Source organism: Arachis hypogaea, chromosome 17, assembly GCF_003086295.3.
Source record: "Arachis hypogaea cultivar Tifrunner chromosome 17, arahy.Tifrunner.gnm2.J5K5, whole genome shotgun sequence".
In the NCBI taxonomy this organism is placed as follows: domain Eukaryota; kingdom Viridiplantae; phylum Streptophyta; class Magnoliopsida; order Fabales; family Fabaceae; genus Arachis; species Arachis hypogaea.
This window is the reverse complement of record NC_092052.1, coordinates 40,453,550-40,525,638: the sequence shown is the minus strand read 5'-3', so window position 1 is coordinate 40,525,638 and position 72,089 is coordinate 40,453,550. Positions and strand designations below refer to the sequence as shown.

Sequence of the window (72,089 nt, the reverse complement as noted above, 5' to 3'; positions counted from 1 at the left end):
GAACAGAGAGTTGGGCTACCACTGTGCTGGAATCGCGCGAGCAGTCAAGCGTACGCATGACCGACGCTCACGTGTCAGTGTGCGTTTTTGGCCACCCATGCGTACGCGTGGGCGACGCTTACGCGTTGCATGGCTAATTCAGTTTTCACGCTTATGCGTGATGCATGTGCTCGCGTCGCGCCCTGTTTTTCAATTCTTACTTCTTTCTCCTCTCCTTTCTCCTTCTTTTCTCCTCTTTTCTTACTTTCTTCTTCTTTATTTCTTTATATTCTCATCCATATTCTTTTTCCATTTCTTTTACTTAATGCATTTGCATACTTTTCTTCCTTGCATTTTAATTTTGTTCATGTTTTTATTTTCTTTTCTAATTTCCTATTTTATCATTGGTGTCAAATGTTTTTATTCAATTGTTGCATCTTTTCTTCCATTATTCTGGTGCTTCATGACTTGTTTTATTCTAATTGGGTGATATTATTTAAGTCAATGCTAATCTTTTATGATACTTGTATTCCTTTTGCATTGACATGAATTTATATTGTCTTTCATAACCCACTATCTCTTCCCCTTTGTTGCAATTTTTGTACTATTGATATCCCATTTGCTTCTACTGTTTTCTCACTTGCATGTTGTAGCTACCATGTAATTGAGACCCTCATTATTTGGCATTAACCCACCCATACTTTATTTGTTTTCTTATCTTTATTTCTGAGTTACTTTTCTTCTCTTTTCTCTTCTTTCAGGATGGCTACTGAGAAGGAAAAGGAAGAACTTCTATATGGGGCAACAAACAAGTTCCTATGCATATTCTTTGGAAAAAGCGTAAGTTGGAGCCACCTGTCCACTTGCACATCTTAGCATGCACCGAGGACGGTACAATCTTTAAGTGTGGGGAGGTCGATACCGACTTCCGTGGGTTAGTTATTTCCTATTTCAACACCAATGTTTAATTTTTCTTGTTAAATTAGTTGTTGTATTTGCACATTTGATTTCATGTTTGTTTGATTTTGTGCATGTTCTTCTACCACTACTTGGTTGGAGTGATAAGTTCTTTTTCAAGACCCTTTTTATAGCATTTCACTAATTTAAAGTAAAAATTTTTTGTTAAACTTGTTTGAAGATTGTAATTTGGAACATGGTTTATAGCTAAGAACACACAACTTGTGAGATTTTGAGCTTAATTATATAGTTACATTATTTAACCATGATTTTTATTCTTGTGTGTTTTCTTCTCTATGATTGCAATCTATGATTTATTCCATTCTATATGTCCATTGTTTAGTGTATATTCATGCATACATATGATTGAGGCCATCATTTGTTATTAGCTCACTTATCCCAAATAGCCCACCATTTCGTTTACCTTTGTTTGCCACTTTGAGCCTTTTTAATCCCCATTTGTTCTTTATATTACCGCATCACTAACCTTAAGCGGAAAAACAATTAATTACCCGATTTGAATCTTTGGTTAGTGATGAGCGGATAATTTATACGCTTTTTGGCATTATTTTTACATAGTTTTTAATATGTTTTAGTTACTTTTTAGTATATTTTTATAGTTTTTATGCAAAAATTCACATTTCTGAATTTTACTATGAGTTTGTCTCTTTTTCTACAATTTCATGTATTTTCTGGCTGAAATTGAGGGATCTGAGTAAAAGTCTGATTCAGAGGCTGAGAAAGGACTGCAGATGCTGTTGGACTCTGACCCTCCTACACTCGAAATAGATTTTCTGGAGCTACAGAAGCCCAATTGGTGCGCTTTCAATTGCATTGGAAAGTAGACATCTTGGTCTTTCCAACTATGTATAATAATCCATACTTTGGCCGAGATTTGATGGCCCAAATTGGCGTTCAACGCCAGCCAGAGATCCTTTTCTGGCGTAAAACGCCGAAACTGGCACCAGAACTGGAGTTAAACGCCCAAACTAGCATCCAAGCTGGCGTTTAACTCTAGAAAAGGCCTATGCACGTGTAAAGCTCAATGCTCAGCCCAAGCACACACCAAGTGGACCCCGGAAGTGGATTTCTGCACTATCTGCACTTAGTTACTTATTTTCTGTAATCCTTAGTAACTAGTTTAGTATAAATAAAACTTTTTACTATTGTATTCGAGCTTATGCCACTTTTCACATTTGGAGGATGGCCACACGGCCATGCCAAGATATTTTTCTCTTATGTATTTTCTACGGTGGAATTTCTACACCTCATAGATTAAGGTGCGGAGCTCTGCTGTTCTTCATGAATTAATGAAACTACTATTGTTTCTCTTCCAATTCACGCATGTCTCTTCTCCAAGATATACTCTCGTTCTTAATTCAGTTAAGTCAGAATGAAGGGGTGACCCGTGACAATCACCCACTATCTTCATTACTCGCTTAGCCAAGATCCGCGTGCCTGATAACCACAAGCGGTTTACATGATGTTCAACGTAGTCATTGGACGACAGCTTGAGTATAATCTCTTAGGCCTCTGGTTTATGACTCTAACTTACATCTCCTGACAACAGAGCAGTCAAACTCACAGAGATCAGAACCTTCGTGGTAAAGGCTAGAACAAACGAGCTTCAAACTCACGAATGTTGGGCGCAGTGACAGTGTGCAAAAGGATAGAGAGATCCTATTCCGACACAAGTGAGAACTGACAGATGATTAGCCGTGCGGTAGCTGTGCCTGGTATTTTTCATCCGAGATGAAAGATCCGACAGATGATTAGCCGTACAGAAGCCGTGCCTGGACCATTTTCACTGAGAGGACGGATGGTAGCCATTAACAACAGTGATCCACCAACATACAGCTTGCCATGGAAGGGAGCACGCATGATTGGATGAAGACAATAGGAAAGCAGAGGTTCAGAAGCAACAAAGCATCTCGAAACGCTCATCTGAAATTGCCACCAATGAATTACATAAGTATCTTTATTTTAATTTACGTTTTATTTATCTTTCAATTATCAAAACTCATAACCAATTGAATCCGCCCGACTAAGATTTACAGGATGACCATAGCTTGCTTCAAGCCGGCAATCTCCATGGGATCGCCCCTTACTCGCGTAAGGTTTTATTACTTGGACGATCCAGTGCACTTGCTGGTTAGTTGTGCCGGAGTTGTGAAAAGTGTGATCACAATTTCGTGCACCAGTTAGCTTAAGATAGTGTGTGTCAACTAAGTGTGGGGAAATGTAGAAACTTGGGTTGATGAGAATGTGTTGTGTTTTTACTGACAAATATTGGAAATTTGGGTGCTTACTCATGTGAAATCAGAAAAACCATATGCATTGATACATTATGTTTTTATTTATAATAAATTAATAAAAAAAGAGAAAAAAAGAGAAAAAAAAGAGAAAAAAAAGAAATAAATGAATAGGGGATAAAATCACCCCAATACTGAGTTCAATAAAAAGATCAATGCACAGGTGATGGAATTAAAAATTGATGTATGAGTATGTGAAATATACAAAAGTGAGATTTTGGGGTAGCTAGGCATGATTTTAGAATTATATAGAGTATGTGTGTGTGTTAGGTGAGAATTTAGATTAGTCAAAGATTCAAAGTATAATTCACTTGGCCATACATGTATCCTCACCCTTACCTTAGCCCCATTACAACCTTAAAAAAGCCCTCATGATGTTTGCATTTGTACAGTAAATATTTGTTGATTGGTTAGATGAAGAACAAAGTTTTAGAAAGCATGACTAGAGGAGACTAGAGTGAATTAACCCTAGACACTTGAGCGATTAGAGTGCATATACACTTCCAGTGAGGGTTCAATGCTTGATTTTGTGTTTCCGGCTTTCATGAGCTATCCTCTTACAAGTTTACCTGTCTCTTATTGTGTGATTTGAATTAGTGGAATCTGATTTATGTTTGTCTTGGAGAATTTGTTTACTTTTAACCAAGTAGGTATAAGTATTTTTGCATTTAGTTGCATTCATATAGATAGGTTACATTTCATAAGTTTTACCATTCCTCTTCACTCCTTTATAGCTTCTCTTGAGCTTAGCATGAGGACATGCTAATGTTTAAGTGTGGGGAGATTTGATGCATGATGAACGAATTTTTGCTAGTAAAGAATTCACAATAAATTCCCGTTGCTAGTATAGTTTCTAAACCAACAAAGAATCCTTTCATACAAAAATTCAGTTGTCACAAGTAACAAACCCAATAAAAGTAAGAACCAAAGTATTCAAATCTCGGGTTGTCTCTCAAGGAATTACAAGGAAGTGTACTTATAATTGGTTATAAGATTGTATCTTTTTGGGGTTTTGAATAAGGAAGAAGAAAAGTAAATTGCAAGAATTAAACTAATAGCTAAGAAAGCTCTTAGCAAGGTATGAGAACTAGAAGTCCTATCCTAGTTATCCTTATCAATTGTGATGAGAATTGTCCATTGCTTCCACTTAGTTAACCTCTAACTATGGAGGAAAGTCAAGTGGATGAATCAATTTGATTCCTCAAGTCCTAGTCAACTCCTAAGGAAAGACTAGCTTTAGAGGGATCCAAATCAACTAGCAACTTCTCAATTATCAATCAACAAAGGAGTTTGACAACTCAAGAGTCTGCAATTACTCTACCAAAGCCAAGAGGAGAAAAATCTACTCTAAAACCCAACCAAACATTTTATCAAACACTTGGAAGGCATAACATAAGAACATAGAAATTAATAAGAGATAATAAAACCTACATAACCAATTGCAAGGAATCAATAACAACAAATGAGAAAAGAAGTAATAAACATGAAATACCTTAAATTGCATTAAATAGAAAATCAAATCTAACATGTAATTCATAAACTAAATTGGCAACATAGAGTAATCAATAAGGGAAATAAATAAACTAGAATCTTAGAGCAATTAAAAGTAGAATAGAAGCTAAATTAAACTAAAGTAGAAATCTAAAATTGGGAATAGCTAAACCTAAGAATCCTAAAACCTAGAGAGAGGAGAGAGCCTCCCTCTCTAGAAATTATATATAAAACCTAAAATTATGTGAATGAAAAATTGTATGAATGAATAAATGTGATCCCCCACTCTGCAGCCTCTAATCTGTGTTTTTTGGGCTTGAAATTGGGCCAAAAACAGCTCAAAAATCACCCCCAGTGATTTCTGATACGTCCAGCACGTGGCTTTGTCACGCGTATGCGTCGCCCACGCGTACGCCCTGATTGAACTTTTGCAAGGTCACGCGTACGCGTGATCCACGCGTCAGCATGGCAACTATGGCAAATTATATATCATTTCGAAGCCCTGGATGTTAGCTTTCCAACTCAACTGGAACCGCCTCATTTGGACCTTTATAGCTCAAGTTATGGTCAATTTAGTACGAAGAGGTCAGGCTTGACAGCTCAGCAATTCCTTTAATTTCTTGTATTCCTTCCACTTTTGCATGCTTCCTTTCCATCCTCTAAGCTATTCCTGTCCTGTAAACCCTGAAATCACTTAACACACATATTATGGCATCGAATGGTATAAAGGGGAATTAAAACACACAATTTAAAGGCTTAGGAAGCAAGTTTTCAACCATAGAATAAAATTGGGAAGGAATTGTAAAATCATGCAAATTGTATGAATAAGTGTGCAAAGGCTTGATAAAAACCATTGAAATCAGCACAAGATAAACCATAAAATAGTGGTTTATCAATCTCCCCACACTTAAACATTAGCATGTCCTCATGCTAAGCTCAAGGAGACAAAAGAATGAATGGGAGAAAGTAAGACTCATGAGATGCAACCTATGCATATGAATGCAACTATATGCTAATATGTTTCTATCTACTTGGTTAGAAATAAACAAGTTCTCCAAGACAAAAACAAATCAGATTTCACTAATTCAAATCACACAATAAAAGACAAGTAATCTTGTAAGAAGACAGCTCATGAAAGCAGGGAACATAGAATCAAGCATTGAACCCTCACTGGTGGTGTATATGCACTCTAATCACTCAAGTGTCTAGGGTTAATCACTCTACTCTTCTCTAGTCATGCTTTCTAAAACTTTGTTCTTCATCTAACCAATCAACAAATATTTAGTATACCAATGCAAACATCATGAGGTCTTTTCAAGGTTGTAATGGGGCTAAAGTAAGGGTGAGGATATATGTATGGCCAAGTGAGCTATAATATGAATCTTTGACTAACCTAAGCTCTCACCTAACACACACACACACACTCTATGTAATTCTAAATTCATGCCTAGCTACCCAAAATTCCCACTTTTGTATATTTCACATACTCATATACCAAATTTTCTTTAATTTCACCACATATGCATTGATCTTTTATTAAACTTAGCATTAGGATAATTTTGTTCCCTTAATTATTTAGAACTTGAAAGCAAATATAACATATCAATGCATATAATTTTTCTGCTCTCATATGAGTAGGCACCCAAATTTCCAATATTCAAATAAAGTAGAAACATAACACCTTTCCATTAATCCAAGTTCCCACAATTCCCCGCACTTAATTGATACACAATCTCTATCTTAAGCTAACCAAAGATTCAATTGGGGTAATTAATTGTTTTTCTGCTTAAGACTAGTGATGTGATAAAATACAGAACAAATGGGGATTAAAAGGCTCAAGGTGGCAAATAAAGGTAATTGAAATGGTAGGCTATTTGGGATAAGTGAGCTAATAACAAATGATGGCCTCAATTATGTGTATGCATGCAAATACACTAAACAATGGACATATAGAATGGAACAAACTATAGATTACAATCATAGAGAAGAAAACACACAAGAATAAAAATTATGGTTAAATAATGTAACTATATAATTAAGCTCAAAATCTCACAGATTGTGTGTTCTTAACTATAAACCATGTTCCAAATTACAATCTTCAAATAAGTTTAACAAAAAAGTTTTAATTTAAATTAGTGAAATGCTATAAAAATGATCTTGAAAAAGAACTTATCACTCCAACCAAGTAGTGGTAAAATATGCACAAAATCAAGCAAACATGCAATCAAACATGCAAATGCAACAATGAACTAGCAAAGAAAATAAAACATTGGTGTTGAGAGGAAAATAACTAACCCACGGAAGTCTGTATTGACCTCCCCACACTTAAAGATTGCACCGTCCTCGGTGCATGCAAAGAAGTGTAAGTGGACGGACAGTCACAACTAATGCTTTTCTCCAAAGATTGTGCAGATGGACTTGTCTGTCGCCTCATTGAGAAGCTTTTCCCTTCCCTTCTCGGTGGCCATCTTGAAAGAAGATGAAAAAGAAGAAGAGTAACCCAGAAATAAAGATAAGAAAACAAATAAAGTATGGGTGGGTTAATGCCAAATAATAAGGGTCTCAACTACATGGTAGCTACAACATGCAAGTGAGAAAATAGTAGAAGCAAATGACATATCAATAGTGCAAAAATTACAACAATGGGGAAGAGATAGTAGGTAATGAAAGATAGTGTAAGTGCATATCAATGCAAATAGAATACAAGTATCATAAAAGATTAGCATTGACTTAAATAATATTACCCAATCAGAATAAAACAAGTCATGAAGCACCAGAATAATACAAGGGATATTCAACATTTGAGCAGAAAATTCAACACCAAAGAAAAAGTATCAAATTTAGAAAAGAAAATTAAAACATGCACAAAATTAAAATGCAATGAGTGGAGGTATGCAAATAAATTAAGTAAAATAGAATGAAAGAGAATAAGGATGAGAAGGTAAAGAAATGAAGAAGAAGAAAGTAAGCAAGGAGGAAGAAAGAAGGAGAAAGGAGAGAAGAAAGGAGGAGGAAATGAGGAACGGGACGTGACGCGCGCATGCAAGTCACGCGTGCGCGGGAAAACTGCATTACCCAGGCGACGCGTAAGCATCGTGCACGCGTACGCATGGGTGGCCAGAAAAAGAAACGTGGTGCGCGAGCGTTGGTCACGCGTACGCGTGACAACTCACGCGATTCCAGCACAGTGGCAGCCCAACTTTCTGTTCAATTCGCTCTTTACACCGATTTTCATGCTCACGCGTACGCGTCGCTGACGCTTACGCGTGGGTTGAAAAATTTTCAGGGGACACGTACGCATGCAGCACGCGTACGCGTAGGGTGGCTTGTGCTCCACTCACCCCTCCCGCGCGTCTCCATCGCAACTCTCTGTCCCATTTATTTATACTGCGAACTTGCATGGGACGCATGCGCGTCATGTGCACTCACGCGTCGTTCGCAGTTTTTTTTTAATGCAGAATGCAGGTGGTGATGCAGAAATTATGAATGAACACTGATAAAAAAAATAAAATAAAACTAAGAGTAGAAAGTAACGACCATACCATGGTGGGTTGTCTCCCACCTAGCACTTTTAGTTATTGTCCTTAAGTTGGACATTTGGTGAGCTCCTTGTCATGGTGGCTTGTGCTTGAACTCATCTTGAAACTGCCACCAACGCTTGGACTTCCAATAAGCTTTAACATCTCCAAATAAATTCAGCAAGCCTTGATGAAGTTCTCCACAAGCTTTGAGCTCCCAAAGTTGATCCTCTTGTATGCCCGGATACCAAACTCTTCTCTTAGATCCAACCAAATGTTCACTAACTCCACCCTTGCATCTAGTTCTTGAAGTATCAACCTTGATGAGCCTTGATTTGCAACTCTAACCACTAAACATCCTTCTCTTATGCTTAATGCCACAAAGCCTCCTAAGTTGGCCATCCGTTTTAAGAATACCATATTCAAGTGGGACAGCAAAGCAAATAGAGATAAGTCTTACCCACTCAAATGAAGGAGTAGATGGCCACCTAGGTAGATAAGTCTCCAACGTTCTTGACAAAGCGTACTCAACTCCCGTCCACCCTTTCTGAAGGACTTCTGCTTCCACATCATTCTCAGACACAATCAGGGAAGGGTCTTCATATTCAAGGAGTTCATTTGCGGATGTAGATTTATCACTAGGAGGACTTGATTCATGATCCTCATCACAAGAGAACTTGCCTCTTGATCTATCCCATCCAATTCTTCATAAGGAATATGCCATGGAGGTTGTGCACTAGCCTCCTTGACATCAATTTCAATCTTCTTGGAGGAATACTCTACAACTCTAGATTCCCAGGGAGGTTGGTGCACGAAATTGTGATCACAATTTTTCACAACTTCGGTACAACTAACCAGCAAGTACACTGGGTCGTCCAAGTAATAAAACCTTACGCGCGTAAGGGTCGATCCCACAGAGATTGCAGGCTTGAAGCAAGCTATGGTCATCCTATAAATCTTAGTCAGGCGGATTCAATTGGTTATGAGTTTTGATAATTGAAAGATAAATAAAACGTAAATTAAAATAAAGATACTTATGTAATTCATTGGTGGGAATTTCAGATAAATGTTTGGAGATGCTTTGTTGCTTCTGAACCTCTGCTTTCCTATTGTCTTCATCCAATCATGCGTGCTCCCTTCCATGGCAAGCTGTATGTTGGTGGATCACTGTTGTTAATGGCTACCATCCGTCCTCTCAGTGAAAATGGTCCAGGCACGGCTTCTGTACGGCTAATCATCTGTCGGATCTCTCGTCTCGGATGAAGAATACCAGGCACAGCTACCGCACAGCTAATCATCTGTCGGTTCTCACTTGTGTCGAAATAGGATCTCTCTATACTTTTGCACACTGTCACTATGCCCAACATTTGTGAGTTTGAAGCTCGTTTGATCTAGCCTTTACCACGATGGTTCTGATCTCTGTGAGTTTGACTGCTCTGTTGTCAGGGGATACAAGTCAAAGTCACAAACCAGAGGTCTCTTATATTATACTCTAGTTGTCGTCCAATGACTACGTTGAGCATTATGTAGACCGCTTGTGGTTGTCAGGCACGCGGATTTTGGCTAAGCGAGTAATGAAGATAGTGGGTGATTGTCACGGGTCACCCCTTCATTATGACTTAACTGAATTAAGAACGAGAGTATATCTTGGAGAAGAGACATGCGTGAATTGAAAGAGAAACAATAGTACTTTCATTAATTCATGAAGAACAACAGAGCTCCGCACCTTAATCTATGAGGTGTAGAAACTCCACCGTAGAAAATACATAAGAGAAAAATGTCTTGGCATGGCCGTGTGGCCAGCCTCCAAATGTGAAAAATGGCATAAGATACGAATACAATAGTAAAAAGTGCTATTTATACTAAACTAGTTACTAAGGATTACAGAAAATAAGTAACTAAGTGCAGATAATGCAGAAATCTACTTCCGGGGCCCACTTGGTGTGTGCTTGGTCTGAGCATTGAGCTTTACACATGCATAGGCATTTTCTAGAGTTAAACGCCAGCTTGGATGCCAGTGTGGGCATTTAACTCCATTTCTAGTGCCAGTTCCGGCGTTTTATGCCAAAAAAGGGGTCTCTGGCTGGCGTTGAACGCCAGTTTGGGCCATCAAATCTTGGACAAAGTATGAACTATTATACATTTATGGAAAGCCCAATATATTAGCTTTCCAGCCCAATTGAGAATGCGCCAATTGGACTTCTGTAGCTCCAAAAAAACACGTTTGAGTCCGGGGAAGTCAGAATCCAGCAGCATCTGCAGTCCTTTCTCAGCCTCTGAATTAGATTTTTGCTCAGGTCCCTCAATTTCAGCCAGAAAATACCTGAAATTACAAAAAAACACAAACTCATAGTAAAGTCCAGAAATGTGATTTTTGCATAAAAACTAATAAAAAATAATAAAAAGTAACTAAAACATACTAAAAACTACCTAAAAACAATGCCAAAAAGCGTATAAATTATCTGCTCATCACAACACCAAACTTAAATTGTTGCTTGTCCCCAAGCAACCAAAAACAAAATAAGATAAAAAGAAGAGAAAATACAATAAATTTCAAAAATATCAATGAAGATTAGTTTTAATTAGATGAGCGGGACTAGTAGCTTTTTGCCTCTGAATAGTTTTGGCATCTCTCTATACATTGGAGTTCAGAATTGTTGGCCTCTTTAGGAACTCAGAAATACAGATAATGTTATTGATTTTCCTAGTTAAGTTCTTTTTTATTCTTAAACACAGCTACTTTATGAGTCTTGACCGTGACCCTTAGCATTTTGTTTTCCAGTATTACCATCGGATACATAAATGCCACGGACACATAACTGGGTGAACCTTTTCAGATTGTGACTCAGCTTTGCCAGAGTCCCCAGTTAGAGGTGCCCAGAGTTCTTAAGCACACTCTTTTGCTTTGGATCATGACTTTTACCACTCAGTCCCAAGCTTTTCACTTGGACCTTCATGACACAAGCACATGGTTAGGGACATCTTGATTTAGCCACTTAGGCCAGGATTTTATTCCTTTGGGCCCTCCTATCCATTGATGCTCAAAGCCTTGGATCCATTTTACCCCTGTCTTTTAGTTTAAAGGGTTATTGGCTTTTTGCTCTTGCCTTTTGGTTTAAAGAGCTATTGGCTTTTTCTGCTTGCTTTTTTTTTTTTGCAAGCTTTTGTTTTTCACTACTTTTTCTTGCTTCAAGAGTCAATTTTATGATTTTTCAGATTACCGATAACATGTCTCTTTTTTCATTATTCTTTCAAGAGCCAACTTTTCTTAATTCCAACTTCAAACATGCACTGTTTATGCATACATTCAGAAAACAGAAAGTATTGCCATCAAAATAATTAAACTAATTTCAAGATAAAATTCAAAATTCATATACTTTTTGTTCTTTTGCAAATAAAAGTATTTTTTCATTTAAGAGAGGTGAGCGATTCATGGAATCATTCATAGCTTTAAGACATAGACACTAGACACTAATGATCATGTAATAAAGACACAAACATAGACAAAACATAAAGCATAGAAACGAAAAACAGAAAAATAAGAACAAGGAAATTAAAGAACGGGTCCACCTTAGTGACGGCGGCTAGTTCTTCCTCTTGAAGATCCTATGGAGTGCTTGAGCTCCTCAATATCTCTTCCTTGCCTTTATTGCTCTTCTCTCATGGCTCTTTGGTCCTCTCTGATTTCATGGAGGATAATGAAGTGCTCTTGGCGCTCCATCCTTAGTTGCTCGTTGGAACTCAAATCTCCTAAAGTGGTGTTGAGTTGCTCCCAATAGCTTTGTGGAGGAAAGTGTATGCCTTGAGGCATCTCAGGGATTTCTTGATGAGGAATTTTCTCATGCTCTTGTTGAGGTCTATGAGCGAGCTCTCTTGTTTGCTCTATCCTCTTTTTAGTGATGGGCTTGTCCTCTTCAATGAGGATGTCTTCCTCTATGACAATTCCGGCTGAATTGCATAGGTGTCAAATGAGATGAGAAAAGGCTAACCTTACCAAAATGGAGGGCTTGTCAGCCACCTTGTATAGTTCTAGAGGTATGATCTCATGAACTTCCACTTCCTCTCCAATCATGATACTATGGATCATGATAGCTCGATCCACAGTTACTTCGGACCAGTTGCTAGTAGGAATAATAGAGCGTTGGATGAACTCCAACCATACTCTAGCCACGGATTTGAGGTCAGGCCTTCTCAATTGAACCGGCTTGCCTTTTGAGTCTCTCTTCCATTGTGCTCCTTCCACACAAATGTCTGTGAGGACTTGGTCTAACCTTTGATCAAAGTTGACCATTCTAGTGAAAGGATGAGGATCTCCTTGCATCATTGGCAAGTTGAATGCCAACCTCACAGTTTCTGGACTGAAATCCAAGTATTTCCCTCGAACCATTGTGAGCCAATTCTTTGGGTTCGGGTTCATACTTTGATTATGGTTCTTAGTGATCCATGCATTAGCATAGAACTCTTAAACCATTAAGATTCCGACTTGTTGGATGGGGTTGGTGAGAGCTTCCCAACCTCTTCTCCGAACCTCACGTCGGATCTCCGAATATTCACTCTTTTTGAGCATGAAGGGGACCTCGGGAATCACCCTTTTCTTGGCCACAACTTCATAGAAGTGGTCTTGATAGACCTTTGAGATGAATCTCTCCATCTCCCATGACTCAGAAGTGGAAGCAACTGCCTTCGCTTTCCTCTTTCTAGAGGTTTTTCCGGCCTTAGGTGTCATTAATGGTTATGGAAAAACAAAAAGCAGAGCTTTTTCCCACACCAAACTTAAAAGGTTTGCTCGTCCTCGAGCAAAAGAAGAAAGAAAGGAGGAGAAGAAGAAGAAATAGAGGAGATAGAGGAGTGTTTTGAATTTGGCCAAGGGGGTTTAAGTGTTTATGATGTGTGAAATTGAAGGTGGTAAGGAGGGGTATTTATAGGGTAAGAGGGAGAGGGAATTCGTGTAAGAAGGGGTTGGGTTTGGGAGGGAAATGTTTTGAATTTGAATGGTGAGGTAGGTGGAGTTTTATGATGGGTTTTTGGGGAATAGTGGATGGATGTGAGTGGTGAAGAGATTATGGGGAAGAGGGTAGGATTTGATAGGTGAATGGTGTTTGGGGAATAGGTATTGATGTGATTGGTCAAGGGTATTTAGGGAAGAGTGTTATAGAAAGGTGTGAAAAGGAGAGAGAGTGAGTTGGGGGTAGGTGGGGATCATGTGGGGTCCACAGATCCTGAGGTGTCAAGGAATTCTAGTCCCTGCACCTTTCTGACGTTTAAACGCCCATGGACAGCCCTTTCTAGCGTTTAAACGCTAGGCTAATGCCCCTTTCTGGCGTTTAACGCTAGCCAGACACTCTTTTCTGGCGTTAAATGCCAGTCTGTCTGCCAATTCTAGCGTTTAACGCCCAGAATGTTGCCAGACTGGGTGTTAAACGCCCATTCTGCTATTCTTACTGTCGTTTAAATGCCAGTAAGCCTGTCCTCCATGGTGTGCTGTTTCTGATGCTGTTTTTAATTCCACTTTAATTTTGCAGCTATTTTTGTGACTCCACATGATCATCAACCTAAAGAAAACATAAACTAACAATGAAAAATGAAATGAAAAAGTAATTAACATAGATAAATAAGATTGGGTTGCCTCCCAATAAGCGCTTATTTAATGTTAATAGCTTGACAGTAAGCTCTTACAGAGCTTCACAGATACTCAGAGCATGATTGTGACCTCCCAACACCAAACTTAAAGTTTGAATATGGGGGCTCTGCTTGACTCTGTATGGAGAGAATTGGATGAAGCTTTTCATGCTTCTTTTCCATGTTTACAGAAGAATATCCTTGAGCCTTAAACACAAGGTAGTCCTCATTCAATTGAAGGACTAACTCTCCTCTGTCCACATCAATCGCAGCCCTTGCTGTGGCTAGGAAGGGTCTTCCAAGGATGATGGAGTCATCCTCATCCTTTCCAGTGTCTAGGATTATAAAGTCAGCAGAGATATAAAGGCCTTCAACCTTCACTAAGACATCCTCTACAAGTCCATAAGCCTGTTTCATTGATTTGTCTGCCATTTCTAGTGAGATTCTTGCAGCTTGTACCTCAAGGATCCCTAGTTTCTCCATTACAGAGAGTGGCATGAGGTTTATACCTGACCCCAGGTCACACAGAGCCTTCTCAAAGGTCATGGTGCCTATGGTACAAGGTATTAAGAACCTTCTGGGATCTGGTTTCTGCTGAGGTAATTTTTGCTAAAACAAGGCATTGAGTTCATTGATGAGCAATGGAGGTTCATCCTCCCAAGTCTCATTACCAAATAACTTGGCATTCAGCTTTATGATTGCTCCTAGATACCAAGCAACTTGCTCTTCAACAATATCTTCATCCTCTTCAGAGGAAGAATACTCATCAGAGCTCATGAATGGCAATAGTAAGTTCAGTGAAATCTCTATGGTCTCTGTATGAGCCTCAGATTCCTTTGGTTCCTCATTAGGGAACTCCTTAGTGGTCAGTGGACGTCCATTGAGGTCTTCCACACTGGAAATCACTGCCTCTTCCTCCTCTATAGGTTCGGCCACTTTGGATATATTGATGGCCTTGCACTCCCTCTTTGGATTCTCTTCTATATTGCTTGGGAGAGTACTATGAGGGATTTCAGTAACTCTTTTACTCAGCTGACCCACTTATGCCTCCAAATTTCTGATGGAGGACCTTGTTTCAGTCATGAAACTGAGAGTGGTCTTAGATAGATCAGAGACTATGGTTGCTAAGTTAGATAGGCTCTACTTAGAATTCTCTATCTGTTGCTGAGAAGATGATGGAAAAGGCTTGCTATTGCCAAACCTATTTCTCCCACCATTATTATTATTATTGAAGCCTTGTTGAGGCTTCTATTGATCTTTCTATGAGAAATTTGGATGATTTCTCCATGAAGGATTATAGGTGTTTCCATGGGATTCTCCCATGTAATTCACCTCTTCCATTGCAGGATTCTCAGGGTCATAAGCTTCTCCTTCAGAGGAGGCTTCTTTAGTACTACCGGATGCAGCTTGCATTCCAGTCAGATTTTGAGAAATTATATTGACATGCTAAGTCAATATTTTATTCTGAGCCAATATGGCATTCAGAGTATCAATCTCAAGAACTCCTTTCTTCTGAGTCATCCCATTATTCACAGGATTTCTTTCAGAAGTATACATGAACTGGTTATTTGCAACTATTTCAATGAGTTCCTGGGCTTCTGCAGGTGTTTTCTTCAGATGAAGAGATCCACCAGCAGAGTGGTCCAATGACATCTTGGATAATTCAGACAGACCATCATAGAATATACCTAAGATGCTCCATTCTAAAAGCATGTCAGAAGGACACCTTCTGATCAATTGCTTATATCTTTCCCAAGCTTCATAGAGGGATTCACCTTCCTTCTGTCTGAAGGTTTTGACTTCCACTCTAAGCTTGCTCATCTTTTGAGGTGGAAAGAATTTGGCCAAGAAAGTATTGACCAACTTTTCCCAAGAGTTCAGGCTTTCTCTAGGTTGTGAGTCCAACCATATCCTAGCTCTGTCTCTTACAGCAAAGGGAAAAAGCATAAGTCTGTAGACCTCGGGATCAACCCCATTGGTCTTAACAGTGTCACATATTTGCAAGAATTCAGCTAAGAACTGATGAGGATCTTCTAATGGAAGTCCATGAAACTTGTAATTCTGCTGCATTAGAGAAACTAATTGAGGCTTAAGCTCAAAGTTGTTTGCTCCAATTGCAGGAATTGAGATGCTTCTTCCATAGAAGTTGGAAGTTGGTGCAGTAAAGTCACCAAGCATCTTCCTTGCATCTCCACCATTGTTCTCAGGTTCGGCTGCCATGTCTGCCTCTTCTTTTAAATTTGCTGTAAGGTCCTCTCCGGAGTGTTGTGCTTTAGCTTCTCTTAGCTTCCTCTTCAGAGTCTTTTCAGGTTCAGGATCAGCTTCAACAAGAATGTCTTTATCCCTGTTCCTGCTCATATGAAAAAGAAGAGAACAAAGAGAGAATGGAAATCCTCTATGTCACAGTATAGAGATTCCTTTATGTGTTAGAGGAAAAGAAGAATAGAAGAATGAGGTAGAGAGAGAATAAGAAGAATTCGAACACAGAGAGGGGGAGAGGGTTCGAATTATTATATGAGAAGTGTTAGTAAATAAATAAAATAAATAGAAAGAGATAAGAGAGAGTATTCGAATTTTTTTTAAGTAAAATAAAAGAAAAATATTTTTGTTTTTATTTTAATTATTTAGTTAGTGTTTGAAAATATTAAAAGAAATAAAATAAAATTAGAATTTAAAACAATTAGTTAATTAAAAAGAATTTTGAAAAAGTGGTTAGTTATTTTCGAAAATGAGACGTGAAAAAGTAGTTAGGTGGTTTTGAAAAAGATAGGAAATATTAAATTTTTTAAATTAAAATAAACAAGTCAAGTAGTTAGTTGAAAGAGATTTGAAAATAAATTTTGAAAAGATAAAAAGTTAGAAAAAGATTTTGAAATTAAAATTTTAAAAAGATATGATTGAAATTTATTTTGAAAAAGAATTGAAAAAGAAATTAAAAAGATTTGATTTTTAAAATTAAAGTTGATGACTTGACTAACAAGAAACTAAAAGATATGATTCTAGAATTTAAAGATTGAACCTTTCTTAACAAGAAAGTAACAAACTTGAATTTTTTTTTTAATCAAAACATTAATTGTTTAGCAAGGATTTTCGAAAATATGAAATAAAATTAAGAAAAAGATTTTGAAAAGTTAGTTTTAAAATTTTCGAAAACATTAAAAGAGAAATGAAAAAGATTTTGAAAAATTTTAAGAATGAAATTCGAAAATCATAAAAAAAATAAAAAAAAAATTGATTTTGAAAAAGATTTGAAAAGATAAAGTTTTTAAATTGAAATTTTGACTTGACTAACAAGAAACAACTAAATTTTAAAAATTTTTGACCAAGTCTACTCAAAATTTCGAAAATTATGAGAAGAATAAGGAAAAGATATTTTTTTTTTACTTTTGAATTTTTAATGAGGAGAGATAAAAACAACAAAATGAAACAAAACATAAAAATTTAAGATAAAAAAAATAATGCATGCAAGAACACTTTGAATGTCAAGATGAACACCAAGAACACTTTGAAGATCATGATGAACATCAAGAACATATTTTTGAAAATTTTTAAGAAAAGAAAGACATGCAAGACACCAAACTTAAAAATTTTTAAACTTTAGACACTAATAATTCGAAAATGCATATGAAAAACAAGAAAAGACACAAAACAAGAAAATGTAAAGATCAAACAAAGAAAATCATCAAGAACAACTTGAAGATCATGAAGAACATAATGCATGAATTTTTGAAAATTTTAAGAAAATTAAAAAATGCAATTGACACCAAACTTAAAATTTGACACAAGACTCAAACAAGAAACATAAAATTTCTTGTTTTTTATGATTTTATTAAATTTTTCGTATTTTTTGAAATTATTTTGGAAAAATAAAATAAAGAAATTCAAAAATTTTAATAAGAATTCCAGGATTCATGCAATGTTAGTCTACAGCTTCGGTCCAAAAGAATTAGACATGACCAAATGGCCAGCCAAGCTTTAGCAAAGAATTATAAATGAGAATCCAAAGGCTCCTCCAATAGCTGCAATGATAAGTGGAAGCTTCGGTCCAAAAGAATTAGACATGGCTTAATAGCCAGCCAAGCTTCAACATATCATCATGGAGCTCTAAGGTGGAATTCATTCTTAAAATTTCTTAAGAACATTTTTTTCGAAAACTTTTTTTTTGAAATATTTTTAAAAACTTTTTGAAAAGAAAATAAATGTTGAAACAAGAAAGAAGGTTACCTAATCTAAGCAACAAGATGAGCCGTCAGTTATCCAAACTCGAACAATCCCCGGCAACGGCGCCAAAAACTTGGTGCACGGAATTGTGATCACACTTTTCACAACTCTGGTACAACTAACCAGCAAGTGCACTGGGTCGTCCAAGTAATAAAACCTTATGCGAGTAAGGGTCGATCCCACGGAGATTGCCGGCTTGAAGCAAGCTATGGTCTTCCTGTAAATCTTAGTCAGGCGGATTCAATTGGTTATGAGTTTTGGTAATTGAAAGATAAATAAAACGTAAATTAAAATAAAGATACTTATGTAATTCATTGGTGGAAATTTCAGATAAGCGTTTGGAGATGCTTTGTTGCTTCTGAACCTCTGCTTTCCTATTGTCTTCATCCAATCATGCGTGCTCCCTTCCATGGCAAGCTGTATGTTGGTGGATCATCGTTGCCAATGGCTACCATCCGTCCTCTCAGTGAAAATGGTCCAGGCACGGCTTCTGTACGACTAATCATCTGTCGGATCTCTCGTCTCGGATGAAGAATACCAGGCACAGCTACCGCACGGCTAATCATCTGTCAGTTCTCACTTGTGTCGGAATAGGATCTCTCTATCCTTTTGCACACTGTCACTACGCCCAACATTCGTGAGTTTGAAGCTCGTTTGTAGAGCCTTTACCACGAAGGTTCTTATCTCTGTGAGTTCGACTGCTCTGTTGTCAGGAGATGCAAGTCAAAGTCACGAACCAGAGGCCTAAGAGATTATACTCCAGCTGTCGTCCAATGACTACGTTGAACATCATGTAGGCCGCTTGTGGTTGTCAGGCACGCAGATTTCGGCTAAGCGAGTAATGAAGATAGTGGGTGATTGCCACGGGTCACCCCTTCATTTTGACTTAACTGAATTAAGAATGAGAGTATATCTTGGAGAAGAGACATGCGTGAATTGAAAGAGAAACAATAGTACTTTCATTAATTCATGAAGAACAGCAGAGCTCCGCACCTTAATCTATGACGTGTAGAAACTCCACCTTAGAAAATACATAAGAGAAAAATGTCTTGGCATGGCCATGTGGCCAGCCTTCAAATGTGAAAAATGGCATAAGATACGAATACAATAGTAAAAAGTGCTATTTCTACTAAACTAGTTACTAAGGATTACAGAAAATAAGTCACTAAGTGCAGATAGTGCAGAAATCCATTTCTGAGGCCCACTTGGTGTATGCTTGGGCTGAGCATTGAGCTTTACACGTGCATAGGCATTTTCTAGAGTTAAACGCCAGCTTGGATGCCAGTTTGGGCATTTAACTCCAGTTCTGGTGCCAGTTCCAGCGTTTTACGCCAAAAAACAGTCTCTGGCTGGCATTGAATGCCAGTTTGGGCCATCAAATCTCAGGCAAATTATAAACTATTATACATTGCTGAAAAGCCCAAGATGTTAGCATTCCAGCCCAATTGAGAACACACCAATTGGACTTCTGTAGCGCCAAAAAAAAGCGTTTGAGTGTAGGGAGGTCAGAATCCAGCAGCATCTACAGTCCTTTCTCAGCCTCTAAATCAGATTTTTGCTCAGGTCCCTCAATTTCAGCCAGAAAATACCTGAAATTACAGAAAAACACACAAACTCATAGTAAAGTCCAGAAATGTGATTTTTGCATAAAAACTAATAAAAAATAATAAAAAGTAACTAAAACATACTAAAAACTACATAAAAACAATGCCAAAAAGCGTATAAATTATCCGCTCATCAGAGGTTCATCGTCTCCTAAGTCTTCAACCACTTCTTCCTCTTCAACTATTACGGCTTCCTCCACTTGCTCCAATACAAAATCACGCTCCTCATTATCCACCAGAGTTTCTAGTGTCTCCTTCATGCTACGCTCTTCTATTGATTCTCCACATGTAGCCATGGGAGTGCTTTGAGTATCGAAGCGCAGAGAGGCTAAATTACCTACTACCTCGGTCAAGGTAACTACGAACTCTTGTGTTGTCCTTTGCATCTCTCTTTTCCCTTGAAGAAGAACACTTAGAGTGTCATTCATTGAAGATTGGGGTGGATATGAGTGTTCATTACTTGGGAGGAAAGGTTCATGATATGAGGGTGGTTCATCATAACAAGGATGTGGTGGTTCAACACTTTCCATCTTTTCTACTTGTTGTACGACACACTTTAATTCCTTGTTCTCAGGTTGAGATGCTTTAGCCATGAGAGTTTTGTGTACTTTCCGGCTTCCCACTCGCTCCAATTGATGAAAGGTTGCTTGAAATTGATCCAGTGTCTCCTTGAGACGATCTCTTGACTCTTGTTCCGCTTGAATAACATGATTAGGGTCATATAGCTCTTGGGTTGATGGGTATGGGCAAGGTGTATATGGAGGTGGTGGTTCTTGGGGGTAATTGTGTTGAAATCGGAGTGGTTCTATATATGGTTCATACGGCTCATAGGGTGGTTGATATGGTGGATATGGGTTAAGATCATATGAGGGTGTTTGGTAGTAGGGGGCTTGTGAGTATGGTGGTTCAAAGCTATGTTGAGGAGGGAGTTCATAGGTATTTTATGGTGGGTGTTGATTGTCACGAAGAGGTCCACCATAACCATTGTCTTGGTATACATCATAGAATGGTTGTTGATAATAACTTGGAGGTAGTTGTTGCCAAGAGGGTTGATCAAATCCTTGTGGCTCCTCCCATCTTTGATTGTCCCAACCTTGATGCATGTTCCCATTATAGCTTCCATTCCCTACAGCATAATTTGAACCAAACTCGTAGCCAAAGGGGTGAGAATTCATAGTAACAAAAGAAAGTAAAAACAAAAACTAATAAGAAACTAATGAGAATAAACTCCTAAAACTACAAACAACTAACAAAGAAACGAAAAAGTAAAATTATTCACAAGAATTCACACGTTTGCAATAACCAATAATAAGGCACACGTTTGTAATTCCCCGGCAATGGTGCCATTTTGATGAACGGATTTTTGCTAGTAAAGAATTCACAATAAATTCCCGTTGCTAGTATAGTTTCTAAACCAACAAAGAATCCTTTCATACAAAAATTCAGTTGTCACAAGTAACAAACCCAATAAAATTAATAACCGAAGTATTCAAACCTCGGGTCGTCTCTCAAGAAATTGCAGGGAAGTGTACTTATAATTGGTTATGAAATTGTATCTTTTTGGGGTTTTGAATAAGGAACAAGAAAAGTAAATTGCAAGAATTAAACTAATAGCTAAGAAAGCTCTTGGCAAGATATGAGAACTAGAAGTCCTTTCCTAGTTATCCTTATCAATTGTGATGAGAATTGTCCATTACTCCCACCTAGTTAACCTCTAACTATGGAGGAAAGTCAAGTGGATGAATCAATTTGATTCCTCAAGTCCTAGTCAACTCCTAAGGAAAGACTAGCTTTAGAGGGATCCAAATCAACTAGCAACTTCTCAATTATCAATCAACAAAGGAGTTTGACAACTCAAGAGTCTCCAATTACTCTACCAAAGCCAAGAGGAGAAAAATCTACTCTAAAACCCAACCAAGCATTTTATCAAACACTTGGAAGGTATAACATAAGAACATAGAAATTAATAAGAGATAATAAAACCTACGTAACCAATTGCAAGGAATCAATAACAACAAATGAGAAAAGAAGTAATAAACATGAAATACCTCAAATTGCATTAAATAGAAAATCAAATCTAACATGGAATTCATAAACTAAATTGGCAACATAGAGTAATCAATAAGGGAAATAAATAAACTAGAATCTTAGAGCAATTAAAAGTAGAAGAGAAGCTAAATTAAACTAAAGTAGAAATCTAAAATTGGGAATAGCTAAACCTAAGAATCCTAAAACCTAGAGAGAGGAGAGAGCCTCCCTCTCTAGAAACTACATCTAAAAGCTAAAATTATGTGAATGAAAAATTGTATGAATGAATGAATGTGATCCCCCTACTCTACAGCCTCTAATCTGTATTTTTCGGGCTTGAAACTGGGCCAAAAACAGCCCAGAAATCGCTCCCAGCGATTTTTGATACGTCCAGGACGTGGCATTGTCATGCGTACGCGTCGTCCACGCCTATGCGTTGATTGAACTTTTGCAAGGTCATGCGTACGCGTGATCCACGCGTGCGTGTTGCTTAACAGCATGGCAACTATGGCAAAATATATATCATTTCGAAGCTCCGGATGTTAGCTTTCTAATGCAACTGGAACCACCTCATTTGGATCTCTGTAGCTCAAGTTATGGTCGATTTAGTACAAAGAGGTCAGGCTTGACAGCTCAGCAATTCCTTCAATTTCTTATATTCCTTCCACTTTTGCATGCTTCCTTTCCATCCTCTAAGCCATTCTTGCCCTGTAAATCCAGAAATCACTTAACAAACATATCACGGCATCGAATGGTATAAAGGAGAATTAAAATACACAATTTAAAGGCTTAGGAAGCAAGTTTTCAACCATAGAACAAAATTGGGAAGGAATTCTAAAATCTTGCTAATTGTATGAATAAGTGTGCAAAGGCTTCATAAAAACCACTCAAATCAGCACAAGATAAACCATAAAATAGTAGTTTATCAATGCACCACTATTTCGTGGTACATTTTATGCTTAATTGAGTGGATTTTATCCACTAAACTCACACTTATTCATAGAATTCGCATGTTTTACATTTTCCTTCCTAATTTTGTGCTATGATTGAAAACATGATTCTTTGGCCTTAAATTTGCTAATTTTAATCCCCTCTTATTACCATTCGATGCCGTGATATGTGTGTTAAGTATTTTCAGGGTTTATAGGGCAAGAATGACTTAGAGGATGGAAAGGAAGCATGCAAAAGTGGAAGGAATACAAGAAATTGAAGGAATTGCTAAGTTGTCAAGCCTGACCTCTTCGTACTAAATCGATCATAACTTGAGCTACAGAGGTCCAAATGAGACGGTTTTAGTTGTGTTGGAAAGCTAACATCCGGAGCTTCAAAATGATATGCAATTTACCATAGTTACCATGCATTTAGGCGACACGCACGCGTGGATCACGCGTAGGCATGACCTTGCGAAAGTTCATCGACGCGTACGCGTGACAGAGCCATGTGCTGGGCGTAGCAGAGTGGGGGAATCATTCATTTAACTTTCATTCACATAATTTTAGGTTTTAGATGTAGTTTTCTAGAGAGAGGCTCTCTCCTCTCTCTAGGTTTTAGGTTTCTTAGTTTTAAGTCTTCTCAATTTCAGATTTCTATCTTAGTTTAATTTAGTTTCTCTTCTACTTTTATTTGTTCTAGTACTTTAGTTTATCTATTTCTCTTGTTGATCTCTTTATGTTCCTAATTTAATTTATGAATTCTCATGTTAGATTTGATTTTCTATTTAATACAAGTTGAGGTATTTTATGTTTATTGCTTCTTCCTTTATTTGTTATCCTTGATTTTGCAATTATTGGTTTTAGTATTTACATTCTCTTGTTGCTTTTCTATGCTTTTCTTTTATGCCTTCCAGGTGTTTGATAAAATGCTTGGTTGGATTTTAAATTAGCTTTTTATGTTCTTAGCTTAGATTGAGTAATTGGAGACTCTTGAGTTATCAAATTCTTTTGTTGGTTAGCAATTGAAAGTTGCTAGTTGATTTGAATTCTACTAAAGCTAGTCTTTCCTTAGGAGTTGACTAGGACTTGAGGAATCAAATTGATTATTTCCACTTGACTTTCCTTCATAATTAGAGGTTGACTAAGTGGAGCAATGGACGATTCTTGTCACAATTGATGATGATAATGAGGATAGGACTTCTAATTATCAATCCTTGCTAGGACTTTTCATAATTATTAGTTTATTTTCTTATCATTTACATTCCTTGTTCAACCCTTCAAAAAACCCAAAAATATACTATCTCATAACCAATAGTAACATACTTCCCTGCAATTCTTTGATAGACGACCCGAGGTTTAATACTTCGGTTTATTTTATTTGGTTTGCTTAAGTGACAAACAAATTAAATTTGATTGAGGTTTAATTGTCGGTTTAGATCTACACTTGCAACGTGATTATCTTTGTGAAATTCTTTACCGACGATTCTTCCCCCATCAGAGATGTTGCATGGTCTTCTTGTCAGTGGTATGAATATAAAATGCATCTTCGAATTGGATCTTATCTAACATGGATCTCTCATGACCACTGGTTGATGCACCAAGATCCACCAGCTAGGTGAGGCTGTAAAAGGATCGTCCCAAACATATTGTGTCTGTGAGACTGGTAGTAGGGGTGGCAGTGGCAGTGGAGGTGGCGATGGTGCTGGTGAGTCCTCCCGATCGGCTGGTATGTCACCGTGCTCCTTCTGCCAGGCATACTTGGCCTCCTCCTCAGACTCGACATCTAACTGCTCCTTGTGAGGTCTGACCTGCTCCCTCCAGGGCGTCGTAGCTCCTCCACGGTCCCTTGCACCCCTCTCCCTCCTAGTCGGCCTTCGCGTGTCTGGTCGAACTAACTTGGCACACCTACAACAATCAGGGACATCCTGGGGAAGGTAAAGCATGTCTCAAGGCTGACTGGCGGTGCACTACACGTCATCCGAAAGAGTCAACAACCTAGGATCATCAAGCACGTCCTGGCCAGACAGATGTCTAAGTGACAAGTTTGCTAGTACCAAGCTCAATACTCATGTGTAGGTCGGTAATATGTGAATGGCTGGATGGAGATCTTGTGACCTCCTTCAAATCAAGCCCTCCATCTGTACCACTCCTGATGACGAGTGGGCTACCATACGTCCTCTCCCTGTCCTATGGTGGTGAGGAACCGGTCGACATTGACCGAGTCTCCAGGCACTGGCTTTTGGCCACCGAATTGGCATTTCAACTGATCAATATGGTGAAACTCAATAATATTGAAATAGACAAGGGAAACTATAGTCATCCATGTCCAGGTTGATGGGCTGCAAGACTAGGTTGTCGTACGGCGTCCACAGGAACTGTAAAATAAAGTGTAATATACCTCATTACATAGAACAACAAATCATTTAGAAACAACTAAATAAAACAACATCGTGTACCTCATGCAATTGTAACCAATCCAATGTATGATGCCATTGGAGGACTCTCTGGTCAAACTGATCCCTAATCTGCGTGCCCATACCTAACCTGTGGACATATGCAATAATAACAATGTCTCAATTTATGCAAGAAAAAGTTAAATTACATAAATAGAGAGGACAAAAACTGTATATAAAAATAGTTACCTCACGACTAGGGGGTGCGTCAGAATCTATCTATCAGGTGGACACCACTAACAAAATCTATGGTATATCCACGGGACTAGTAGCGGAGTGCATCCAGCAATGCCAGTGGTAGTTCAATGTGCTGCAGAGCATAACGAGTAGTATATCCATGCAAGCACAATAGATCTCCAAGATAGGCGGCGACACCTCTCGAAGTCCTCTAATAATGGCAGCCACATGATATGGACCTGATTGTTTGACTTGTCTGTCATCAGGTAACCCCCGATCAGCAACATGATGTAACACCTTGTGTACTGTCGGAGGGTGGCTGCATCTGCAGTAGCTAGCATATGTCGTACTTGTTCCCTCAGCCATGTCAACATGATGGAAAATGACTCCTTTCTCTGCACCCCCTGCTGCTAAGTATGAGGATGCCTAGCACCGAGGAGCTCCTCTACCTACTCTCAGGTTGGGTGCTAGTACCATGTTTGGAAGTCACACAAGCACCCACCCACTGGCTCTCCGTGCGTGAGTAACCCAAGGTGGTATACAACATCCTGTAGGGTGATGGTGCACTCACTCCAAGATAGGGGAAAGTGTGGGTTTCTGCACGCTAACGTCCCACGAATGTAGTAAACGGGGGTTGTCAAAGACAAAGTCCTAGAGTTGCACCGTGTCGCCAAACTCAGCCTCCCTCAAGTAAGGGAGAATGGCGTCTGGTGGTACAAGAGTGTGGCTCACTCGCCTAGGGAATAGTAGGTGAGGCCTCTGTTAAAAAATAAAACCTTTCAATAGCAAATCTATTCCAAAAGTAAAAATTTATATTTCAAAATAAAAAGATAAAAATTATAATAAACTATTATTTCACATTTCAGAATAATTAACTTTAAAAATGAAACATTTTAAAAATTTATCCAACATCATTACAATAAATATTCAGTAAAATAAGTTATCTAACATATTCAAAATTAAAATTAAAAATATAAAATTTAAATTAAAAAAAAGTAATAAATATTTAATAAATAAATTAAATTTACTGATAAGTTAAATTAAATTAATTAATTAACATCTACTAAGAACACATTCCACCACCTAACAAATGCTAATAACTGCGAACTAAACTATTTTATGTTACGAAAACATAATCTATTCTAGTAATGTATAACAACACTAAATCTATAAAAGTATCCTAACTATAATTATATGCTTATTTATTTAAAAGAGGAAAACAACAACATTAACCTGGAAGTCGATCGGTCCCACGATGTGCCAAGTCACATTCAGGTGGTTGATGTCATCATCTCATGCATCTGCGCATGCTATAATGTCTGAGTATCTCAAGAATATCAAGGAAAACATTTGACAAAGGGAGAAATGAAGGTTAAGTGGCATTGAGAGTGACACCTGAAGCGCTGTGAACGAGTTCCTTATATAGGGGCGTCTAAGCTTTATCTTGTTTACAGTATAAATGAAATAAGATTGCTTATATCATTTACATTGTCATAACATGTGCAAACACGATAAACGAGATAAGCTAAGTGTCATAACATGTGTGCAAACACAATACATGGACTCTGTGACATGTCTTATCTCATTTACAGCGTAATTTGTTAATTGTGAATTTGTGATTGAATATTTGAATTTGTTTTGATGTAACTGCAAGTTTAATTTGATTAATTTGTTTGTTAATTGTTTTGTGCATTGATTTAATTATTTTTGAAGACTTAATTTGTTGTGATGTAATTGCAAGTTTAGTTTGATTACAAAATTTTCAAAAATTTTCTTTACAAAATAATACTGATTCCTATACCAAAACAAAAATATATTGAATTAATTATACACACTTCTTATCCATAATAACAAAATTTTAGCCGTGCCTACCCTGTTGTATTTTTTAAATTTATTCTCACATATAACAAACCATACTGTGATACTGAAAGTATAAATACGAGAAAACAATATAAATCAGTCAATAATCAACTAATATTGATTTTGAATTTTTGGATGTAGAAATCTTCTGACGATTCCTTTTAATGATCTGATACATATTTGTTGATTAACATGAAGCATTCTATTTGTTGCATCAGATCTGGTATTTTTAATTCTTTCATAGCAGCTTGATTATCTTTCTCTTGATTGGAATTCACAAGCATCCTCTTTAAGCAACGATAAGGCAAAGAAATGAGTGGCTGAGAAGAGAGACTGGAAATTATTTTGTTGTTGTTGGAAATTTATTTAAATGACATATGTTTATTAATTTTGTATTTATAATTTTATATTATAATTTTTAATTTGTGTAGAATTGTGAATTTTTTTTATTAATTAATTAACCTAGATTTATAATTTTATCTTATTAGTAATGGAGAAATATTTCAAAAGAACCTCATCATTGGAGATTGGATCCCAAAACAATCCATCGACCTCTTCTAATAAAAAGAGATTGTTTAGTAACATACATAGAAAGAGAGACATTTGATTGTATTGACAATGAAAAGATTATTCAATCTTTTCAAAATATGCAACCTAGAAGAATGAAATTCTAAATTATTTGTTATTATTTTGAATTATTATTTTATTTTAATTTATTGGTTAAATAATTTAAAGAATATTCCTATTTTATAACATTATAGTATAATTATAAAAATTATTATTATATTATATATATTTTGCCCCCACTGAAAAAATTTTCTGGATCCGTTACTAATAACACGTGTGCAAACACGATACATGAACTCCGTGACATGTCTTATCTCATTTACAGCGTAAACAAGATATAAGCAATCTTAATTCGTTTACACTGTAAATGAGATATGTATAGGAATGAAAATCGATAAATATGCTACAAATTACCTATATCTGTAAATAAAATATTTAAAATATTTTTTGAAAAAAATCCTTACTTTAATTATCGTTATTTTTAAAATATTTATTTTAGTTGAGAGTTATTGAAATTAATTTTTAAATATTTTATTTTAGTTATTTTGATGGAGCAAAATTTATTAGGCTACGAGGCACCTTTTTTAGATTAGACTAAGGAGAGCATATTGTTGGAAGACTTGGACAACTGGTATAACGTTTAAGTTATGTCTTTAATAAAAATAAAATTTGTATTATTTTGAGCATCAGTTTTACATAAGTTTTTTTTTAGCCTGATAGGGTCTTATGGAGGCGACAGAATTTACTGGCGAGGCCCAGCGAGCATATCAGGACATATCTCAGACGTATTAGTTTTGACACGTGGCCTACATGATTAAATAGGACATGATTGGACATTAATCTCCGCATTAGTCGAGCGATGGTGGCCAAAGTCTCACATTTTTCGCCTACCCTATAGGGAGGTGACCATTACCCTACATGACGTGATTTATCAACTGAGTCTTAATGTTGATGGAGATCCAATTAGTGGCTACATGAGTGGATGGGAGTAGTTCTACGATAGACATTTCATAGAAGACTACCAGGCCCCAATCATGGACGAAAAATAAGTGGACCATCATGAGCATATACCATAGTGAGCAGCCCACCTATATGTCCCATCTATCGAAACATGTTGCACTTGGTCATGTCTCTCTATTTTCCGAATTCTCAAATTGGGTTTGTTCCAGAGGAGCCAAATTCCTCCTAAGAAACCATTAGCATCAATCACTAAGGAGAAATCAAACCCAAAATTTTTGATAGAATTACTTGCCACATACTGCTACACCGCATCTCTTGAATGACGGCAACATCAATCATCAGGTTTATACTGCCTACAGTATTATTTATGGTTGCGTTTATTTACATGCACGAGACACTAAGATAGAGACACAGAGACATAATTCATGTCTGACAGATGAGACATGGATAGAGACATTGTGTCCAGATATATTAAATTAGTGTATTTTGTCTCCATCTTGACAGAAAGGACACAGAAATACTAACAAGAGATACAACTTATTTTTCATTCTTTCTTTCATTATTCTTATTAATTTTTCATAATTATATTTTTTATTATTATATTTTCATAATTATATTTTTAATTATGAAAAAAATGAGGATAAATTAGACTTTCGTAATTTGTTCTAATTTATTACCAAACAAATACAAGAACAATAATTTTTGTATCTCCCTATCTTTTGTGTCTTGTTTTCAGTGTCTTGTTATGGTCTCACTTCTTAAAACCACACGCATCCTAATAGACTTAGCAAACTTTGGGCTCGCTGCCGCTCTAGCATTCCACGACAGGATAATCACAAAGGCCAAAACAAAGATGACTGAAGCTAGAGCTTCTAGGCACCCAAAGAAACACAACCACAAGAACCCGTTCATTACATACGAACATCTTCCCATCCAGGGTTTCTCTATCTCCCTAAACTGCCATAATAGGGTCATTAATTTTCGAATGTTGATAATTTCCGAGCCCGAGAAACCCGGGTCGCTAGGGTCTGGTGGTTCCGAATCTATGGCTAACATCTATCCTAGGTTCGGGGGTTTCCATGACCATAGTCTCCCCTATTGAATAGAAAAAAGGGTGCCAAGAGAGTTAGGGATGATTGAGTTGGGGTCTACAGGTGGCCACGGGTCGGGTTGGTTCGGGTTTAGGGTGAAAATAGAACCATTGAAACCCTAAACCCTAAACCCTAAACCCTAAACCAAACCAAACCGATTAAGAACAGATTGATTTGGTTCGGATAATTGGGTACGCGATAAAACAAAAATTCATAAAAAAGAATTAAAAAAATAAAATATTTCTCTTAAAAATTCTGTAAGTACAATAAACATATAAAATCAATAGAAATAATCCAAACATGTTAAACACCAAATATATTAAAAACTAAACACATTAAAATCCAAACATGTTAAACACCAAACACATTAACAGCTAAATACAAAAGTGCAATAGAAATAATCCTTCAAAGGAATAATCTTTCAAAGTCTTCACTCTATAATCCTTCATTAAAATGCATATATATATTTAAATTTTTTTTATTTAATTAATACATGATCGGGTCCACGGGTTTGTTCGGATTCCGCACCCTCAAAATCGTTACTCGAACCAATTACTAGAGAGAACCATTGGTTTGGTTCGAGTTAAACCTGATTATCCGTTGTTTCCAGAACCAATTTAATTGGTTTGGTTCGGATTTGAACAAGTAATCAGATACCCGCTACCCGTGCTCACCCTTACAGGTGGGATTTCAATCTGGGTCTAGGTATTCTGGTTTGCGGGGTTGGCTTGAGAATTTTTTTTTGCTAGGGATGTTTTTTTTTTTTTTTTGACATTGGCCAGGATGAACTACTTGGTAGGTACTACGGTTTTTGTGAGACCTTTCTGTTAAGAAAGAGTTTCAAGTGTACCGGAAATACCGGTGTTCTAGTTGTTTTAACCGTTGATCTGAATTATAAAAAATATATATAATATATATTAATTAAAATCAACAGCTAAAACAACTGGAATACCGGTGTTCTTCGATACACTTGAAATCTTCCAATCAATATATCAGCTTGCATATTTGTTCCCTTTTATTTTCTCATGCCCACTAAAGACGAGCCTGTTCACTGACTCAAAAAATCAAAAAGAAAGAAAGAGGCCCGTTTGTAATCGTAGACCACCTAAGGTTCTTGTTGAAAGTGTAGTGGCCAAAAAGAAAATAACAAAAGGTTTATTTGAAACAGTGTGAATGTAAAAGGAGAGAAAGAAAGAAAAGAAAAAAAAAGAAGGGGGGGGAGGGTGGTTAATGCTATACATGTTACGTCAAAATAATTAAGAATTGTTTGCATATGAACATATTTGCCAATAATCTCAATAACTATGAAGTCATTTCGGGGTTAAGAAGATAACAGTCCTGATACGTTTGGGTTATATATGGATATCTTCCTTCAAGAAACAACTATAAATGTGGAGAAACAACACTGGAGGTACTCCAATTCTCTCTTCCACACAACTTTTTCTTAGGTTATTAATCACTAGTCACCGTCCCTCTTTACCATATGCAAAGTGCCAAAATACAACACAAAGATCAGCAACTAAAACCGACCAACGAATAAATGAAATTGAGTGAGTTTCTCATTCTCAGACATATAGATCACATTTGAACCGGGAAAAAAAAAATTCATTGACAATCTGCAACCACATTGCAACTGTAATTCAGCCGCAGCAGCACCTGCTATTTTCTAAAAATTTGATGAATGCAATCCCATTTACATTTTAAAACTACAGATGAAAATCAGATTGCAAAAAATAAATAATCTAACAATTCCTTTGCCCCTTCTGTAATAAAAACTTTTAACTATCACTGTCCCAACCTAGTTCCTGGCAGGCTGGGACAAGCAGGTAGTAACCTTTAAATTCCAAGTAACTTTTCAAGACTGAAAAGTAACCTCAAGTTGAAGGCGGCACCCTCTACATAGAATTTTGAGGAAAAGAAATTACATAGAAACAGATTCAGACATCAGACAAAACCAATTAAGATATATAAAAGACACAATCAACGCATAGAAACTTGGAATTGGACTGCAGAAATGGGTAACACAACACTGACAAAACACGTTTATTGTCAATTAAGCCAGATGCTCACAATTTGAATTTTCAAATGGGTTCATACTAACTAGCATACTGTGCATGGGGTTGTCTGATTTTACAATCGGAGAAGAAACTTCAGCAGAGGAAAAAAACAATCATAGAAGACCTCATACCAACTATTCTGACTTCCTAGTCAGTGACAAGTCAAGATTACTCAACCTGTAGATGCCTCTAAGTATATGAATATAAGCTCGTTTTGTCACTCTCTCACACAAACATACATGAACATGCACACTCCTTTTCTGAGACTTCTTATTCTAGGTACTCACTTAAACATCAGAGCTAGATCAAGGAGTCAATCTCTTGATTGCATTTACCCATGATCTCCTAGACATAACCAAATTCTGCCAATCACTTGATTACATTCACCCCATGATCACCTAGGCATAACCAAATTCTGTCAATCTCTTCATTACTACTATCCAAGCCAAGAATATAGTGCCTTGCCATAACTGATTAAGGGATTAACTATCAAAGCCCTATCTTCCCTGAACCCAGATAGAACGACTAGCAGCTAGCAACTAAATTTAATAATTTTAACAGAAACCAATTCCAAACATATGATTGCCTACAGAGATTTCAAGAAAAATACAATGACAGCACTTCTATAAGAATGTTTCCACATTTAGGAAAATTGGCTGCCAAGGCCATGTCAATGGAATTTCAACTACACCAAACTGCGAAATCGTTCTCCTCCCCAACAGCCAAGTAAATCCAACTCCATAATAGATATATCACAGAGCCAAATTACAACAATCACGAGGCAATTGAGACAATAAGTTAAAACAATATCTACAAACAAGAACAAAAAAAAAAAAAAAGAGCGCTACTTATCACCTCGGCACTCAGCACCAGCTTCACATCTTCTCTGATCTTCAATGGAACACTTCATATTCAACAAAATTACACTTTCAACTCCAACAAGCTCCTCAGCCCCTACCAAAACCCTAAATCGCCACGGATCATGACTGCAACGGATACTTCCGAGGCCTTCCTCGCTTCCTCGGCCCAGATCCAGCAACTCCATTCGAAATACTTCCTCTGGCAGCCACCCTAGCAGGCGTCGGCGCTGCAACCGGCACAGAAACATTTCCCCCATTCTCCTGAACAGCCGCGGCAGGCATCCAATTCGGAAGTGACGACGCAGACTGTGGAGCTGCAACCGTGACTGGAACCGGCGCCGGCGCAGGCTCTTTCTCCGCAGATCCCACATTCCCAACCACAAACCCCATCGGAAAGAACCCCCAGCAGCAGTAATAGGCATCCTGCCCCGGCACCAGTGGGGGCAGCGAAGGAATCGAGATCCCATGGAAGGACCTGTCACAATTCTGGCACCTCAAGCAGCATCCCTCGTAAACCCTAGGGTACTCATACAACCTATAGCAGTACGGACACGCGGTCCAGAAATTTCCCGATCTGTTTTGCCCCTGCCGCTGCCTCGGGTTCGAATTCTCGTCCACCGCAATCTCGTTCCTCGCGGCGGACGCAGGCGTGTTATTAGTCATGCTGATATTCATCCCGTCGAAGCTTATGGTGTTACTGTTATTATTTGTCCTGGCGCTTGGGCCTGGCCCTGGACCAGGCCCAGGTCCCGTTCTACGGACCGGGAGCTTGTCTTGCTGGACCCAGCCGGGAACGGAGAGGTCGACTCGGGAGAAGAAAGAGAGCTCCTTGTCGTAGTTGGACTTCTTGATTGGGTCCGAGAGCACCGCCCAGGCGTCGGCGACGAGCTTAAAGGCGTGGTCGGCGTACGCAAAGCGGCTCTTGTCAGGGTGGAGGAGGAGAGCGAGGCGGCGGTAGTTGCGCTTGATGAGGTCGAGGTCGTTGGTGCGGCGGTCCACCTGGAGGATGCCGTACCAATCGAGTTGGTGGTGGTGGGGGTGGCTGGTGGCGGCGTTTGGACGGTTATCAGCGGCTAAGAGGACGTCGACGATGGCGAGGATCTGGTCGGAACCTTCTAGAAGAGGTTCGGTTTCTTGGGCGAGGATGGCGAATTCGCGGGAGCCGTTGAGATCGCGGGTGTGCAGGAGCTTTTCTGCGATCCCGAGTAGACGTTCGGCTTCTGCTCTCGTTGCCGTTTGCATTTCTTAAACTTTTAGGATGTTTTGGATTTGTTGTAAGAGAGGGTTTTGTTGGGTTTGGTTTGGTTTGGTTGATGCGTTTCTTGGTTGGTAGAGTGATAGAGTTACTGGAACTATTGGTAAAAGCTTCAGTTCTCAGCCATTCTCTCTCTAGTATGTACACACGCTTGACTGGCTTGAGGCCCGAGGGAGTACATGTTTTAGGTTTGTTTTATATAATTTTTTAATGAGATATTTGTAATTTTTAAAAGTATAATATAAGAAAATCTAACACTTAACATTTTTATTAAAATTTGGTCAACATAAAAATAATTTTATATTATTTAATATAATTTCACATCATTAAAAATACTAATGATGATTAATTAAAGGTTTACAACTCTTCTATTTTTATTTTGTATTTAATAAACAAAAAAGTTCTGCATTTGTATTTGTAATTTTTAAAAATAGAAATATTTTTAAGACTAGTAAGATATGATTTGATAAAGTGTATTTTTTAAAAGCATCATTTTTTATTTTGTATTTAGTAAATAAAAAATATTATAATTTGATTAGTAAATTTTTTATTTTATAAAAAAATTTTTTTTTTAAAAGTTAAGAATGAGACTTAAATCCAATATCTCTAAGTGAGAATTGAAAGAATATGCCATTTGAACTATTGCTCATTAGTACTTTATAAAAATAGTTTATAAAAATTGATTTTTTAAAAGTTATAGTATCTATATTTAGTAAATTAAATTAAAAATAATTTTAATAAGCAAAAGCAACAACAAGTGCATTTAGTAAAATAACTTTTAAAATTTAAAAATATTATAATAGATATTAACGTAAGAACTAAATTTAAATATTAATTAATATATGAGATTATATTAGACTTTTTAATTTTGATAAACATAAATTATTTTTGAAGAATTTTATTTCAGGTGCTTTTAAAAGCATCCTTTATTTTTTGAGAGCTACAAGTACAAGCACATTGTCATTTTTATTTACCAACCCAAAATGAAGAGCTTTTGAAAAGTGCAAATAAGCAAATCAAGCCTATGTACTTGTACTTGCAACTATTAGAAAAATAAAGATTTTTGAAAATAGTTAAAATGAATCTTTTCAAAGATAAATTTACTTATCAAAATTAAAAAGTTTAATATAATCTCATACATTAATCAATATCTAAGTTTAATTATTTCATTAACATCAACTATAGTATTTTTAAATTTTAGAAGTTATTTTACGAATGTATTTGTTGTTGCTTGTTCTTATTAAAAGCTATTTTTAATTTAATTATCAAAGGTAGATGCTACAACTTTTAAAAATTATAAAAAATAATAGTTTTACCAAACTAAGTCTTAAAGTAGAACTTTTTAAAGTTGACTTGTATTTATCAAAATTAAAAAAAATTAATATTATTTTATCTATTAATTAATTTTTAAATTTAACTCTAATATTTATGTCTATTATAATATTTTAAAATTTTAAAAATTATTTTATCAATACAATTATTGCTATTTATGTTTATTAAAAATTATTTTTAATTTAATTTATCAAATATAGATATTATAACTTTTAAAAATTACTTTTTAAAAATTATTTTTAGAAAATAAAAATTTTACCAAATCGAGCGTGAGTGTTGTTCGGTAAGTCGGTTACCGGACGGTTCAGATTGGGATCCGGGATGATGGTAGGGGCTCGTCAAGTCATGGACTGCCGGTCAGCGATACGCGAGTTCCCGAATACTTCGTGTAAAGGGGGGTGCCACCTGCAAAGACACTCCGACGCTCTTGTCAGTCAATGTGCAGGCGAAAAAGTGTGATATGATATGTGACGTATCTCTGGGGAAGGGTAGGTCCTTCCCCATATATACTGTGCCAGAGGTGGGCCCCGCAAGGACAGGCCCACCTTTCTCAAGGCCACTCCTGCACAGCTGTGGAGAAGCTGTCTGGGACGCGTGTCAAGGACGCATGTCCGGGTTGGCAGCGGATCTCCTTGCCTTCGACCGTTCGGGTCGGATAGTGCTCGGATCGGGCCGGCCCGCGAGTGGTTTGGGCCAGGCCGTAACAGTGCCTCCGACGCGCCAGTAATAATCGTGGGAGATATTGATGGCGCGTGGCTTCTTCGTTCGTGTGTTGTCGCCGGGCCGGCTTGCCGTGGGAGGGACGTGCCCCCTGCGCGCGTGTCTCTTGGTTGCTGAGGCGACCGTTTTGTCGCTTTGTTTTTCGTGCTGAGCATTAAATGCTCATAATGGGTTACAAAAAACTCCACGCACAAAGACCATTTTACCCCTGGCCTTTTCGCGCTTTGTGCAGCGGTTTTTAAACGGTTTCTTCTTTCCTTTGCTCCCACTCTTGCTATTCCCATTTTCTTCTCTCCCTGATATCCAAAGCTTCTTGTTCGAGCGTCTCTGTGCCTTTTCCTTTACTTTCAAGTTCCTGCAATCAATTCAGGTGACTCTCCATCCCTATTCTCTTGCGCTTTGCTTGTGTTTTATTGTTGTATGCTTGTTGCTTGTGTTTGTTACTCTGCTTGGTTTTCGTTGCTGGATGTCCTTCCAGTGCTTAGGTAGATGAGTTAGGGGAGGGGTACCATTCCAGGGTAGGTTTTTGGGTGGTTTGCTTGATAGGTGTAGATTCGTCCATGCTCCATTTTAACTGTTTAGCAAGATTATCGTAGTTTCTGGGTGTTTTCCGGGCTTCCGATTTCATAGTCTAACGGAGTGGTACCCCGCTTGTAGGTATGCCTCGCATTGTCGCCCGATGTTCTACTTCTGCTGCAAATTACGACCCGTACGCCTGGGTAACCTCCGATGTGAAAGATTCTCCAAATCAAATGGATCTAGAGGAACTGACGGAGTTCCGGCAAGCCGGGTACCTCTGTGGTGGCACAGACGAGGAGCTCAATTATGAGACCATCGTCCCTGCCCCCGATGAGCGGTTGTATGAGATCAACTTTCATGCTCCCCGGTTGCTGATTGGATTTGGTTTTATAAAGCCATGTTCACTCAGGTTGGTGTTTGGATACCGTTTTTCGTTTTCCAAATGGCGCTTCTTAGTCGGATATCCGTGTCGCCATCACAGCTCCATCCGAACAGCTGGGCTTCTATCCGCTGTTTTGAGATGGTTTGCGAGTATCTCGAGCTGCCAGTGTCGGTGGATGTCTTCCTCTTCTTCTTCAACCTTACCAATCCCTCCAAACAAGGAAAAGCGAGGAAAGGGTTCCTCTCCTTCCGGTCTGCCCAAGGTAGGAGAATATTTGGTCTGTTCGAGGACTCCTACCATGGTTTCAAAGATAAGTTCTTCAAAGTCCGCCCCGTTAAAGGGCGTCACCCCTTTTGGTTGTCGTTAGAGGGGGAGCGTCTCATCCCCACTTATTGGAGTTTTAGGGCGGGGTCGAACTCTTTTATTAGGGTGACGTATAAAAGGATGTCCCCTGTAGATAAGAAAATAGTCGATGTGTTATTTGATATTTTTGAGAAGAACCCCGTGAATCCCCATCTCCTCATGGGTGAACGGGAGGCCGCCAGGAGCTATATCCGTGAGTCATCTTGTTTTGTGTTTGTGTTGTTTGTCACCTTTTGCTTTACCTTGTCTAACGACTGATGTGTTTGTCTGTTTACTGCAGTGGAAATGTCTGCTACAGTAACGGGACTTGAGAATCTGATGAAGACCTTCTTCGAGGAAAGCGACGAGGAGAAGGCCGAAGAGAAAGACGCTGGGAAGTTGGAGGGGCCTTCCGGGGAGAAGGAGGGTCAATCTGTGCCCTCTCCCCAGGATACCGACATGTCGGGCAAGAACCCAGAAGGGGCGCATGCTTCTCCCCTTCCCGAGGTCGTCGTTGGCGGGCACTCGTCCTCTGCCCATCAGGAAGATGATGATGTGGAACTCATCCACACCCCTAAGAGGTGGAGGGCGTCTGCGAGCCCGGAGGGGACTCTCACCATCATGGAGAAAAATTTCGATGCTACAACCTTTATCGACTCGCAGCTGATCCCTGGGACGGAGGAGCATTTTCATGGAACCGACCTGGCCGGACAGGCGAGATGGATGTACCGGACTTTGCTCCGGAGGGCCGTGATAGCTCGAAAGGCTGAGTTCGAGTAGTCGGGAATGTAGGCCCTCCGGAGGAAGCTCGAGTCCTCTGCCAAGGCAAACAATGACTTCAAGGTGCAGGTTGAGCTGCTCCAGAACCAGTTGTCCGAGATGGGGGAGAAGTTCAAGGCATCCGAGGAAAAGGCGACATTTGTCGAGGAGAAATTGAAGGCTTCCGACGAGACGGTGGCCCGTTTAGCTGAGCGGGAGATGACCTTGGAGAGCCAGCTGAACGCCGCTCAGGGTCGGGTGGCGGTCTTGGACAAGGAGCGTGACCAAGCCGTGTCGTCAGCTAAAGCCGCTAAAGTCGAGGTCGAGGAGCTCCGGAAGAAGCTGAAAGCGACCAAAGAGCAAGGGAAGAATGCGATCTCTATGACTGAGGACGCCCTGAAGGCTCAGGTGAAGATCGTGGCTCCCGACTTTGACACGTCGGCCATTGGGGTCTTCAAGATGATTCAAGATGGCAAGATTGTTGACATGCCTAGGAAGTGATATGTTGTAACTTGGATATTTTAGTGTGAATTTGCTGATCATTTTGCTGAACGTTTTGTTATTTGAAACTTTATAACTTGTGCCTATCTTAGTCGTCTGGCCGGTTTGTCATTATTATCTTTTGTCTTTGCTTGTTGTACTGTTTTCATTACCGTCTTTTTGGGGCGGGCTTATTGCTTGTGCCCGTTTTGCCATTTTACGTTGATAATGGTTTTGGACCGCTTTGGTCGTGTTGTCGCCGCCGTTAGTTATGGCTGTAGTCCAAATGGTTCCCGGGGTGATCAGTCCCGGGCTGCCGTTTTAGGACGCAATCGTGTGAGACACGTATTGGGAAGCAACAGATAAGTAAGAAAATATTTTGACAAGTGAGAATTAATCGTCAGCTAGGCGAGTTTGTTAACATGGCAAGTATTCGATAGGAGTAAATAACTGCATTCCATGTTCTAGGGATTTCTTTGCCGTCAAGTCTCTCGAGCTTGTAGGCACCCTTGCCAAGCACTTTTTTAATTCTGTAGGGACCTTCCCAATTTGCCGCCAGATTCTCTTCTCCAGGGGTCGGTAGACCGACGTTGTTGCGTCGCAGAACGAAGTCTCTTTCCTCAAAATCCCTCCTGAGGACTTTAGCGTTGTAGCCCAGGGCTATTCTTTGTTTCAACGCCGTTTCTGACAAGTGGGCCATCTCTCTCGTCTCCTCCACCAGGTCCTTTTCCACCGCTTCGTTCACACCTGCGAGTAGTAGCCGCGGGCTCGGTTCGCCGATTTCAACGGGTATAACCGCGTCAGCCCCGTACGTCAGGCGAAAAGGGGTTTCCCCTGTAGCGCTTTGCTCGGTTGTTCGGTAGGACCACAGGACCGAAGCGACTCGTCGGCCCATGTGCCTTTCTTGTTGTCTAGGCATTTCTTGAGGCCAAGTAAGATGACTTTGTTTGCGGACTCCACTTGTCCATTTGTCTGGAGATGTTCCACTGAGGAAAACTTCTGTTTTACTCCTAGGCCGGTGAGGAACTCCGTGAACTTCTTGTCAGTGAATTGCGTCCCATTATCCGAAATGACGACCTCCGGGATACCGAAACGGGTTATCACCTGCCTCCACATGAACTTCCGGCAGTTGGAGGAAGATATGCTGGCCAGTGGCTCAGCCTCTATCCATTTGGTGTAGTAGTCGATGGCAACTATGAGGTATTTGACTTACCCTGGGCCAACCGGGAAAGGTCCCAGAAGGTCAACTCCCCATTGAGCGAAAGGTCGTGTGGTCGTCAGCAGGCTCAGCTCGGAAGCCGGCGCCTTGTGGAAGTTGGCGTTTTGTTGACACTTTACGCACTTTCTGACAAATTTCCTCGAGTCTTTCATCATTGATGGCCAGTAATATCCAGCTCGGATGAGCTTCCTCGCTAGGGCTTTGCCCCCGATGTGGTGGCCGCAACAACCCTCGTGGACTTCTCTAAGTACATAGTCCGTCTGGTCGGGGTGCAAGCACTTCAATAGGGGCTGGCTGAGCCCCTTCTTGAACAGTTGCCCTTGTATGATTGCATATCTGGCCGCCTCCCTTCTCAATATTTTGGCCGCTTTCTCATCGTCAGGCAGCTTGCCGAGTTCCAGGAAGTTTGTGATGGGGTCCAACCATGAGGGGCTTGACTTCGTCAAACGGAGGGCGACCGTCGGCTCCTTCATCATGCCTTGGATGAGAGACCGATTGCCCGCTCCTGGCTTCGTGCTCGCTAGTTTGGACAGGAGGTCCGCCCGTGTGTTCCTTTCTCTTGGGACGTGTTGGATTCTGACCTCTTGGAACTGACTTGTCATTTCTTTAACCTTTTCCAAGTATTTTTGCAGGAGGGGGTCCCGGGCTTGGTAGCTTCCGCTTACTTGCGAGGTGACGACCTGTGAGTCACTGCATACTTCGACCTTCGCCGCCCCGACTTCCCGAGCTAGTATTAGCCCGCTTAAGAGGGCTTCATATTCCGCTTGATTGTTCGACACAGGGAACTCGAACTTGGTCGATTGTTTGTAGATGACTCCTGCCGGGCTTTCTAAGATGACCCCGGCTCCCCCGGACGTTTGGTTGGAGGCCCCATCTACGTGGAGCCTCTACCGTGTGCCCGTTTCTTCGGGAGGATCGCCCGTTACCTCTACTAAGAAATCTGCCATTGCCTGTGCTTTGATTGCGTGACGGGGCTCATAGTGCAAGTCGTATTGGGACAGCTCAATGGCCCAGGTCATCATCCTTCCAGCCAAATCGGGTTTTTGGAGTACTTGATGGATCGCTTGATCCGTTCTGACGACCACACGGTGACCCTGGAAGTATTGTCTCAACCTTCGAGAGGAGGTTAGGAGTGTGAGAGCCAGTTTTTCCAGTTTGCTGTACCTCAGCTCTGCTCCTTGTAGAGCCCTGCTCACGAAGTAGACCGGCTGTTGAGCTTTCCTTTCTTCTCTTACAAGCACTACTGTAAGCGCTTCCTCTGTTACTTCCAGGTAGAGGTAGAGTGATTCTCCGGCCTTGGGCTTCCCGAGCACCGGAGGTGCTACTAGGATCTCCTTGAAGTGGTTGAATGCATCCTCGCACGCTGGGGTCCATTCGAATGCTATTCCCTTTTTCATCAGATTGAAGAAGGGTATGGCTTTTGCTGCCGATGCACCGAGGAAACGGGATAGAGCCGTCAATCTTCCCGCCAATTGTTGGACGTCTTTGATACAACCCGGACTCTTCATCCGGAGAATCGCTTGGCACTTCTCGGGGTTGGCTTCTACTCCCCTTTGGGTGATCATGAATCCCAGGAACTTTCCAGCCTCCATGGCAAAGGCGCACTTGAGCGGGTTAAGCCTCATGACGTATTGCCGGAGGGACTCGAATACGCCCCCCAGGTCGTTCAGGAGATCGTCGGGTCGTGTGGTTTTTGCGAGGATGTCGTCCACGTAAACTTCCACTGTCTTGCCTATGAGTTTACTGAATATCTTGTTCATCAATCTCTGGTACGTGGCGCCAGCATTTTTCAGACCAAATGGCATCACTTTGTAGCAATAGGTCCCTCCTGGCGTTATGAACGCCGTTTTTTCCTCGTCGGGTCGGTGCATCGGTATCTGGTTGTACCCAGAGTAGGCGTCCATGAAGCTCAGATACTGGTACCCCGCCGCTGCGTCGACGAGTGCGTCGATGTTGGGCAGGGGATAGGAGTCCTTAGGACATGCCTTATTGAGGTCAGAGTAGTCTACACACATTCTCCACCTCCCATTGTGCTTTTTCACCAAAACTATGTTCGACAGCCAGGTCGAGTAGTCCAGTTCCCGGATGAACCCTGCTTCAAGGAGGCTGGCCGCCTGCCTGGCCACCTCCTCTGCCCTTTCCTGTGACATCTTTCTCTTCCTCTGGGCCACTGGCTTGGCTTCCGGTTTGATGGCCAGATGGTGTGACATGAGCTGGGGATCTATCCCTGGCATGTCGGCTGGCGTCCAAGCGAAGAGGTCGGCATTGGCTCTGATCATCTTCATCAAAGGCTCCTTTAATTCGTGGGGAAGGTTTCTGTTTATGAACGTGAACTTCTCGTCCCCATCACCGACCCTAAATTTTTCCAAATCCCCTTCCGGCTCAGGTCTGGGCTTGTCATCTATCCTGGCGTCCTGGTCGGCGAAGAAGACCCCCGATGCTTCTTTGGACTTTTTCCTGAGAGAGAGGCTGGCGTGGTCGCAGGCGACCGCCGTTTCCAAATGTCCTCTGATGGATCCTACGGATCCGTCATCAGCAACAAACTTCATCACGAGCAGCTTCGTACTAATAGCTGCCCCCAGGTCGTTGATGGTTTTTCTCCCCAAGATGATGTTGTAAGCTGTGGAATCTCGTAAAATTACAAAATCGGCCATCACCGTCCTTCGCCTCTGCCCTTGTCCCACGGAGGTCGGGAGTGAGATGATTCCATCCGGCTTGATGAAGTGGTCTCCCAACCCTACCACACCGTGCTGGTGGGTCGCCAGATCGGCATCTCGTAGTCCCAGGGCATCAAAAACATTTCGAAACATGATGTTCGAGTCTGCCCCCGTATCCACCAGGATCTGCTTGACAAGGCTGGTTCCGACTCTGGCCGTGATGACCATGGGGGGACTTTCCGGCACCTCGTCGAACCATTGGTCTTCGGGGTCGAAGGAGATGGGTGGGAGTCCCCGGGAACTTCTAGCAGACGAGGAGGAGACCGCGAGGACCTTGGCATCTTTTTTCTGTGCCAATTTCGACCTTGGGGCGGAGTTCCTCGCTGTTACTATGTTCACCACTGTGAGACCGTGGTCGTCCCCCTCTGGTTCTTGGCGTCGTCTTGTCGCTCGGGACCTGTTTTCGCTTTCGTGATCCCGATTGCGTCTCCTCGGCTCCCTTATAAGGTGGCAGAAGTGGGCAAGTTTTTCATCCCTGATTGCCTGCTCCAAGGCGTCTTTCAGGTCGAAGCAGTCTTGGGTTTTGTGCCCATATCCCTTGTGATATTCACAGTAGAGGCTCTTGTTTCCCCCCGTCCTGTCCTTCAGAGGTTAGGGTTTCGACAGTATCCCCTTCTCTGCTATCTGTTGGTAGACTTCCGTGATCGGTGCCGCGAGGGGGGTATAATTGGTGAATTTCCCGACTCGAGGGAATGGCTTTGGCGCTTTACTTGGGCCGCCGTCCCTGGCGTGTTCCTTTGGTCTTTCTATGCCTTCGTAGTGCCGGGTTTGGTTGTAGGCGGGCTGCCGTTTATTGGCAGCCACGACCCGGCTTACTTCCTCGTCGTTGATATACTCCTTAGCCACGCACTGGATCTCCTGCATTGTCCAGACGGGCTTTGTGGTAAGGTGCTTCCTGAAGTCCTCATTCAGGAGCCCGTTCGTCAAACACAAACTCGCCACTGAGTCCGTCAGACCATCAATTTCCAAGCATTCGTCGTTGAAACGATCCAAGTATTTCCTGGTCGGTTCCCCGGCTCTCTAGGTCACCCCTAGCAAATTGATCGGGTGCTTGGCTTTGGCGATCCTGGTCATGAATTGAGCCAGGAAGGCATGGCTGATGTCGGAGAATTGGGTCACCGAGCCCTGCGGAAGGTTATTGAACCACCGTATTGCAGGTCCCGCCAGGGTGACCGGGAAGGCGAGACATCTTACCTCGTCTTCCACTCCTTCTAAGTTCATCCTGGCCTCGAAGGCCGTTAGATGCTCCAGAGGGTCTTGTGTTCCAACGTATCTCATGTCCGTTGGTTTGTCAAAGTGTTTTGGCAGCCGGACCTCGAGTATGGAGCGGTGGAATGGGGTGGCCCCTATTATTATGGGTCTGCGGGTACCCGTTCTCCCCTCTTCGTCGCCCTGATCCGTGGTACGCCGCCTCTCGCATCTGGCGTAAATGACAGGGTCATGACGTCTTCTCGCACGCCCTCTCTCCCGGGTGCTTTCGGACTCAGCCTGGGGGCTAGGCGTGCGCCTGGAGCGGCTCCTGGAGCGGGAGCGGGAGTGACTATGCTCTGGGGTGCGTTGGTCGCATTCTCTTTCCGCTAACCTGCGTTCCAAGTCTTGCATTCTATGGCGTAGCTCTTGCATTATTCTGGCGTGGTTGTCGCCAGTCCCCCCGAAGGGGCATCTCTTGTGCGCCTGGGTTGCGTCCCTCGGGGGGGATCTCGGATGTTGTCGGGTTCCCGTCCCGGCGGCATCGCCTCCGGGTACGGCCTCGCGGCTTGCCTCTATTTCGACTAGCACAAAGTCCATGGATGAGATCCCCCACAGACGGCGCCAATGTTCGGTAAGTCGGTTACCGGACGGTTCGGATTGGGATCCGGGATGATGGTAGGGGCTCGTCAAGTCGTGGACTGCCGGTCAGCGATACGCGAGGTCCCGAATACTTCATGTAAAGGGGGGTGCCACCTGCAAAGACACTCTGACGCTCTTGTCAGTCAATGTGCAGGCGGAAAAGGGTGATATGATATGTGACGTACCTCTGGGGAAGGGTAGGTCCTTCCCCATATATATTGTGCCAGAGGTGGGCCCCGCAAGGACAGGCCCACCTTTCTCAAGGCCACTTTTGCACAGCTGTGGAGAAGCTGTCTGGGACGCGTGTCAAGGACGCGTGTCCGGGTTGGCAGCGGATCTCCTTGCCTTCGACCGTTCGGGTCGGATAGTGCTCGGGTCAGGCCAGCCCGCGAGTGGTTTGGGCCAGGCCGTAACAAGTGTGAATAGGAGAAAAATGTTATTTAGCCATTTAAATGTTCAGGATGATATCAAAATTAATTTTCCTTTTAAAGAATTTAAGATTAAATATTTTTTAACAAGTTTCCTTTTGAGTCCTCGAAAATTTTTCTGAGATATATGGGTCTTCTAGTTATTTAAAAAAAAAAGACTAATTTTATCTTATCGTGATTGTGATAAGAATAGGATGTGGATGTCTATTTCCTATGTGGGGCTCATATTCTCAAGGATAAAGTACATTAAAGGAGCATTAAAAAAAGTTGAAAATGTAAACATGTTATACGTATATAAATAGAAGGCTATAACTTGAGGAGAGACACATCAACAATAATAAAAATCATTCTCTTTCATATATTATTCTCTTCTTTCTCTCTTACAAATAAGTTATTTATATATATATTATCTTTATTATATTGAGTTAATTATATTGGCTAATATTAATACTAAGGTTATCTATTTATATTTCTTTATTTTATATTTATTACCTCTTCCTAATATTTTACAATATATTATCAGCACGAGACTCTGATCAAATTTTTAGGAAGACTCAGATAACAAATTTTTATTATGTCGAAGCTCTCTCATCTTGAATTCAATGCTCTTAATATATCTGAAAACAACTATTTATCATGGATACTAGATGCTAAAATCCATCTTGATTCAATGGATCTTGGAGATACTATTAAGGCTGAAAATAATGTATCCCAGAAGGATAAAGCCAAGGCTATGATTTTCCTACGTCGTCATCTTGACGAAGGATTGAAAAATGAATATCTTACATTAAAAGATCCTGCAGATCTGTGGAAAGACCTTGAAGAAAGGTACAATCATCAAAAGACGGTGATACTTCCTCAAGCCTGATATGAATGGACGCACTTGCGTCTATAGGATTTTAAATCCAGAAATTAATATGATTCTGTAATGTTTCGAATCACCTCACGAATAAAATTATGTGGAGAAAAGATATCTGATAATGATATGTTAGAAAAAACTTTCTCGACCTTCCATGCCTCGAATGTGCTCCTACAGCAACAGTATCGAGAAAAAGGATTTAAAAAATATTCTGAGTTAATTTCTTGTCTTCTTGTTGCTGAACGCAATAATGAATTGCTTTTAAGAAATCATGAAGCGCGCCCAGCTGGCGCCGCCCCATTTCCTGAAGCAAATGCGGCAAATCATTACCCAAGAAGAGGTAAATCGCAAGGTTTTAGTAGCAAGAAAAATTATGGAAGGAAAAGGAATTATGTTCACAAAGAATCTCACCAGAAGTGGCATAAAGAAAGGAATAATGGGCAAAATAAATCAATAGAGGATAAATGTTTCTGTTGTGGTGGAAAGGGTCATTGGTCACGTACTTGTCGTACCCTAAGGCACCTAGTCGATCTTTATCAAGCATCTTTGAAAAAAGACGACAAAGAAAAGGAGTCGAATTTTGTTTCAAATGATGCTGAAAATTCCACCACTCATTATAATATATTTGATTTCTTTGAGGATCCTGAAGGAAATATTGGTTATTTGATCAATGATGGAATAGTTTAATATGTGAAATTGTTAAGTATTCATGTAAATAAATAATGTAAGAAACTTATTGTTAAGTTTTATTTTATATGTATTTAAGTTTCAAATATGATGTATATAAATAATAAATGTGTCAAGTTTTAAAAATAATAATAATGATAGTGATAATAATAAAATTTTAGTATATGACATTATGTACAGTATTTCTTAGAAGAATAATTCTAATCAAGAATTCAATTTGACTGTACATATATTACTACTCATTTTATTATTATTTATCTTTGAAGTAAATGGCAAGGATATATAGTGAAGATGTTTGCCTTGAGAATAGTGCAAGTTCGCACACCATTCTCAAAAGTAATATATATTTTACCCATCTTGTACCAAAAGAAGAATATGTTAATACTATTATTGGCTCGGGCAATGTGATTGAAGGCTCCGGAAGAGCTATAATTTTGTTTTTCGGAGGAACAAATTTCATAATAAATAATGCACTATTGTCTACCAAGTCTCTGAAAAACTTGTTGAGTTTCAAAGATATTCGCCGAAATGGATATCTTATTGAGACAATGAATGAGGGAAATTATGAGTACTTATGTATCACAACTCATGATTTAAATAAAAAGGTTATATTAGAAAAGTTATCCGCACTTTCATCTGGGTTATATTATACGAAGATTAGTGCAATTGAATCACATGCCATTGTAAACCAGAAGTTTACTAGCCCAAATGAATTCATAACTTGGCATGATCGATTGGGTCATCCGGAAACAACCATAATACAGAGAATTATTAAAAACTCCCATGGACATTCACTATAAAACCAGAAGATTCTTAAATCTAGTGAATTTTGTTGTGCTGCATGTTCTCAGGGAAAGTTAATTTTAAGGCCATCACCAGTAAAGATTGGATTTGAGTCCCCTGAATTGCTAGAAAGGATTCAAGGTGATATATGTGGACCTATTCATCCACTACGTGGATCTTTTAGATATTTTATGGTCCTAATAGACGCATCTTCGAGATGGTCACATGTGTGCTTATTGTCTTCTCGCAACCTGGCGTTTGCGAGATTACTGGCTCAGATTATTCGATTAAAAGCACAGTTTCTAGAAATCCAATCAAAGAAATTCGTCTTGATAATGTTGGTGAATTTACTTCCCAAGCATTTAATGCTTATTGTATGGCTAATGAAATAAGTGTTGAACATCCAGTAGCTCATATTCACACACAAAATGGGTTAGCAAAATCACTTATTAAACGCCTCCAATTAATTACTAGACCCTTGCTTATGAGAGCAAATATTCTATCCTCGGTTTGGGGACATGTTATTTTACATGCCGCAGCACTTATTCGTCTGAGGCCAACGAGTTACCATCAGTTCTCTCCTATGCAATTAGCTTTTGGCCAGCAGCCAAATGTTTTCCATTTAAGAATATTCGGGTGTGCGATATATGTTCCCATTGCACCACCTAATCGCACCAAAATGGGACCCCAAAGAAAATTAGGGATATATGTTGGATATGATTCTCCCTCTATAGTGAGGTATCTTGAGATACAAACTGGAGATGTATTAAAGCCAGATTTGCATATTGTCATTTTGATGAATCAAAATTTTCAACATTAGGGGGAGAGAATAAGCTTCCTGAAAAGGAACTTAAATGAAATGCATTATCGTTAATGCATTTAGATCCTCGATCAGGGCAATGTGAACTAGAAGTTCAAAGATTATACATTTGCAAAGAATAGCAAATGAATTGCCTGATACATTTTCCGATACAAAGAGGATGACCAAATCTTATATACCAGCGAAAAATGTCCCAATTTGAATTGATGTCCCAGTCGGACAAATAGCCACTGAGGCAAATTCACGCCAGAAGCGTGGCAGGCCTGTCGGTTCCAAAGACAAAAATCTTCAAAAAAGAAAAGAGGTAAATAATATTCCTGTTGAAAAAGACATAGTAAAGACACCTGCAGTTGTCCAAAATTCTGATAAATTGTGAAAATGACGAGATCTCGATAAATTATGTCTTTACAGGAGAGAAATGGGACCGAAATAAGACAATTGTCAATGAAATATTTGCATATAATGTGGAATTAAATATCATGCATGAAAGTAAGGATCTTGAGCCAAGATCAGTCGAAGAATGTCGACAAAGGAATGATTGGCCAAAATGGGAAGAAGCCATAAAAGCTAAGTTAGACTCACTTGCAAAATGTGAAGTCTTTAGACCTGTAGTTCGTACACTAGAAGATGTAAAACCTGTTGGATACCGATGGGAATTTGTAAGAAAACGAAATGAGAAAAATGAAGTTGTATGCTACAAAGCTCGACTTGTAGCACAAGACTTTTCACAGAGGCCCAGTATAGATTATGAAGAAACGTATTCTCTTGTAGTGGATGCGATAACGTTGCGTTATTTGGTTAGTTTATCTGCATATCATAAATTACATATGCATTTAATGGATGTGGTAACAGCCTACTTATACGGCTCATTAGATCATGATATCTATATGAAAGTCTCTAAAGGATTAAAGATATTTAAACCATCCAATGAATATTCACAAGGATTATACTCAGTCAAATTGCAAAGATTATTATATGGTCTAAAGCAATCTGGACGAATGTGGTATAATCGTCTTACTGAGTATCTGGCCAAAAATGGATTCAAGAATGATGATATGTGCTCGTGTGTTTTCATAAAGAAATATGCATCTGGATTCTTTATAATTGCTGTGTACGTTAATGATTTAAATATCATTGGAACTCCTGAAGAGATTCCAACAATGATAAAAACTCTAAAAGAAGAGTTTGAGATGAAAGATCTTGGAAAGACTAAATTTTGTCTCGGCCTACAGATCGAGCATACTGTAACATCCTACCACACAGAGCCTTATGCTTAAGTCATAAGATAGAGGTAGCGAGGTATTACGACCTCTAAAAATAAAATTTAGTACAAGTAGTATTGTGAAAAAATGTTTATAACTAGGAGCCTTTGAAGAAAAATGGATAAAGCTAAACCGTCAAATTGAAAAGCGCAACACTCCGATCAATAACGTGACGAAACAGATAAAGAATAGACTAACTCGAATTCATAACAAGAGAGTGCCAATGATACGAATATCAAAACTCAAGACCCAGTTCGCGAAGATAAGCGGTCTGAGCATAAAAGTATAGGGTATATATAAACATAAAGTAAGAAACCCAAGGGAAACCCCAAGGACAAACTACCAAAACCTGTTCTCCAAAACAACCTCAAAGAGGAGTCAACAGTATATATATACATTTATTTAGTGGAGATAGTAACTATCTACATGAAACCAAAATAAAGTCTCAAGAAACAAGGATCTTCACTAATCCAGAAGTCTCCAGCATGCCTCAGCGAGGAGCCTCACGTCCTGCATCTGAAAACCACAAAATCCGCATGGGTGAGAACCAGAGGTTCTCAGTATGGTAACAGTACCCACATATCTAACATGTAATGTCCTGGGAAAGCCGAAGGCAATCCTAGAACTTCCAACAGATAAATCAAAGCTTATAAACAGACTAAACCATAATTGGCAACTGACTAAAGATCTTCAATCTAACTAACAGTCCCATTTCCAAATCTTGCAGACCTCCCAACCGCCATCAGTAATATAATATGGCAAACACAATTATATCAGACAAGGAGATATACATATAGGAAACATATACGGCACTTAGACAATTAGCAAGTAATATGCAGTCAATTAGGCAATTCCAAACAATTCACATAATATGCATATGATGTATGCCTGTCCTAATGGCTGATGAGTCTCATCTGTCGGTTATAAAGCCAACCCGACAAGTCCTGGTAGCTAACCGTTGGACTGTCCCTTTGTCGTGCATCCCCAACTCGAGTTATTCACAACATAAATCATAATTCATATCCAACACCCTCACTGGTGTATATTCATGGCACCCTCACTGGTGTATATTCATGGCATATAAAGCACTTCCACAATCATCCTCCGTATCTCATACCATTCTCTTTGATCATCATTGATCATTAATTCTCTCCTTTCTTCATTCACAAATTACCACATTCACTAGCCCTTCCCATTTCTAGGCATATCATAAAGTTTTAACACGTAAGGGGTGATATCAAAGGCTTAGAAGTCTGAAATTTGGCTTTGAAAACTAAAAAAATCAACCTTGGGATGAAAACAGGGTCATGCGTGCGGGTCGCCCACGCGCATGCGTGGAAGGCCGCAAGATACAGAGACGCGTACGCGTCCCCCACGCACATGCGTGGATGGGAGAAAAGCCAAGTGACACCTGTGCGTCAGCCACGCGTACACGTGGGTGCGTTTTGTGCCCCACGCACAAAACCAGCACAACTCTTAGGGATTTTGGCTGGGCAGTTGATTTAGCTCATCGACGCGTACGCGTCGGCCAGGCGCACGCGTGGGTAGTGAAGATTTGAAAACGACGCATGTGCGTCGGCCACGCATACGCGTGGGAGTGCGTTCTGCCAAAAATTTTACTAAGTTAAAAAGCTGCAGAATTCACAGTTTCAACCCCAATCTTTCGACGGGCATAACTTCTCCGTTTCAAATCATTTTCACCTGTTCTTCAAACGGCATAAACATCCCGAATCTAGTTTCATTTCTAAACAAGTTTGGTACAAATCGGGGATCTAGAGTCCAAGTTATGCTCCGTCAAAGTATGCCCAAAAACTACATTTTCATACAAAACCACAAAGTGCCATTTTCAAAACAAACCAATTCCAACCCTTTTTAAAATCAACCAAAACATACCAAAAATCAACCTCAAGCCTCCTCAACTCATACATTAGCATTTTTATCAATTCATAACCCACCAATCCATCATTTTAACCAATCTCAACCAAGTAACTCAACTTCAAACACAATATCATATTATACATATTTTCTCATCCCAATTCCCAACAATATCATTTCCAATCAACCATCAATACACACAATTAATATCACCCTCACCATCAATATGGCTTTACCCACAATTCAACCTCAATCAATCATTAAGCATATATCAAAATATGCATATCTCTCATGCATCACCCCATCAAAACATCAATATGCATTAATCACATACATAACCACATAATTTATCTCAACCATTCAACAACATCAACCTTTCAAATCCTATCTTAGGGCCTCTAATCTAAGTTTTCACACCACATTACGTTTTAGACACAGGAAACCGAGACTATACTTTAGCCTTTTTTCCCCGCTCAACCCGGAGCACTTCCAAATCACTTTTCCATAAGCTCTCAAGGTCTCAAACACCTCCAAGAACAGATTTTTGGCATACCAAAGCCCTTTTTCCAAGCTTTCCAAAATCTCAATCAAGCTTCAATATTCACATACACACTACCTAAGCCACAATCATCATATTCAAACACAACAACTCAATACCCAACATCATAAACCAACAAATTCCACTAGGGTTGAGAGTCTTACCACACCCAAAGATCAAGGAGACAAGGTTACTCTTCTTCTTCAAGCTAGTTGGATCCTATAACATCAAAGAGCCCAAAATCTCAATACTTTTCCCATTAAACTCGAATTTAAGGGCTGAGTAACTGAAATAAAATCATGGCTTACCTCAAGAACAAAGTAGTGGTTTTTTAGAGCTCGTCGCGGTGAACGCGTGGCCGCAAACGGTGCGGCAATCGAAGCTCCGGATCAAAAGTTATGGTGGTTTAAAGATCAAATGAGAATTTATGTTTTTGGAAGAGTTTTCTTCCCTTCCATGGTTACCCAACGTGTTTGGGGGTTTAAGGGAAGAGAGAGAGTGCTGAAATAAGGGTTTTGGGTTTAGTTTGATTGGGCCAAGGGCCCAATATGGGTCCGGTTGATCTGGTTTGGCCCGTTCGGTCCAATCTTGGGCCGATTTCTATAAAATTGGTATCGAAATTCTCGTTTTAATCTCCTCTATCATATTAAGCCATAAAAATAAAATTTTTGTCTTTCTAGAATAAATTATCATTTATGTGCTAATTAGTCATTAATTAACCGGGTTTTACATTCTACCCTCCTAATTGGGAATTTTGCCCACAAAATTCGAATTCAATTAGCTGAGAATAAGTGCGGATAGTCAGTTCGCATCTTCGACTCAAGCTCCCAAGTGTGCTCCTCAACACCGGCTCGACTCCATGCCACTTTGACTAACGAAACCTCTTTTCCACGCAACCGTCTGATACTCGTATCGTCAATTCTGACCAGAGCCACTGGAAGTGTCAAATCTTCTTTTAACTGAACCGATTCCGGTTCTAACACATGGCTAGCATCAGGAGTATACTTCCGATGCTGCGACACGTGAGTACGTCGTGCAGGTTCGAAAAGTGGGGGTGGTAGAGCCATCCGATATGCCACCGGTCCAACCTTCTCCAGGATCTGAAATGGACCGATGTATCGAGGATTCAACTTCTTCGCTTTAATTGCCTTACCTACACCTATGGTTGGAGTAACTTTAAGGAAAATATGGTCTCCTTCCTCAAATTCCAAGGGCTTCCACCTCTGATCGGCGTAACTCTTCTGACGACTCTGCGTAGTGAGTATCATGTCTCAGATTTTCTTGATTTGTTCGGTAGTCTCAGCTATCATCTCCGGCCCCAACAAGCTTTTCTCCCCAGCTTCATACCAACATAGCGGAGATTGACATTTTCTCCCATATGAAGCCTCATACGGAGCCATTCCGATGCTCGCATGGTAGCTGTTATTGTATGAAAACTCTACTAACGGTATATACCTATCCCAGCTCGCCGGTTGGTCCAAAACAAAAGCCCTCAGCATATCCTCTAGTGTTTGGATCATCCTCTCGGATTGACCATCTGTTTGAGGATAGTAATCCGTACTCAAGCTTAATCGGGTTCTGAAAGCTTTCTGAAATGCACTCCAAAACCTTGAGGTAAAACGAGGATCTCTATAAGAAATTATAGTAGTAGGCACACCATGAAGTCTCACAATCTTATTTATGTACAAGCGTGCTAACTCCTCAAGAGTGTAGTTCATCCGAATGGGTAGGAAGTGAGCCGACTTCGTCAATCGGTCCACAATCACCCAGACAGCATCAAAACTGGCCCTAGTCCTTGGCAATCCAGACACAAAGTCTATCGCAATGCTCTCCGATTTCCATTGCAGAATTTCTAAGGGTTGCAACATCCCAGAAGGTCTCTGATATTCAATCTTCACTTTCTGACAAGTTAGGCACTTTGAGAGTTATTCCGCCACATCATTCTTCATACCCGGCCACTAAAACATCGCTTTCAAATCATGGTACATCTTAGTACTCCCCGGGTGAATAGAGAATCCGCTTTTGTGTGCTTCCTTTAAGATATCTTGCCGCAAAGTGCCAATGTCAGGCACTATGATCCTATCCTTGAATCTCCATAGTCCATCCTGATCTTCTAACACTCTCCACCGCTTTCCTTACTCAATAGCTGGCAACACCTTCGGTAACACGTCATTGTCTTGATGAGCCTTTAGGAGCTCGGATTTAAAGTCACTTGAGATCTGTAATCGACTCAAACACAAAGTTCCAGACACTTCTTGAACACCAATCTTCAGACTTTCGAATGCCTTGAGTAGCTCCTCTTCTCGAAGAATCATCCAAGTGGCATACAACGACTTCCGACTTAACGCATCTGCCACAACATTAGCTTTCCCCGGATGGTAATTCAACTCAAAGTAGTAGTCCTTCAGTAACTTCATCCACCTTCTCTGCCGCATATTAAGCTCTTTCTGATCAAAGAGGTATTTCAAGCTCTTGTGATCAGAGAAAACTTGGAACTTAACCCCATAGAGGTAATGCCTCCACACCTTTAATGCAAACACGACCGCATCAAGTTCCAAATCGTGCATAGGATAGTTAACTTCATGAGGTCTCAACTATTGTGAGGCATACGCCACCACATTACGATGCTACATCAGCACACACCCTAGACCCTTTAGTGAGGCATCACAGTACACCTCAAATGGTTCGTTCGGCTTAGGTAACACCAACACAGGCACAGTGGTCAACTTTCACTTCAACGCTTGAAAGCTCTCCTCACACTCAGGAGTCCAAACAAACGGCGCATCTTTGCGGGTTGACTTTGTCAATGGCAAAGCTATTTGCGAAAAGCCCTTGATGAGTCTTCGGTAGTAGCCAGCTAAGCCCAGAAAACTCCTTATCTCAGTTACTGAGGTTGGTTGCCTCCACTCCATCACTGCTTCTACCTTAAAAGGATCTACAGCTATCCCCTGTCTACTCACCACCTGACCCAGAAACTTCACCTCACTCTTCTAGAATTCACATTTAGACAATTTCGGATAGAGTTTCTTTTCCTTCAGTATCTGCAACACGGTTCTCAAGTGTTCCGCATGCTCTTCTTCAGTCTTGGAATAAATCAGTATGTCGTCAATGAAGACAACAACGAATTTATCCAGAAACAGACGAAAACTCTATTCATATAATCCATAAACACTGCAGGAGCGTTTGTCAACCCAAAAGACATTACAGTGTACTCGTAATGACCATAACAACTCCTGAAAGCGGTCTTAGGGATGTCCTCACCCCTCACCCTTATCTGGTGATAACCAGATTGCAAATCGATCTTGGAGAAAACCCCAGCTCCTTGTAACTGATCCATGAGATCGTCAATCCTTGGCAGCAGGTACTTATTCTTTATTGTGACCTTGTTCAGCTGCCTGTAATCCACATAGAACCGCATGCTTCCATCTTTCTTCTTTACCAGTAATACTGGCGCGCCCCACGAAAAAATACTTGGTCGGATAAAGTTCTAACCCAACAGATCCTCTAGCTGAGACTTTAGCTCGGCCATCTCTAGCGGTGACATCCTATAAGGAGCACTCGAAATTGGTCTGGCCCCAGACACCAATTCAATAGCAAACTCAACCTCTCGGTTAGGTGGAAATTCATCCATATCGTCAGGAAACACCTCCGGAAACTCACAGACAACCGGAATTTGCTCCAAGCTTTGATTATCACCCGAAACACCCGCAGTTAACAACATAATACCCTGATATTCGGTCCCAAAACAATTCACCATCATAGAGTTCAAGTAATAACTATTCAACACAACTGGCCCTTTTGTATCTTCCGATATAAAATACACCGATTTTGCAGAACAATTAAGCAGAACATGGTTCTTAGATAACCAGTCCAAACCCAGGATCAGATCAAGACCGGTCATCGACAAGTAGATTAAATCATGGACAAATCATGTTGCTTGACCCTAAATGAAACTTGCAGGCATCCTAGCCTAGTTACCACGGCTTCATGGGTGGCATTATACACCTTTAGGTCATAACCTAAAACTACAACCTTCAATCCTAGGTCACTAGCCTTTTCGAATGCAATGAATGAATGTGTTACTCCTGAATTAAATAAAGCATTTAAAACTTGACCAGCCATTTCACAGTTACCTCGAATAAGTGTCTCAGATTCCTCGGCACCCACAGCTGAGGTGGTGAACACCTGGCCAGGCTGCTGTGCTCTCCCTGCACCTTGCTTCTGCTTCTCCAGACAGTTTGAGGCTCTATGCCCCGCCTTACCATAAGAATAACACAAGCCCCATCCGGCCTTGCACGGGGCTCCCGGATGGTGACTCCCGCACCTAGCACAATCTTGCTCATTCTGAGGCTGCTTCCCAAACCTTTTTCCTTGGGAGTTGTTGTTGTTGGGCCTCCTAAAAGAGCCTCCCCACTTGAAAGGTGGTCCTCTAGGAGCAAAGCTCTTCCCTCGATTCTGTGGGAATGGTCCCCTATGGTTTCCTCTCTCTGCAGCTGCCTTTTTCACACACTCTTCAGCAACGCTGCTCTAATTCACCAACTTTGAGAAAGTTCTGATCTCCATTGGTCCCACTAAGCTAAAGATATCGCTCCAGAGCCCTCCTTCATACTTAATCCACTTCCATTCCTCGAAGTCTCCCGGAGCTCCCTAACACATGCGGGAAAACCTGAATAGCTCCTCAAACTTGTCTGTATACTCAGATACGGACATAGCACCCTGTTTCAGCTGTAGTAACTCCAGTTCCTTGGCCGTCCTAGCAGAATTCGGAAAGTACTTCTTATAGAATTCCACCTGGAAGGCATCCTAAGTAATAGGGTCATCACCTTACTGCAGAAGACGTCGGGTTCCCTGCCACCAATGCGATGCTTCCCCAGTGAGCAGATAGGTAGCAAACTCAACACACTGCTCTTCAGGTACCAACTATGCTTGCAGTGCTCGCTCCATAGCCTGAAACCAGGTATCAGCTTCAGTCGGGTTGGTAGTTCCCTTGAACTTAGGTGGATTAACCTTTAAGAAGGTTGCCAGTGTCATCGGGCCCTGATCTCCACTTCCGCCATTGCCATTATTGTTCATTTGCTTCCCAAGAGCCGCAGCAGTGGCCTGCATAGCAGAAGCCATGTTCACTAACGCCGCTATAAAATTCACCGGGTCATTTGGGTTGACCCCCGGTCCCTGAGCACTAGTATGACCTCTCCCGCAACCTCGACCGCATCCACGAGGTACCATCTGGTTCCTATACACACCAAACAATTGATATCAAGTTGATAAGTCTCAATATCGGAAGTCTAGTGCTTCAAAGTCCCAAATGCATGCTCATGAACGTTAATGCCAGGTATATCAGTTAGATATTCTAATAGCACATAAACACACATACAGAGAATGCACAGAAGCATAGTCAGTCCGTCCCTCAGGCTCTATAGGAACAAACTGCTCTGATACCAAAATGTAACACCCTACCACACAGAGCCTGATGCTTAAGTCATAAAACAGAGGTGGTAAGGTATTACGACCTCTAAAAATAAAATTTAGTACAAGTAGTATTGTGAAAAAATGTTTATAACAAGGAGCCTTTGAAGAAAAAGGGATAAAGCAAAACCGTCAAATTGAAAAGCGCAACACTCCGATCAATAATGTGATGAAACGGATAAAGGATAGACTAACTCGAATACATAACAAGAGAGTGCCAAAGATACGAATATCAAAACTCAAGACCCGGTTCGTGAAGGTAACCGGTCTGAGCATAAAAGTATACGGTATATATAAACATATAGTAAGAAACCCAAGGAAAAACCCAAGGACAAACTACCAAAACCTGTTCTCCAAAATAACCTCTAAGAGGAGTCAACAGTATATATATACATTTATTTAGTGGAGATAGTAACTATCTACATGAAACCAAAATAAAGTCCCAAGAAAAAAGGATCTTCGCTAATCCAGAAGTCTCTAGCATGCCTCAGCGAGGAGCCTCACGTCCTGCATCTGAAAACCACAAAATCCGCATGGGTGAGAACCGGAGGTTCTTAGTATGGTAACAGTACCCACATATCTAACATGTAATGTCCTGAGAAAGCCGAAGGCAATCCTAGAACTTCCAACAGATAAATCAAAGCTTATAAATAGACTAAACCATAATTGGCAACTGACTAAAGATCTTCAATCTAACTAACAGTCCCCTTTCCAAATCCTGCAGACCTCTCAACCACCATCAGTAATATAATATGGCAAACACAATTATATCAGACAAGGAGATATACATATAGGAAACAGATACAATACTTAGACAATTAGCAAGTAATATGCAGTCAATTAGGAAATTCCAAACAATTCACATAATATGCTTATAATGTATGCCTGTCCTAATGGATGATGAGTCTCATCTGTCGGTTATAAAGCCAACCGACAAGTCCTAATAGCTAACCATTGGACTGTCCCTCTATCGTATATCCCAAACTCGAGTTATTCACAACATAAATCATAATTCATATCCAACACCCTCACTGGTGTATATTCATGGAGGTGAGCTCATACAGAACTTTCACAGTGTCCGGCCACACTTACGACATAGGGTCAGCAGAGTATCGAGTCTCCACCTGGAGCACATGGTGGCTAGCCACTGCTTTCTCCCAGGGAAACCCGTATCTCAGATAGTGGAAGTGCAACATTCACATTTCATTCAATATGCATATATGCAATCATACTCAGCCATAATTCGGTAATAACTCAGCCATCCAGCTCATAATTCAATCCATAACCAGCCAATTTATTAACAATAACAGCCCTTCGGCTCATGGCATATAATGCACTTCCACATCCTCCGTATCTCATACCATTCGCTTTGATCATCATTGATCATTAATTCTCCCATTTCTTCATTCACAAATTACCACATTCGCTCCCCCTTCCCATTTCTAGGCATATCATATAGTTTTAAGACATAAAGGGTGATATCGGAGGCTTAGAAGTCTAAAATTTAGCTTTGAAAACTCAAAAAATCAACTTTGGGATGAAAACAGGGTCACGCGTGCGCGTCACCCACGTGCACGCGTGGAAGGCTGCAAGATACAATGATGCGTATGCATCCCCCACGCACAGGCGTGGATGGGAGAAAAGCCAAGTGACGCCTGCGCGTCAGCCACGCGTACTCGTGGGTGCGTTTTTTGCCCCCACACACAAAACCAGCATAACTCTCGCACAACTCTCGGAAATTTTGGCTGGACAATTGATTTAGCTCATCAACGTGTACGCATCAGCCAGGCACACGCATGGGTAGTGAACATTTAAAAACTTGCAGAATTTACAGTTTCAACCCCAATCTTCCGACAGGCATAACTTCTCAGTTTTAAATCATTTTTCACCCGTTCTTCAAACGGCATAAACATCCCGGATCCAATTTCATTTCTAAATAAGTTTAGCACAAATCGGGGATATGGAGTCCAAGTTATGCTCCGTCAAAGTATGCCCAAAAACTACATTTTCATACAAAACCACAAAGTGCCATTTTCAAAACAAACCAATTTCAACCCTTTTTAAAATCAACCAAAACATACCAAAAATCAACCTCAAGCCTCCTCAACTCATACATTAGCATTTTTATCTCAACTTCAAACACAATATCATATTATACATCTTTTCTCATCCCAATTCCCAATAATACCATTTCTAATCAACCATCGATACACACAATCAATATCACCCTCAACATCAATAGGGCTTCACCAACAATTCAACCTCAATCAATCATTAAGCATATATCAAAACATGCATATCTCTCATGCATCACCCCATCAAAACATCAATATGCATTAATCAAATACATAACCACATAATTTATCTCAACCATTCAACAACATCAACCTTTCAAATCCTATTTTAGGGCCTCTAGCCTAAGTTTTCACACCACATTACATTTTAGATACAGGAAACCAAGACTATACCTTAGCCCTTTTTTCCCGCTCAACCCGGAGCACTTCCAAATCACTTTTCCACAAGATCTCAAGGTCTCAACACCTCCAAGAACAGATTTTTAGCACACCAAAGCCCTTTTTCCAAGCTTTCTAAAATCTCAAACAAGCTTCAATATTCACATACACACTACCTAAGCCACAATCATCATATTCAACACAACAACTCAATACCCAACATCATAAACTAACAAATTCCACTAGGGTTGAGAGTCTTACTACACCTAAGAATCAAGGAGACAAGGTTACTCTTCTCCTTCAAGCTAGTTAGATCCTATAACATCAAAGAGCCCAAAATCTCAACACTTTTTCCCATTAAATTCGAATTTAAGGGCTGAGAAACTGAGCTAAAATCGTAGCTTACCTCAAGAACAAAGTAATGGGTTTTGTAGAGCTCGTCACGATGAACGCGTGGCCGTAAACGGTGCGGCAATCGGAGCTCCGGATCAAAAGTTATGGTGATTTGAAGATCAAGTGAGAGTTTATGTTTTTGGAAGAGTTTTCTTCCCTTCCATGGCTGCCCAACGTGTTTGGGGTTTAAGGGAGGAGAGAGAGTGCTGAAATAAGGGTTTTAGATTTAGTTTGGTTGGGCCAAGGGCCTAATATGGATTCGGTTGATCCGGTTTGGCCCGTTCGGTCCAATCTTTGGTCGATTTCTATAAAATTGGTATCAAAATTTTTGTTCTAATCTCCTCTATCATATTAATCCATAAAAATAATATTTTTGGCTTTCTAGAATAAATTCTCATTCATGGGCTAATTAGTAATTAATTAACCGAGTTTTACACATACAAAAAATGGGATCTTTATTCATCAAACAACATACACAGAAAAGATCTTGAAGAGATTTTAAATGGATAAGTCACATCCATTAAGTACCCCAATAATCTTTAGATGTGGAAAAGGATCAATTCCGTCCTAAAGAAGAGAATGAAGATATCCTTGGTTTTGAAGTACCATATCTTAGTGTCATTAGAGCACTAATGTATCTTGCTAATAATACACGACCTAACATATCATTCGCAGTGAATTTACTAGCAAGGTATAGTTCCTCTCGAACCAGCAGACAATGGAGTAGAATCAAGCAAATCTTTCGATATCTTCATGGAACGGTTGATATGGGATTGTTTTATCCCTATGGATCCAAGTCACAACTAGTTGGCTATACAGATGCAGGATATTTGTCTGATCCACATAAAGGGAGATCTCAAACAGGATACCTATACACATATGGTAGAACAGCTATATCATGGAGGTCCACGAAACAGACAATTGTAGCAACATCTTCTAATCATGCTGAAATACTAGCGATTCATGAAGCAAGTCACGAGTGTTTTTGGCTCAGGAGTTTGATTCAATATATTCTATCATCATGTGGACTAATTGTTCATAAGATAGCTCCAACTATCCTGTTTGAAGATAATAAAGCATGTATTGCTCAACTTAAAGGCGGGTACATTAAAGGTGATAGAACAAAGCATATTTCTCCCAAATTCCTCTTCACTCATGATCTTCAAAATCAAAGAACAATTGATTTCCAACAGATCTGCTCAAGTAACAATCTGGCATATTTATTTACAAAGTCACTCCCATAATCCTCCTTTGAAAGATTGGTACATGAGATTGGGTGCGCCGATTTCGAGACATTAAATGATGTCGACAAGAGGGGGAGACTGTACTCTTTTTTCCTTGGTCAGGTTTTTTCCCATTTGGTTTTTCTTGACAAGGTTTTTAATGAGGCAGTCCTCGTCACAAGGATATTATACTCTTTTTTCTTCACTAAAGTTTTTTTCCCATTGGGTTTTTGACACGAACATTATCGTCGGTCTAGAATTTCTCTTAATAGAAATGGAGATTCGTTGTAAGCATAGTTCCAAACCAACTAATAACTCTCAATCAAATTTAAATATTGGTTGTCACAAGTACAAACCCCAATGAAAATTAACCAAAGTATTTAAATCTCGGGTCGTCTCACAAAAAATTGCAATGAGTGGTCAGTTATTGGCTATGGAGGAACAAGGGGTTTGATTTATAAAAGGGGCAAGAAAGTAAATGGCACGAAAATAAAGGAAACAACTAAAGAAAGCAATTACTAAAGAGAGACATCCATGACAAGGATCGAGAACATAAGCTTTCTATCCTAGTCATACAATGATTAACAAGAATTTATTCTAATTCGTCATCTCTAACAATGGAAGAAGGTATAATATTATCTTCACACGAGAGAAAGTCAAATAAGACTAGCTAATCTCAATCCAAAAGTCCTAATTAACTTACTAATTGAATTAGCAAAAGATTAGCGTTAATGGAAACAATATTAGCTAACAACTCTAGATCACCAACATGAGTTGGGTATTCATGACTCAAGATTGCCTAATTCCTCTTTCCAAGCCAAGAATGCTCAAAAATATACTCTAACAACCAACCAAGCATTTTGTCAAACACTTGGGAGGCATAAAAGGAAAGCATGGTAAATTGTAAGGAAAGATAAATTCTATAACTACCCAATGCGAGAAAAGTAAGATCAACAACTCAATTCAATAATAAAAAGAAACATAAAACATCAATTGCATTAAAGAAAACCAAATCCAACATGAGTTCACCAACAAACTAAAAGAGACATAAAAAGGGAAATTAACACTACAAAGTAGGAGAATTGAGATGTAGAAACAAGAAATTGTAAAGGAAACAAGATGAAAACAAGAATTAAACCCTAGATCTAAGATGCAAATACCCTAAGAACCCTAATTCTAGAGAGAAGAGGGAGCTTCTCTCTCTAGAAACTAAACTACTTGATGCTAATCTACAACTAAGTGCTCCCCCTTTACCCAATCTTCAATTCTGCATAAAATACCCTCAGAAACGAGTTGAATTTGGGTCTGGGAAGCTCAGAAATCGCCCCTAGCATTTTCACTTTAATGAGGTCACGTGCGAGCTGTGATGCGTACACATGGGTCATGCGTACGCGTCGCTTGGCAATTCACTTCCCACGCGTACGCATCATGTCATGCATATGCATTACCATGCGACTTCATTTCCACGCGTGCGCGTCTGTCACGCGTGCACGTCGATGTATGCATTCCCAATCCTTGTTTTTCCATGAATTCTCCACTTTGCATGCTTTTCTCTTCACTTCTTCCATCCAATACTTGCTTTATGAACCTGAAATCACTCAACAAACACATCAAGGCATCGAATAGAATTAAAGTGAATCAAAATCACCAATTTAAGGGCCTAAAAAGCATGTTTTACACTTAAGCACAATTTAAGGGAGAATTACAAAATCATGCTATTTCATTGAATAAATGTGAGAAAAGGTGATAAAATCTCCCAATTAAGCACAAGATAAACCACAAAATTGGGGTTTATCAAACCTACCCACACTTAAACCAAGCATGTCCTCATGCTAAACTCAAGAAAGAAACAAAGGGTATCAACATTTATTCAATGCAAACTACCTAGATGCAACTACCTAAATGAATGCAATTACTTGGTCAAAATAAATCAATTACCAAGAATACATATACAAGTACAAGGGCCAAAGCAATAGCAATCGAAGCAAACCCACAATTGAATTGAATTATTGAAATATTTTACAAACTTGCAAGAAAAGATGATCATAGGTGAAAATATATAATTGCACAATCGAACCCTCACTGGATATGTATCCGCTCTAGTCATTCAAGTGTATAGGGTTGATTCACTCAATTCTCCCCTAATCATGCTTTTTAAGATTTGTTTTTCATCTAACAATCAACAATTATTTCATGCATGTATACAAATATCATGAGGACTTTCCCATAGGTTGTAATAGGGCTAGGGTCAAGGTAGGATTGTATATGGTTAAGTAGACTAGAGTTTGAATCTTTGATCAACTTAAACTTTCCACCTAACCTATGACAACCTATACAATTCTAAACAAACCTAACTACCCATTTTTCACTTTTTCACACACTCATGCATTCTCTTTTTTGATCATCACAAATATGTATTGATTTTTATTGAACTTTACTTTGGGGCATTTTGTCCCCTTCTTATTGCTTTTCTTTTTCTTTCTTTTTCTATTTTTTCTTTTTAATATATATTTTTTTCTAAATTTTTTTTCTTTTTGGTGAATTATATACAAAGGTACCAATGCATATGGTTTTACATATTTAATGCATGAGTATGTACCCAATTTCCATGATTTTCAACAAAACTACAAAATATATTTTTATCTCTACCCAATGTTCCCAACTCTCCCAAAATCAAATGATAAACATTCTCACTAGCCTAAGCTAATCAAAGATCCAAACAAGGAACAATTATTGTTTTTCACTTAGGCTTGTAATGTGCTAAAATTAAGAACAAATGAGTTTAGCATAGGCTCAAAGTTGGCTAACAATGGAAGATAAAAGGTAGGCTATTTGGGTAAGTAAGCTATTTGAAACAATGACCTCAATCATACAAATGCATTCATACACAAAATAATGGATATAAAGAGTCAAACAAATCAAAGATTACAATCATAGAAAGAGAATAATGCACACAAGAATAAAAATAAGTGTTATATGATGTAACCACACAATTAGGCTCAAAACTCACATGCTTGTGTTCTTAGCTCAAAAATCATGTTCCACAATATATATAATTCAAGCAAGTTCTAAAAAATTTTTTTCAATCAATTGGGGTGCCCTATAGATAAATTTCTTGGAAAATGTCATTATTTTAGCTAAGCTTATTATGTATATATGCAAAATAAGAAAATGCAACTAAAAATCCTAAAAGACCTAAAAAAAATGAAATGCAAAAGTGTTGGGATTAGAAACTTGTCACCCAAAAACTCCAAGTGGTCGGACGACCTCCCCACACTTAAAAGTTTGTACCGTCCTTGGTGCATTCAAAGATGAGCAAGGGGGTACGGCGACTTTCTGAGTTGTCACCTTCAGCTGGTGGATCAATCGGCTGCTGCATGTTGTTCTCCCACTTCCGTTTTTGCTTATGGTGCATCAGTTATGAAGAATAAAAAATAACACCGTAGGATGAGAAAATACAAAAGCAAGGAAGCATATATTGTTGGATTGAGGTAAATCACTAGAATTGAGTGAGTGAATTAGTGTGACATTGATGAAAAATAGGTGTGTGAGTTATAAGTTGCATGCGGTTTAGAACACACACACACACTAGCATAAAAAGCTATGTCACAAGTACACAAAAGAAAGCATATACTTCACTCATTCTAGTGTGCTTAAAATACTTTAAAAGAGTTGTAAGTTAAGATACAAACAAGTAGTGAAGAAGCATAAAAGCATTCAAGCAATTAATCAAGCAATTGTGAAATTAGATAATGCATGTGTATTGATTGATGTGCAAGAAAACTTTAATGAACCAAATGAAATAGAGAGCTCACACATCAAAAAATGACACATATTGAAGTTTATTTGCAACACCTAAGTGCCATAGGAGTGGAACACATGGGTGCTATGGAACTTAGGAAAATAAGATAGAAGTGAAAATCAATCACATAGCAAGCATGGTCCACAAAGCTTAGAAAGCTCAAAAACATGTCACTAGGTAAGCTTTCGATCCAATTTCACAATTTCAAAATCTCAATGCAGGAAATAGGTGATATGAATAAGGGTCAATCACAACATGCATCACCTAAAAAAATACATTGATAATATACAATTGCCTAACAATGAATGATGAATGCATGGTGGCCAAAACATGCAATTCAAAAGAGTTAAGATGCTTGAAGGCAACGTCACATGTACTTGGTATTCACAAAATTAAGCATGAAAAGTTCAAAACCAAGTAACAAGGTGTAACCTCAACAAAGAATTCGACAATGGCAATTAACAACAATGATGTTAAAATAACATCTTATTGGTAATAAGCAATAATGGATAGTAAACAAGATCAATAATCCAACACTCATAAGAAAAAGTAAAAAAATAAAAATCAAACTAACTAAAATAAATGGTAATAAATGGTGATTGGTAGTGTTGGATGATGATTGAAGGGTGGAAAGAAAAGGGAAGAAGAAAGAAGAAGGAAAGAAATGGAAAGAAGAGAAGAAAAGAAGATAGGTGAAGAGGGCAATCCACGCGTATGCGTGGTGGGTTATTCAGAGAGGCGACGCGTACGCGTGGGGTGACGCGTACGCGTGGGTGGGTTTTGTGCTAAAAGTACAATTCCCACCCAAAACTCGCACAACTCTCTGGAATTTGTATGGGGGTGAAAATTTTGGATCCACGCATACGCGTGGGTGGTCGAAATTCTTGGTGTCAAGCGTACGTGTGGGTGGCGCGTATGTGTGGCATGGTGCTCTGTTTTTCAAAATTTTTCATATTCTTGCACCAAACCAAGCATTCCAAACCTCCAAACAGCCACCAAAACACCATAAAACCTTATTTAACCTACTACACTCCCAAATAAACTCAACTAACCAAACAAAACATGAAATTAAACCAATTTTTACCAATATTCACAAAATAGAAAAAGGGAAAGATGTTACCATGGTGGGGTGTCTCCCACCTAGCACTTTTGTTTATTGTCCTTAAGTTGGACTTATGGGGAGTTCTTCATCAAGGTGGCTTGTGCTTGAATCCATCCCTGAACATCCACCCAAGCTTGGACTTCCAATAAGCTCCATCATTAAAGTTAATATCTCCAAGCTTTGATGGAGTTCTTCACAAACCATGAGCTCCCAAAATTGATCTTCCTCTAGTAATCCGGGATCCCACACTTTGTTTTCACACCCGTCTTCAAGTTGGTCATGTTGATTCCCTCCGGGTGGTGGAGAAGCCGAATTCTCATGAAGGCACTAAACTACCCTCCTAGACCCATCTATTTGAGAACCACACCAATCCATACTCCTCAATTTTGAGCTTCCAACCATAATGAGCCTAGACATACAACGCCGACCACTAAACATCCTCTTCTTATGCTTAATTCCACAAAGCACCCTAAGTTGGCTATCCATTTCAAGCAAGCCAAATTCAAGTGGGATAATAAAGCTAAGATTTAGAAATTTTACCCACTCAAATGAAGGATTAGGTGGCAACTTAGGTAGAGAAGTTCCCAACAATCTTGACAAAGCACATTCCACTCCCGTCCATCCTCTTCTAGAGGTTTCCACCGCTTGGCAAGGTTCTTCAAGCTCTACCTCTTTCCAAGCTTCCTCAAGTTCAAGTGCTCCTTCACCAATGTCTTCTAGCTCTTCCCCATCACTCAAATTATAGATAGGAGGTTTAGTGAAATCTACCTCATCATCAATTCCAATTTCAATGGGAAGGATTCCTCAAACTCAAAAGGATCATATGTTGATGTGGAATCATCATATATAGGAGGACTTGTTGCTTGCCCAACTTCTTCCAATTCTTCAATCACATTGTGCCTTGGAGGTTGTGCACTATCCTCCTCAACACTAATTTCAAACTCCATGGAAGAGGGCTCTTCAACTCTAGATTCCTATTTGCACTCAACATCTCCTAAATCTTCAACCACTACTTTCTCTTGTCCAATAATCTCTACCTCATCCTCTTGTTGCACTTCTTGCTTTAACTCCTCCTCTTCGCCTTGAAGCTTCAAGTCTATTCCCTCACTAAGATCCTTGAGTGCTTCTCCACATTCAACAATGGGAGTGCCTTGATCACGTAAGCTTAGGTGGGATGAGACCATGTTGCTAACGGCTTCCATCACAATAGCAATCTTGGCTTCTACCTCCTTGAACTCCTTTTCCGTCTCCTCTTGTTGCCTTAGGATATAAGATCTAAGATCTCTTTGCTTTAGCATGAGGGCATGGAGACCTTCATCTATTGGAGGTGGTGGAAGAGAGGGTTCATTGTTTGAGGGAAAGGTATTGTAATTGAAAGGTGGTTCATATTGGTGGAAGTCTTGAGGTGGTGTGTATAGAATTTGTGGTTCATGGGAGTATTGGTATTGGAATGGTGGTTCTAGGTATGTGATAAACCATTATTTTATGGTTTATATTGTGTTTAATTGTGTGGTTTTATCGAATCTTTACCCACTTATTCATTAATTTAGCATGTATTCACAATTCCTTCCCAAAATTACTCCATAGTTGAAAACTGCTTCCTAGAGACTTTTAATTATGTAATTTAATTCTCTTTTATTCCATTCGATGTCATGATCTATGTGTTAAGTGTTTCAAGCTTTATAGGGCATGAATGACTTGGAGATTGGAAAGGAGGCTTGCAAAAATGGAAGAAACACAAGAAATGGAGGAGATGACCAGCGAGAAGTAACGCGGACGCATGGCTTACGCGACCGCGCGAAATAGAGGAAATTGCAGTGACGCGCTTGCATGCCTGACGCGAACGCATGGATTGGAAACTGTACAAGTGACGCGAATGCGTGGACGACGCGCACGCGTGGCAAGGCAAAACGCTGGATGATGCGAACGCCTGGATGACGCGATTGCGTGACGTGCACGATCTGCAGAATCTGCAGAATTCGCTGGGGGCGATTTTGGGCCCTGTTTTGACCCAGTTCTCAGCCCAGAAAAGCATATTAGAGACAGGAAACATGCAGAGACCAAAAACAACATTCATTCCGCATAATTTTAGTTTTAGATCTAACTTTACTCCTCCTCTAGGTTTTCTCTCTACACATTCATAGTTCTTAGAATTTCGTTTTTATTGCTTTTTGGATTGGGATATTGAGAAGAGTTATTACCTCCGCCAAGACTTCGTCATTCTAGTTTGTTTCCTTACTTGTCCCTTACTCTTCCATGTCCTTAATTTATTCAGAGTTACTTTTGGATTATTTTTAGAATTTATTAATACAAGAATTATTTTTATCTTTAATTGGTCTCTGTGATTATTATTATTATTTATCATGTTTCTCTTTATTTCTCTTCCTTATTTTGTGAAATTTACATTCATAATGAGCGAGTAGTTCCATAACTTGATTGGGAGATGATTGAAAGGAGAACCTTGAGTTGGAACACTCAAGAGAAAAATTATAATTGGGTTTATTGTTGGATCGTCCTTGATGCGCATAAACTAGTTATGCCACGATTTAGGAAATTGCACGATCGGCAAAATTCCTTCCGGCAAGTGCACCGGTTATCGTCAAGTAAAAACTCACAATAGAGTGAGGTCGAATCCCACAAGGATTGGTTGAATGAGCAATTCGGATTAGAAGTGTGTCTAGTTGAGCGGAATCAAGACTTAGATGAGAATTGCGAAATGTAAAATTGGCGGGAAACGTAAATGACAAGAAATTGAAATGGCGGAATCTTAAATTGCATGAATTAAAGAGCAGAAGCTAAATTGCTGAAATTAAAAGGGAATGAGGGTGATTGCATGAATTGAGTTGCAGAATGTAAAGAGAAAGTGGAAATCAGAAATGGGGAATTCATTGGGTGTTAGGAGATATTGAGATCTCCGAATCAAAACATTTTTATTCCTTCCTCAACCAATGCATTCATTGAATTTTGCTTGGCAATCTTATATGATTGGATCCCAATCCCTTGGCTCACCAATTCTCTCTAAAAACGAACAAATTCCCAATCCCTTGGTTTAAATGTTCATAAGAAGAGATGATGCTCGATCACTGATTATACCACATAGTTTCATGAACCACAATTTGGTAGGATTACATGTCACAATATCCATCCAAACCCCAATCCAATTCACTGTGAGAAAGCTTCTCTAGCATGAATCCTCCATTCCTTTCCCAAGGTTCCGAAGGATTCCAATTATGGGTAGTTTCTTTCCCAAGACAACTACCCAATGGAATCAGATCGAGAAGCTTTCTAACAAAATTCAAGAGAAAAGATTGAAGAAGAAGATAAAACTATTATTGATTCATTGAATTACAATAGAGCTCCCTAACCCAATGAAAGGGGTTTAGTGAGTCATAGCTCTGAATTCAATTACAAAACTAAAAGAAAATGATCCAAAGTTCTCCGTGTGTCCAAACTTCCCCCTCAGGGGCTGGATTCCCCCTCAATCCCCCGTCTCAAATGCAGAAACTAAGGCCTTTAAATAGGCTCCCTAAATTACAAAATGAAAATGAAATTCAAAGCAAATTACAATCAAATGAAAATAAACTATTCTAGATGATTCTTATGGCCTTGATTTGGTGTTGTTGATGGGCCTTGCTTGCTTGAAGGGTAGAGTGACATAATTGATCCAAAAAGGATAATGATCCATTAAACTACACTCAAACGTTGCACCCCCTTTCTTGAGTCGTCACTTTGTTCTCTTGTCAACCTTGCCAATTTGATGCCGACTATTATACCTCGTTGGAAAGCTATGGATGTCAGCTTTCTAACGCAACTAGAAGCACCTCAATTGGAGTTCTACAACTCGAGTTATACTCCATGGAAGGTGAAGAGGTCAGCTGGCCTGATTGCATGTTGGTACTATGCTCTTCTATGCACATTACGGGGCTGTTTTCTCCCTCAATTTTTAGTATCCACCATGCATGCCATATATGCTTGGAAAGCTCTAGATGTCTTCTTTCCAATGCATTTTGAATCACCTCATTTGGAGTTTTGTAGCTCAAGTTATTTATGTTTGAAGAAGGCATGGTCAAGCTGTTCCATATAACACGTTTAAGCTCCAGTTTAAGCTTAAACTGGAGCTTAAACGCTGGCACTCCCTGGAGGCACAAGCTCGAGCATGTTTAAGCTTTAGTTTAAGGTTAAACTGAAGCTTAAACGTGGAAATGAGAAAGCAACCCTGGAGGAGAAAAAATAGTCGAACACGTTTAAGCTCCAGTTTAAGGTTAAACTGGAGCTTAAACGTGGAAATGCTCCCTGGTGCATTTCTAATTCTGGCGTTTAACTTCTAGTTTAAGGTTAAACTGGAGGTTAAACGCCACTTTCAGCATTTCCTTAGCTCTCATGGTTTTGGCGTTTAAGCTCCAGTTTAAGCTTAAACTGGAACTTAAACTCCACATGTGATATTCAAGCTTCCTTTATTGATTTTGTTGCTTCCTTGCCTAGCCTCTTCTTCCCTGAAATCATCCAAACAACTGCATCAAAGTCTTGCTAAAATTCATGAGAATTCTTCCATTCATAGCATTCAAGGAATATAACTAAAAACTCATGGAATTTGCATCAAAATCTTCATGTTTGAATGATTTAAGACAAGCATGACTATTTGGCCCAAATGATTACTTAAGGCTCAAGAAAATGCATAAAACAACTAAAAATAACAGAAAAATGCTAGTGAAACTAGCCTAAGATGCCTTGGCATCACAACACCAAACTTAATACTTGCTTGTCCCTAAGCAAGTCCTGAGTTACTTGAGAAGAAAGTATGAAACAGAAAGCAATTACATTGGCTATATTAGTAAGCACTTGAAGTTCATCAGAAGGGTTTTATGCAGAAAGTTGCAGCATCACTTTTTCATTCTTATCAAGTAAGATTATCACTTTTTCATTGCATCCATCAAACACTGCTATGGCCCCTTGTTATTCTTATGTCCTTGGCACTTTTCTCTTCTTTGTTTTCTTTTCCTTAGAGCTCCTTTGCTCCTTGTTTGCTCAGTGTCATGTGTTGCACAAGCCTTTGGCATTTTCTTTTTCTTATCAGTGCACTACACATATCCACTACAGGCATTTTAGTTCACATTTCTTCTTGAGACATTGGTGCCCAGCACCTCTTTGTGTGACTAAATGTTTTGTATTTAGGTTGCTCTTGATAATGGACTTTTGGTTGATAATCCCAGGTTAGTTAACCCAGGTTACCAAGTGTTGAAACACTCCTCAGAACCTATTCATCCAAGCATATCCTTAATACATAAACACCACAGGCATTTGTCTCAGAAGTTCAAACCATTGGTGCCTAGCTTATTTTCTCAATTTTTTTTGCTTTTTTTTTTGGTTGCCCTTTTTCAGTGGCTTTTTCTTCTTCTTTTTCTTTCTTTTTCATGGCCAAAGACATTTATTCATCAAGATCCATAGACAGTTTTCAATTTCTACACAAAAAATAATAATTCTACACTCAATTTCCAGTGATCTGACTAAACAATCAAGCATGCATACCACCACTTAATTCTACTTGATTTGTCACTAATTGAGCCAAGTTACTTTTGTTCAAACTTTTCTTTTATTTTTGGAAACAGAACAAGCATGGCAAGCATACATTTAAGCAAGTGAAGTTTATCCAGACACTTAGACTATCACTTATTTGGAAATTAAACAAACAGACAAACAAAAACTGCAATGACTCAAACTTAAAGCAGGGGTGCATGCAAACTTCCCATATCAGCAATTCAAAGTACAAGCAATTAAGTGACAATACAACCTTTTAGCATCTTCTTTGTTGTTCATCATCCTTCCTAGCCTTGGTGTTCTCTTTGATGATGATGTATATTCCTTCCATGAGATTGATTGTCTTCCTGCAAAGCTATTAGAAGTTGCTTGTTCCCCAAGCACTTTGAGAATTGGTTAGCATGCATGTATGTTTGTAGGCCTCTGAACTTAGATTGGTGTGTGAACACCAAACTTAGTTCCTTGCCATATGCAGCAATTTGGATCATATGCAGAAAACCTCATGTGCTTTTATTAAGAAAATAACTATGAACTAGAAATTAAACTATTGTTTAAGTAGTTTCCCTGATTGGTTGGAGCTAGTGACTAGTCATGCTGAGGTAGAAATGTGCTTTTAATGAAG

At 39.6% G+C, this 72,089-nt stretch overlaps 2 protein-coding genes and 1 non-coding gene across 3 annotated transcripts; 1 reads left to right on the top strand and 2 right to left on the bottom strand.

Moving 5' to 3' along the window:
- The first annotated feature begins 15,583 nt into the window (after positions 1-15,583).
- On the top strand, positions 15,584-15,691 carry LOC112768031 (small nucleolar RNA R71). Its single transcript, XR_003185470.1, has one exon. It is a non-coding gene; the product is annotated as a small nucleolar RNA R71 (small nucleolar RNA).
- Positions 15,692-32,421: 16,730 nt separating this feature from the next.
- On the bottom strand, positions 32,422-34,106 carry LOC112764396 (uncharacterized). The gene has a single exon (XM_025809967.3). The coding sequence runs from the start codon at positions 33,926-33,928 to the stop codon at positions 32,807-32,809; it is 1,122 nt and encodes a 373-aa protein (XP_025665752.1). The 5' UTR covers positions 33,929-34,106; the 3' UTR covers positions 32,422-32,806.
- A 4,769-nt stretch (positions 34,107-38,875) lies between these two features.
- LOC140180585 (uncharacterized) lies at positions 38,876-39,370 on the bottom strand. The gene has a single exon (XM_072221828.1). The coding sequence runs from the start codon at positions 39,368-39,370 to the stop codon at positions 38,876-38,878; it is 495 nt and encodes a 164-aa protein (XP_072077929.1).
- Between the last annotated feature and the right edge of the window lie 32,719 nt (positions 39,371-72,089).

Coding starts and splice junctions, on each gene's coding strand:
- LOC140180585 (XM_072221828.1), bottom strand. CDS start 39,370: ATGGGCCGACGAGTCGCTTCGGTCCTGTGGTCCTACCGAACAACCGAG.
- LOC112764396 (XM_025809967.3), bottom strand. CDS start 33,928: ATGCAAACGGCAACGAGAGCAGAAGCCGAACGTCTACTCGGGATCGCA.